Source organism: Hemitrygon akajei, chromosome 19, assembly GCF_048418815.1.
Source record: "Hemitrygon akajei chromosome 19, sHemAka1.3, whole genome shotgun sequence".
In the NCBI taxonomy this organism is placed as follows: Eukaryota; Metazoa; Chordata; class Chondrichthyes; order Myliobatiformes; family Dasyatidae; genus Hemitrygon; species Hemitrygon akajei.
In genome coordinates, this window is record NC_133142.1 from 2,509,482 (window position 1) to 2,571,257 (window position 61,776).

Below are 61,776 nucleotides of genomic sequence, written 5' to 3' on the forward strand. Positions count from 1 at the left end.
AGGCTCTTATCTCGTTTAGGAACTTCATATGTGTCAGCTTATCAAAGGCCTTCTGAAAATCCAAATACAAAACATGCACTGACTCTCCTTTGTCTATCCAGCTTGTTATTTCCTTAAAGAATTCCAATAGATTACTCAGGTAAGATTTCTCCTCATGGAAACCATTCCAACCTTTGCTTATTTTATGATGTGCTCCAAGTACCCTGAAATCTCCTCATTAATAATGGACTCCAACATCCTACCAACCTTTGAGGTCAGTCTATCTGGCCTATAATTTCCTTTCTTGCGCCACCCTCCCTTCTTAAAGAGTCCAGTGACGTTTACAATTTTCCAGTCCTCCAGAACCATTCCAGAAGCTAAGAATTCTTGAAAGACCGTTACTAATGTTTCCACAAACTCCTCAGCTACCTCTTTCAGAATCCTGGGGTGCAGACCAGGTAATTTATCTGCCTGCAGACTTTCCAGCTTCCCAAGCACCTTCTTCCTAGTCATAGCAACTACACACACAAATTTCTGGCACACTGCTAGTGTCTTCCACAGTGAAGACTGAGGCTAAATACTTACGAAGTTTATCCACCATTTCTTTATCCCTCATTACTATGTCTCAAGTGTCATTTTCCAGTGGCTGACCTCTACTCTCACCTCTCTTTTACTTTATACTGTATATCTGAAAAACTCCTGGGAACCCCTTTTATAATATTGGCTAGATTACCTTTATATTTCATCTTATCTCTCCTTATGGCTTTTATTTAGTTGCTTTCTGTTGGTATTTAAGAGCTTCCCAATCCTCTAACTTCCCACTAATTTTTGCTCTATTATATGGTCTCTCTTTTCCTTTTATGTCATCTTTGCCTTCCCTTGTCTGCCATAGATGTATCATCCTCCCTTTCGAATACTTCATCTTTTGGATGAATCTATCCTGTACTTTCTGATACAATATATATCCTTGGATGTTAAACTCCAAAACCATGTTCTTCTTTCAGCCGTGACTCAGTGATTCCCACAACGTCACAGTACCTGCCAATCTCTAACTTAGCTACAAGATCATCTGCCGTATTCCGTATACTCCAAGCATTCAAATATAACACCTTCTGTCCTCTATTCATCACTCTTGACAATTTTGTCCCCGTGTTACACTTCAACTCATCCCACTGACTGCAATGTTGCCCTGTCATCTGCCTGTCCTTCCTCACAGTCTCACTACCCACTGTATCTAGTTGTACACCAACTGCCCCACCCTCAGCCCTATCACTCCGGTTCCTGTCCCCCTGCCAAAGTAGTTTAAACCATCCCCAACAGCTCTAGCAAACCTGTCCACAAGGATATTGGGCCCCCTTGGATTCAGATGTAACCTGTCCTTTTTGTGCAGGTCATACATTCCCCAGAAGAGGTCCAATGATCCAGAAATCTCAACCCCTGCCCACTGCATCAATTCCTCAGACACACATTCATCTGTCAAATCACCCTACTCCTAACCTCACTAGCACAAGGCACAGGGAGCAATTCAGATATTACTACCTGAAAAGCGTGACTTCCTCACTTTTCATACCTATGTTGTTGGTGCCAATATGTACCAAAACTACTGGCTACTCACCCTCCTCATTTAGAATGCCGTGAACCCAATACGAGACAACTCTGACCCTGGCACCCGGGAGGGAAAATACCATCCACAGGATCTCCTGTCTGCTCCTGGAACTAGCATTCCCTTTAACTGCTCTCCTCTTCTCGCTCCACTTTGAGCCTCAGATCGTTATGGCTTCACCCAGCAGGTCAATCCCCTCAACAATATACAAAGCAGCGTACGTATTATTGAGGGGAACAGCCACGGGGTACCCTGCACTGACTGACTACTCCCTTTCCCTTACCTAATCAAGAAACTCTCAAAGTTCAAAGTGGAAGCAGAATGTTTGTATATTTTTAAGGCATTGCTGGGAATGAAGGATTACTAGACATTGGTGGAATGTAGAGGTGAGGTTCCAGTCATCGTATTTAATTTCATTCCTGGTCCTTATCTGTATGTCTGGTTACTGGTCTGGAGGATTGATATGCTTATATAACTGTTTATAACAGGATCCCAACCCATCCAGCTCCCTCCCAGATTGTTACCCACTTACATGATTTCGCCACTGGCACTTTGCTGAAATGCGCGATCTATGTGCGAGTTGTGATCAATTGCTGCAAGTAAGGTGCGTACGTAGTAATCCTTGTACCTGCAGAACGAGATCAACGAGGGAATGAACCACCCGAGCCAGAAGGGAACCAGCTTGGTGTCACCGAACACAACTTGCGTACAAAAATCACAGTTAATAAATAGCAAAAGCAGAAAGTTCAAATTCAAGTTTATTGTCATTTACACCATACACATGTACATTATCAAACAAAGCAACATTCCTCCAGACCAAGGTGCACAACACAGTACATATAACTCACACACAACACATCCAGTAATATTACCACAAGTAAATTAACAAAAAGTAAAATAAAATGTATTTCAGAAGATATAACTTATTTATAGAAATTTATACAGCCTATATTCATAGTCATAAAGTACTACAGAATAGAAAAAGGGCCTTGGGCCCATCTAGTCTGTGCCAAACTGCTATTCTGGCTAGTCCCATAGTCCTCTAAACCCCTCCCAGACACGTACCTACCAAACTTTATGCACAAATGAACCTGCATATGCCCCTTTTGCTGACAGCTCGTTCCCCAGTCTCACCACCATAAGTCCATAAGACATAGGAGTAGAATTAGGCCATTCAGCCCATCGAGTCTACTCTGCCATTCCATCATGGCTGATTTATTATCCCTCTCAACCCTATTTGATGCCCTGGCTAATCAAGAACCTATCAACCTTCACTTTAAATATATCCAATAACTTCAAAGTTCAAAGGAAATTTATTATCAAAGTATATATATATAGTGACATATATATATATATATATGTCACCATATACAACCGCAAGATTCATAAGATTCATTTTCTTGCAGGCATTCACAGTAAAAACAAAGAAACAGCATAGATTCAATGAAAACCACACAAACAAAATGTGCAAATACAAAAAGAAAAAAATAATAAATAAGCAATAAAAATCAAGAATATAAGATGAAGAATCCTTCAAAGTGAGCCCATTGGTTGTGGGAACAGTTCAATGATGGGGTGAATGTGTGATTGTCACAGCCGTCTGTGGCAATGAATTCCACAGATTCACCACCCTCTGGCTAATGAAATTCCTCATCGTCTCTGTTCTAAATGGATGTCCTATTCTGAGGTTGTGACCTCTGGTGCCAGACCCCTCCACTATAGGAAACATTTTCTCCACGTCCATTTTATCAAGGCCTTTCAATATTCAATGGGCTTCACTAACATCCCCTCCATTCTTCTAAACTCCAGCGAGTCCAGGCCCAGAGCCATCAAATGGCCCCTTTCTTTTCTAGTGTCGTCGTGAACCTACTAGCAATACTCCGTGTGGTCTGACCAATGCCTTTTAAAACAGCAGCATTACATCCTTGCTTTTATATTCTAGTCCTCTCAAAATAAATGCTAACATTGCATTTGCCTTCCTCACCACTGACTCAACCTGCAAGTTATCCTTTAGGGAATCCTGCACAAGGACTCCAAAATCCCTTTGTACCTCTGATTTTGAATTTTCTCTCTGTTTAGAAAATAGTTGACACCTTTATTTCTTCCACCATGACCACACACTTCCCTACTCTAAATTCCATCTGCCACTTCTTTGCCAATTCCCCAAATCTGTCTAAGTCCTTCTGCAGATTCCCTGCTTCTTCAATACTAACTGCCCTTCCACCCATCTTCACATCTTTTGCAAACCTGGCCACCAAGTGATCAATTCCATCATCCAAATCGAAAAGACTAGGTCCCAACACCAACCAGAAAAGGCCCACTCTTTGCCTCTTGTCAGGCAGCCAATCTTCTATCCATGCTGGTTTCTTTCCTTTAATACCATGTTATCTTGCTAAGCAGCCTCATGTGTAGTGCCTTGTCAAAGTCCTGAAAATCCAAGTCAACAACATCCACTGACAACACACACAAAACGCTGGTGGAACGTAACAGGCCAGGCAGCATCTATAGGAAGAAGTACAGTCGACATTTCGGGCCAAGACCCTTCGTCAGGACTAACGGAAAAAAGAGATAGTAAGAGATTTGAAAGTAGGAGGGGGAGGGGAAGATCTGAAATGATAGGAGATGACAGGAGGGGGAGGGATGAAGCTAAGAGCTGGGAAGTTGATTGGCAAAAGGGATACAGGGCTAGAGAAGGGGGAGTATCATAGGACGGAAGGCCTTGGAAGAAAGAAAGCAAGGCCTTGGAAAAAAGAAAGGGGAGAGAAGGGGGAGCCAGCTGCCCATATGACCATCCACCACCTATTCCCATGACCCTGATAAGGGGCTAAGCAGGTGATACACCTTGCCCAAGGGTAATCTGCAGTCTAGCTGGGGTAAGGACACCGTACACGTCGTTTGGTGAGATGCATCTCCACCCTGCCACACATCCTCTTTGACACTGATTCTTTCAAAGTCAGTGTAAAAGAGGAGGCAATGGATGATGGATTAAAAACTGAGACAGTGATGGGGGGTGGGGCAGAGTTTACCACCTCTGGTGGATCGTGCTGCATTGCTGGAAGTGCACAGTACCAGTATTAATTTCCATGAATGGGTGATACACAGAGACCCCCGAGCAAAGATCGCTCTTACACACTGCCGGCTCAGTGGACCAGATAGGTATCCATGCGGTAACAATTTTCCAGTCTGCGTCTGTGTGGTACTTTGACAAGCTACCCGTCAGGTCCCACCCACTTGCTCTTTCCCCTGTTAAAATCTTCAGGATTTTGAACCCTCTATTAGACCTTCACTCTGAGAATTATCTCATCTTCTCTCCCTTATCCTAACCCCAGCAGTGAATATAAAGTACCCCTGTTGGATTTCTTCTGCTTCAGCCCTTTACCTTTCCACCAATCCCCTCTCAGCTTCTTACTTCATCCCCTCACTTGGTCTCACCCATTACCTGTACTCCCCTCCCTCCCCCCACCTTCTTATTCTGGTTTACTCCTTCCTCTCCAGTCCTGATGAAGGGTCTGGGCCCAAAACATCAACTGTTTATTCCCCTCCATAGACGCTGCCTGACCTGCTGAGTTCCTCCAGCATTTTGTGTTCAAGATTTTCAGCATCAGCACAATCTCTAGTGAATATAAAGCTACAAGCTTTAAACTGGTCTTTACTTACTCGTACGTGAAGTTTTTTGTAGCATATATTTTAATATGTTTGTTAAATATCTCCAGTTCATCTGTTACCCTACAAAAGGATTGGATGAAATACAAAGATGAGCTTTAGTTCTCACATGCATCAAAACACAGAGTGAAGTGCATCAGCAACCAATACAATTCAAGGATGTGCTGGGGCAGACTGGAAATGTTGCCATGCTTACAGTACCAGCATCGTATCACCACAACTTACTAAACGTTACTAACCCATACACCTTTGGAACGTGGGAAGAAACCAGATAACCCAGAGGAAACCCACGTGGTGATGGGGAGACAGCACAAGATTCTTACAGACCACGGCAGGAATACACCCCGATATCTAGTCCCTGGCTTGTAACGTGTTGTGCTAACTGCTGCACTACTCGTTAGGTTATGAAAACATTGCTGGAAAGTAACAGACTAGCATTGAGGATTCAGCAGTTCAGCCAAAAGAGTGAATTTACACACCTGGCTTGGGCAAAGTAGCTGAGGTGAGAGGTGAGCCATTTGTCGTAGACCACTTCCCGCAGGGCACAGTGGGCAGGAGATCCCACCGTCACCCACTTGCAATCGGCCATTTCCTTCTCTGTGAGGGGACCGTGCTCACATGCAGCCGAAGTGCAGCCATCGCCGAGCAGCCACTCGTGCACGTTCACTGTGTGATGTAGGATGCTACGCCAGCGAGACTTGAACAATAAACACTCATTTTAGATCTCTGCAGAAACCAGAATACTTTTATAGTACAGTGTAAAAGTCTTAGGCACATATATAGCTAGGGTGCCTAAGACTTTTGCACTGTACTGTATTTGTCAACATGAAGCTGAGAACGAGTTTGTAAATCTGGTGCGAACGAAGGATGTTAGGAATGGCGAGGGTGGAGTGCCGTGGGAGGGGTGTGGGACAGGTGGCAGAGAAGGAGTGTCAGGGGCAGCGGGCGGCACAGGCGCAGACACATCCAGCTCTGAGACACCAGGCAAGGTCATTTGGTTCTAAACAACTGGTGCTTCCCACCCCTCCCCTCTCCCCAACCATGATTCCCCTTTCCCTGTCCCCTTCCCACTCTCAGTCCACAATAGAGACCCAGATCAGAATTGGGTTTATCATCATTCACATATGTAATGAAATTTGCTTTTTTTAATGGTAGCAGAACAGTTAGATACATAAAATTACTACAGTACTGAGGAAAAGTCAGAAGGCACCCTAGTTATATACAGTACCTATAAAAAAGTATTCAGCCCCCTTGGAAGTTTTCATGTTTTATTGTTTTACAACTTTGAATCACAATGGTTTTAATTTGGCTTTTTTTGATACTGATCAACAGAAAAAGACTCTTTTGTGTCAAAGTGAAAAGAGATCTCTACAAAGTGATCTAATTACAAATATAAAACACAAATTGCAAAAGTATTCACCCCCTTTAACATGACACAACAAATCATCACTGGTGCAGCCGATTGGTTTTAGAAGTCACATAATTAGTGAAACGGAGATCACCTGTGTGCAGTCAAGGTGTTCTAATTGATTGCGGTAGAAATACACCTGTGTCTGGAAGGTCCCACTGCTCGTATGCTCAGATTCATCTTCAGTACTAGCAAGTTTAAGGTCTTCTCACTCAAACAGCTGGCAAGATGTACTTTATGAAGTCCTTCAGTCAGTCACAAGAGTTGCAAATCAGGGAGGTCAGGTTAAATTTCTATGGGTTCCAGCTCATGTAGGGGTGAAGGGCAATGAAAGGGTGGATGAGTTGGCAAAGAGGGCAATAAAGAAAGAAAATATAGAAATACACATTAATATCAGTAAAGCAGAGGTTAAGTTGTGTAATCTGGGAAAAAATTAACCAAATGTGGCAAGAAAGATGGGACAGGGAGGGGAAAGGGAGGCATTTATATCAAATACAAAAAAGTGTTGCAGGTACTAGGGTAGGAAGTAGATACAGAAGAGAGGAAATTGTGTGGACTAGGTTAAGGCTGGGGCACTGTGCACTAAACCAAACACTGAAATTGATAGGGAAACACCAGACAGGATTCTGTGAGGAATGTCAGGAGAGGAGTCAGTAGAACATGTAGTTCTGAGTTGCAGAAAGTATGGGATACAGAGAGAGATGATGAGAATTAATCTAAGGGAATTGGGGGTGCAGGAATTCACATTAAAAGGGTTGCTGGGCATGGGTGAGAGAACACAGGTCAGGGTATTTTTAGCTTTCATAAGGGGTACAGGGGTTTTTTATAGGATATGATGGATAAACAGAAATAGGGTACTAGGATGGGGAGGATAAAGTGTAGGTTAGGGTATGTGTATGTGTGCGATTGGGTGAAGGGATTTAGAATGTGAGTCCATCGCATACTCCGGAACAGAAGGTGGCGGTAATGCACCTTAAGCTGGGTACCAACCACCGTAAAACAAGACGGAGAGAGAGGTCCAACTGCTGGTGAGTCAGTATCCTGGCAAAATCTACACCACAAAGTCAAAGAACACTCCAAGCAACTCCACAAAAAGGTTATTGAAAAGAACAAGTCAGGAGATGGATACAAGAAAATTTCCAAGTCACTGAATATCCCTTGGAGTACAGTTAAATCAATCATCAAGAAATGGAAAGAATATGGCACAGTTGTAAATCTGCCTGGAGCAGGCCGTCCTCAAACACTGAGTGACTGTGCAAGAAGGGAACTAGTGAAGGAGGCCACCAAGAGACCCGTGACAACTCCGGAGGAGTTACAAGCTTCAGTGGCTGGGATGGGAGAGACTGCGCATACAACAACTGTTGCCCGGGTGCTTCACCAGTCACAGATTAATGGGAGAGTGGCAAAGAGTTAGCCATAGTTGGGAAAAAAACTCACATGGAATCTCGGCTAGAGTTTGCCAGAAGGCATGTGGGAGACTCTGAAATCAGCTGGAAGTACGTTCTATGGTCTGATGAAACCAAAATTGAGCTTTTTGGCCATCAGACTAAACACTTTGTTTGAAATAAGCCAAACACACCATCCCTATCATGAAGCACGGTGGTGGCTGCATCATACTGTGGGGGTGCTTCACTGCAGTGGGCCCTGGAAGGCTTGTGAAGGTGGAGGGTAAAATGAATGCAGCAAAATACAGGGAAATCCTGGAGGAAAACCTGATGCAGTCTGCAAGAGAGTTGCAAGTGATCCTAAGCATAAAGCCAAAGCCACACAGGAATGGCTTAAAAACAACAAAGTTAATGTCCTGGAGTAGCCAAGTCTAAGTCCAGACCTCAATTCAATTGAGAATTTGTGGCTGGACTTGTAAAGGGCTGTTCACTCATGATCCCCATGCAATCTGACAGAGCTTGAGCAGTTTTGTAAAGAGGAATGGGGAAAAAATTGCAGTTTCCAAACGTACAGAGCTGATAGAGACCATAGAGAAGTAGAAAACCTACAGCACTATACAGGCCCTTCGGCCCACAATGCTGTGCTGAACATGTACTTGCTTTAGAAATTACCTAGGGTTACCCATAGCCCTCTATTTTTCTAAGCTCCATGTACCTATCCAGAAGCCTCTTAAAAAACCGATCCACACAGAATCAAGGCTGTAACTGCTGCTAAATGCATCTACTAAATACTGTCTTGAAGGGGGTGAGTAATTATGCAATCAATTATTTTGTGTTTAATAATTGTAATAAATTTAGAATAATTTGTAGAAATTTGTTTTCACTTTGACATGAAATAATCTTTTCTGTTGATCAGTGTCAAAAAAGGCAAATTAAATCCACTGTGATTCAATGGTGTAAAACAATAAAACATGAAAACTTCAAGGTGGGTGAATACTTTTTATAGGCACAGCTTAAGAGTTTGCACAGTACGGCATTGTCACAAAACCTCTCCTGTTTCCCTTCTGCTCCTGGAGGCACAGGCACATGCCTGAAGGAACCATTTATCCAATGCTCCTTTCTCTGGCATCTCAAGCAAAGGATCTTGGGAAAAACCTTTGGTGTTTGATTGGCCACATGCAAAGAAAAAAATATAAGCAAAGCTCATTTAATTTAGAGAGATGCCACTAAGGTGGGCTGAGAAATGGCAGATGGAATGGTCAAACTTGAAGGCAGAGAACAAGGTTAACGGCAGGATTCTTAGCAGTGTGGAGTGACAGAGGGATCTTGGGGTTCACATCCATAGATTCCTCAAAGCTGTCGAACAAGTTGATAGGCTAGTTAAGAAGGTGTATGTTGCGTTGGCATCCATTAGACAGGGGATTGAGTTCAAGAACCATGAAGTAATGTTACAGCTCCATAAGACTCTGGTTAGACCACACTTGTAATACTGTGTTCAGTTCTGGTCTCCTCATTATAGGAAGGATGTGGCAGCTTCAGAGAGGGTACAGAGTAGGTTACCCAGGATGCCACCTGGGGTTAGACAGCATGTCTCATAAAGATAGGTTGAGCGTGCCAGGCCTTCCCCTTTGGAGCGAAGAATGATGAGAGGTGACTTGATAGAGGTGTTTAAAATGATGAGGTTTTTATCGAACTGACAGTCAGAGACCTTTTCCCAGGGTGGAAATGGCTAATACAACAGGGCACAATTTGAAGGTGATTGGAGGAAAGTATATGGGGATGTCAGAGGTAGTTTTTTTTTAACAGAGTGGTGGGTGTGTGGAACACCCTCCCAGGAGTGGTGTTATAGAGGCAGGTACCATACATTAGTAAGAAGCCCTTAAATAGGTGCATAGATTTATGTAAGAGTGTAGGGTTAGAGTGGTCTTAATGTAGATTAATAGATCGACACAACATGGTGAACTGAAGGGCCTGTACTGTGTGAGGTTCTTCAATATATTGGATACAAAACACATTCACTGTTACTAGACTTTCCATTTGTGTTCTTGTAAGGATAGAGAGATTTGAATTTACATTGCTCTATTAACTGTAATCACCGGATGCACCTGGCAGGGAATGGAATTGATGTCTGTTTATCTGCTAGTCCAGGGCTCTACTGTACCTTTGGGCTAAAACTCACCATCAGGGAGTTTGCATCACCTCCACAGCGCAGGCAGCAGGAGATGAAGTGTCTCACTATGTCTTTAATCCATGGTTGGAGATCTCTGCTGTCAGTGGAAGCTGCTGCCTACAGCACAACATAAGAAGCTTTGTAATGATTAAACAGAATGAACCAGGCTTCCTCATCTTGCCTAGGCTACGATGGGAAATGTCCAGAAACAGAAACAAAACTCAATAATGGCCACAACACCATACCTGACAATTTCTAACTGCGCTATATGATCCTTTGTTCATTATGTGCTATGTCATATGACCTGGTATCACGGTCTTTCCATCACCACGATTGTTCTTGGCAAATCTTTATGTAGAAATGGTTTGCCGTTGCCTTTTTCTGGGCAGAGTCTTTACAAGATGGGTGACCCCAGCCATTATCAATACTCTTCAGAGATTGTCTGCGAATTGTCAGCGGTCACATAACCAGAACTTGTGATATGTATCAGCTGTTCATACAACCGTCCACTTGATCCCATGGCTTCATGTGACCCTGATCAGGGGTGGGGGGCTAAGCGGGTGCTACACCTTGCCTAACACCTCCTTTGGTAGAGACGTATCTCCACCCCACCACCCAGGCTCCAAGATCATCTACCTGATTTTGTATACTGTGTACGTTCAAATATAACACCTTCATTTCTGTATTCACACCATCTCATTTTAAACAATGGTCAGTACCTACCGACCAACACACCTTTAAGATGTGAGAGTAAACCACATTAGGTGTAAGAGCACTAGAGGTGTGGTCAGGATTGAGTCTGGGTCACTGGAACTATGAGGAAGAAGCCATATTACCTGTGTCTCACAACAACAGTGACCCACTGTGCCACCCATTAATGTGACCACGTCTGAATGTGTGCCAACACTTGTGGGCAGCCCCCAGCACATCCTTGGCTGTGCTAGTTGTTAACACAAACACTTTATATTTCCATGTACATGGAGTAAATGAATGAATGAACCTACAGCTTTGGACTTGCACAAGCTGAGCATTGGATAAACAGCCAGCTCCATCATGGGCACTAGCTTCTTCAAAAGCCAATGCCACAAAAAGGCTGCAATCATCATTAAGGATGCCCATCACCCAGGACATGCCCTCTTCTCATTACATCGAAATCAGGGAGAAGATACAGGAACCTGAAGCGCCACACTCAATGATTCAGGAACAGCTTCTTCCCCTTTGCTGTCAGATTTCTGAATGAACTTGTCGGTGATATTAAACCTGATTCTGATTAAGAAACTGTTCAATTAAAGACATTGTGGTACAGTGATAAGAGGAGATTTTCATTCACCCGGAGGCTGGAAAGAGGTCTCTTGTATCAAAGGTGAAGCAATGGTGTGCAGATCCTCCTTTGTTCTACACACCGTTTCAAATATTCACTCTCCCTCCGTCTTCATCCACCTTCCCCAACAAGGAACCAAGCAGCATTTACAAAAATGCCTGACGATGGCCACCAGTCGGTATTGGATAATGTTAGAAAATCTCACTGTAGATGCCCCGTCGTCTCTAAACAAAATGACAAGCTGGCACTGATCTGAAATGGCTCCATTGAGGGAGCAATCCAGGATGGCACATCAGCATAGCGCTAAGCATAACACTATTACAGTGACAGCAATTTGGGTCAATTCCACTGCTGCCTGTACTGTACGTTCTTGCCAGGACCGTGTAGGTTTCTCCCAAGTGCTCTGGTTTCCTCCCACAGTCCAAAGATAGACGAGTTGGGGTTAGTAAGTTGTGGGCATGCGGTATCGGTTCTAGAAGCATGGTGACACTTGCCGGCAGACCCCAACACATCCTCAGACTATGTTAGCCGTTGACACAGATGTCACAGTTCACTGTGTGTTTTGATGTTTCAATTTACATGTGATAAACAAAGCTAATCTTCATCTGTATTTGTAAAATGTGCTACCCAAGTTGGGTGTTGGGGTGGAGGTATGTCTTTACCGAAGGATGTGTAAGGAGATCCTTCCCTCCGCTAGCCTGCAGGTCACCCATGGGCAGGGTGTAGCACCTGCTTAGCCCCCCCCACCCCCGAACAGTATTGATAATGGCTGGGGTTACCCATCTTGTAAAGACACTGCCCAGAAGAAGGCAATGGCAAACCACTTCTGGAGAAAAAATTGCCAAGAACTATCATGGTCAAAAACCACAATTTCTCACATCATACCATGTGACACATAATAATGATGATACCAAAAGACATCACATTTGGCAAAGAATTTCAGATTTACCACTCTGGCTAAAGAAATACCTCCTCATTTCCATTCTAAAAGGATGCCCCTTTATTCTCAGGCTGTGCCCTCTGGTCCTAGACTCCCCCACTACAGGAAACATCCTCTCCACATCCTCTCTATCTGTGTCCTCTGGTCCATGACTCCCCCACTATAGGAAACATCCTCTCCATATCCACTCTATCTGTGTCCTCTGGTCCTAGACTCTCCCACCACAGGAAACATCCTCTCCACATCCACTCTGTCTGTGTCCTCTGGTCCTAGACTCCCCCACTATAGGAAACATCCTCTCCACATCCACTCTATCTGTGTCCTCTGGTCCTAGACTCCCCCACTATAGGAAACATCCTCTCCACATCCACTCTATCTGTGTCCTCTGGTCCTAGACTCCCCCACTATAGGAAATATCCTCTCCACATCCACTCTATCTGTGTCCTCTGGTCCTAGACTCCCCCACTATAGGAAATATCCTTTCCACATCCACTCTATCTGTGTCCTCTGGTCCTAGTCTCCCCCACTATAGGAAACATCCTCTCCACATCCACTCTATTTGTGTCCTCTGGTCCTAGACTCCCCCACTATAGGAAACATCCTCTCCACATCCACTCTATCTGTGTCCTCTGGTCCTAGTCTCCCCCACTATAGGAAACATCCTCTCCACATCCACTCTATCTGTGTCCTCTGGTCCTAGTCTCCCCCACTATAGGAAACATTCACTCTATCTGTGTCCTCTGGTCCTAGACTCCCCCACTATAGGAAACATCCTCTCCACATCCAATCTATCTGTGTCCTCTGGTCCTAGACTCCCCCACTATAGGAAACATCCTCTCCACATCCACTCTGTCTGTGTCCTCTGGTCCACGACTCCCCCACTATAGGAAACATCCTCTCCACATCCACTCTATCTGTGTCCTCTGGTCCTAGTCTCCCCCACTATAGGAAACATCTTCTCCACATCCACTCTATCTGTGTCCTCTGGTCGTAGTCTCCCCCACTATAGGAAACATCCTCTCCACGTCCACTCTATCTGTGTCCTCTGGTCCTAGTCTCCCCCACTATAGGAAACATCCTCTCCACATTCACTCTATCTGTGTCCTCTGGTCCTAGACTCCCCCACTATAGCAAACATCCTCTCCACATCCACTCTATCTGTGTCCTCTGGTCCTAGTCTCCCCCACTATAGGAAACATCCTCTCCATATCCACTCTATCTGTGTCCTCTGGTCCTAGACTCCCCCACTACAGGAAACATCTCTTCACATCCACTCTATCTGTGTCCTCTGGTCCTAGACTCTCCCACAATAGGAAACATCCTCTCCACATCCACTCTATGGAGGCCTTTCACCATTCAACAGATTTCAATGAGGTCACCCCTCATCCTTCTGAATTCCAGTGAATAGAGGGCCGGACCCATCAAACACTCTTCATATGACAAGCTATTCAATCCGGGAATAATTTTTGGGAACCTATGAACCATCTCCAGTTTCAGCGCATCTTTTCTAAGATAAGGGGCCCAAAACTGCTTACAATACTCCAAGTGAGGCATCACCAATGCTTTTTAAAGTCTCAACATTACAATCTTTGTTTTTATATTCTAGTCATTGCATTTGCCTTCCTCACCACAGACTCAACCTACAAATTAACCTTTTAGGGAATCCTGCACAAGGACTCCCAAGTCCCTTCACATCTCAATTGTATTTTCTCTCCGTTTAGAAAATAATCAATCATTTCATTTCTTTTACCAAAGTGCATGACCATACACTTCCTGACACTGTATTCCATCTGCCATTTCTTTGCCCATTCTGCTAATCTGGCTAAGTCCTTCTGCAGCATCTCTATTTCCTCAAAATTACCTGCCCCTCCATCTATCTTCATATTGTCTGCAAACTTTCCAACGAAGCTACCAATTCCATTATCCAAATTATTGACATATAATGTAAAAAGATTCAGTCCCAACACAGACCCCTGTGGAAGACCACTAGTTATTGGCAGCCAACCAGAAAAGTCTCCATCTATTCCCATTCTTTGCTTCCTGCCAATCAGCCACTGCTTTATCCATGCTAGAATCTTTCCTGTCATATTATGGGCCCCCAGCTTAAGAAGCAGCCTCATGAATGACACCTTGTCAAAGGCCTTCTGAAAATCCTAGTGCACAACATCCACCAATTCTCTTTTGTCTATCCTGCTTGTTATTTCTTCAAAGAATTCCAACAGATTTGTCAGGCTAGATTTTCCCTTGAGGAAACTATGCTGACTACAGCCTATTTTATCATGTGCCTTCAAGAACCCTAAGACTTCGACCTTAATAATTGACTCCAATACCTTCTCAACCAATGAGGTCAGACAAACTGGCCTATACTCTCTCACTTCTTGAAGAATGGAGTGACAGTTGCAATTATCCAATCTTCCAGAACCATTCGCAAATCTAGTGATTCTTTAAAGATCATTAGTAACGTCTCCACAATCCCTTCAGCCATCTCTTTCAGAACCCTGGGGTGTACACCATCTGATCCAGGTAACTTATCTACCTCAGACCTTTCAGTTTCCCAAGAACCTTCTCTCTAGTTATGGTGATTTCACACACTTCATTCAAAACTGAAGACTGATGCAAAATACTTATTCAGTTTGTCCACCATTGTCTTGTCCCTCATTGCTACCTCTCCAGCATCATTTTCCAGTGGTTTGATATCCACTTTCACCACTCTTTTACACATTATGTATCTGAAGAAACTTTTGGTGTCCTCTTTAATTTAATTATTGGCTATCTTACTTTCATATTCCAACTTCTTCATAACTCTTTTAGTTGCTTTCTGTGGGATTTTAAATGCTTCCCTGGAAGGGAGCCCGCTGATCCAACAATATTATGTCCTCCCTCCTACACCAACTCCTTTGCCACATACTAAACTGTATAATCTTCCTAATTCTGGCCTCACCAGCATGAGGCATGGTTAGCAATCCTGAGATCACAACCCTGGAGGTCCTGCCCTTTAACTTAACACCTCAAAGTCTGAGATCTATATCAGATCAGTGGTTACAGAGCCAAGGGGTGTAGGATGCTGTATCACTGGTAGCCCCAAGGCATCGGATCACGTGACCCTACAGAGGATAGTGAAACAGCGTAGAGGTTCACTGAGGCCTCCCTCCCTTCTATCTTGGACATTTACTGGGTGAGTTGCAGATGAAGGACCTGAAGCATTGTTGAGGATCCCACAATCTCTTTGACCCACTACCACCAGGAAGGAAGTACGGGAGCATCACGAGTAGGACTGGCAGGCTGGGTAACAGCTTCCTCCCTTAGGCTGTGAAACAAATGAATATCCTGCCACCACTGAGGACTCATAACTAGGGCTGTGAGTTTTTACTGTTTACAGTGCTGTGCAACACATGCAATTTGAATTATAATTTCTTAATTTACTGATGGTAATATTTTGCTCTACGTGCTGTGTGTGATATGTTTTGTGGGTGCACCGTGGTCCGGATGAACATTGTTTTGCTTGGTTTTATATATGTCCAGTCAGATGACAATAAACTTGAACTTGAGATACACATCAGCCTCATTATTGTATTTTCCCAATTTTGTGAAATTATGTAAATTGAGTTGATTTCAGATTACCTTCTTTAACCTCTCCTGAACAGCTCGGACCCCATGCCAGAGATCTATCTGGTGAAGAACATTTGGATATTTGAACTCTAAATAAAATCAGGAGAAGAATCAGCTGTAAGTGGAAGACAGAACACCCTGCATTGTTGACCACTGTGATTGATCACTGTACTGAGATCCCATTTTAATTTGTCCTTGATTCTTTTCTTTCTCTGAATTGGCATGGAGTTGTGGAGCACTACAGCACAGTAACAGGCCCTTCAGCCCATCTAGTCCATGCTAAACTTATTCCATCTAGTCCATTGACTCATCCGGGAATAGAGCCCTCCATCCCCCTCCTATCCGTGTAATTACCCAAGATCCTCTTAAATATTGCAACTGAATCCAGATGCACAACTCACGCTGGCTGCTCGTTCCACACTCACACTGCCCTCTGAGTAAAGAAGTTCCCACTCATGTTCCCCTTAAGTATTGTACCTTTCACCCTTAACCTATGACCTCTTGTTCTAGTCTCACAAAAGCTCAATGGAAAAAGACTGATTGCATTTAGCATATTTATACCCCTTATAATTTTGTATACCTCTACCAAATCTCCCCTCAGTCTCCTAAACTCTAAGGAATAATGTCCTGACCTATTTAACCTTGCCCTATAACTCAGGTCCTCAAGTCCTAGCAAACATTTTTGTAAACTTACTCTATGCTCTTTCAATATTGATATTTTTCCCGTAGGTAGCTGACCAGGACCTTCACTCTAGCTAAGTGTGTTGGCATTTTATAAGTGCAGGTGCTTCTATTGTTGAAAATGAGCAAGGTAAAATGCTGGAAGGTGAACTGTTGTAAAAAGCTCTTTACCACAAGCCTTTATCAGCAGGAGATGAGAACTTTGCCACCTCTCTATTTCCACACCCTCTCTCAACCCAAGACAATTCCCAAGAATTGGTCATGCCCAGCAATACCCATTATGCTAGAACCAAGGGCAAAGTACACCAGCATAATCCTACATTTGCCCCTACACTTCCTCCCTTACTACCATTCAGGGCACCAAACAGTCCTTCTGGGTGGAGCGACACTTCACCTGTGAGTCTGTTGGGGTCACATATTGTGTCTGGTGTTCCCAGTGTGGCCTCCTGTATATCGGTGAGACCCAACACAGGTTGGGAGGCCACTTCACCGAGCACTATGCTCCGCCCACCAGAACAAGCGGGATCTCAGTGGCCACCCATTTTAATTTAACTTCCCATTCCCATTTCGATATGTCAATCCATGACCTCCTCTACTGTCGCAATGAAGCTAAACTCAGGTTGGAGGAACAACACCTTAAACTCTGTCTGTGTAGCCTCCAATCTGATGGCATGAACATCAGCTTCTCAAACTTCTGGTAATGCCTCCTCCCCTTCACCATTCCCATCCACTTTTCCCTTTCTCACATTATCTCCTTGCCCACCCATTGCCTCCCTCTGGTGCTCCTCTCCCTTTTTCATTCTTCCATGGCCTCCTGTCCTTTTCAGACTCCCCCTTCTCCAGCCCTGCATCACCAATCAACTTCCCAGCTCTTTACTTCACCCTGCTTCTCTCCTAGTTTCACCTATCACCTCCCCTCCCCTCCACTCCCACCTATTAAATCTACTCCTCAGCTTTTTTTCTCCAGTCCTGCTGAAGGGTCTCAGCCCGAAATGTCGACTGTACTCTTTTCCACAGATGTTGCCTGGCCTTCTGAGTTCCTCCAGCCTAGAGGATATTCATCAGGTGTTGCTGGATAGCACCTCCCCATGATGGCTTTAGAGCTTGCTAACGTAAGGGTAAGCACAGTGAGGGCTCTACAATGAGGAGTAAAACCTCCCCGTGCATCACCACACTGTCCTAACCTGCCATCGAGCACCACAGTGACACAGCAGTTAGAGTGTCCGAGTTGGGAGTTCAATCCTAACATCCTGGGCAAGGAGTTTTCCTCCAGGTGCTCCGGTTTCGTCCCAGGTTCCAAAGATGCATGGGTTAGGCTTGGAAATTGTGAGCTTGCTACGTAGGCGCCTGTAGCACAGCAACACTTGTGGGCCGTCACCAGCACATCCTCGGACTGTAATGGTCATTGATGCAAACGACGCATTTCACTGTGTGTTTCAATGTGCGTGACAAAAGGAGCCAACCTAATCTTTAGTCTTTAAAACTGGACACAAACACGGTCAAGAAGATACAGTACACGGAGGTATAACCAAAACCCCAGGAAACGGAGGAGAGCAGAGGGTTTCTGGAAGGAGTTTTAGAACATGGGATTTTGATGCCCAGAGTGAAGACTGATTCCGCAGCAGTTAGGAAGAAGGAACAGAATTCTGAGAGTGGGTGTAGGAGGGAAATGCTGTAAGGCTGAAGCAAGTTAGAGAAATGAAAGCACAAAGACCTAGTGGACTTAAATAAAAATGAGAATTTAAAAATCTGAGGGACTGGGGGGTTATGGAATCACAGAGCACTATAGTGCATAAACAGGCCCTTTGGCCCATCTGCACCTGGATCACAGCCCTCCATACCCCTCCCATCCATGTGCCCATTCAAATTTCTCTTACAGGGATGGTTTATTTTGAATATTGCCCTAGATCATTAATACTTACTCATCAATGACAAGATCTGGGGATCTGCACCAGTAACAATCTCGGAAACAGTGAGTTCATTCTGCATCAGGCACTGAAATGCACGCAGGAATCCAGAGCTTTCCACATTTTGTAGCTTCCTGGCATTACTTTGGACATTAACAACCTGAACATCAAGAATCTTGTGAGTGCAATTGTCCATCATTGCATAAGTGAGATATTTCACTGAAGGATCATGGCTGCTCCTGTACTGATCCACCAACACTACAATAGGACCCCCAAGCTGCTGAAATTGTTCAGCTTGCATCTTTTTCCAGTAGTTCACCACTGGCGGCTGGATACGTGTCGTTTGGATTTTGAGGAATGATTGATGACCAATGGGAAGCATATTCAGAAATTTCATCATCAGTGCAATTTTCCCATAATTGTTCCCAGACAAAACAATACTTGATGCCAATTGAATGTTGCCAGCTGGAACGTTCTGCACCAATGGCTGAGACCACCATGTTGATTCATGTCCGTAGCTGCAGTGGCTTATAACTTTCATTGCTGTTGCTACAATACGCAGCTGTATCTCTACCGTGCCTTTGCAGTCAGGACACTCACAGGTTGAGAAGGCTTTTCTGGCCAGGGACATAAGGCACGAATCAAAGACAATGCCAGTTCTCATCTTGTGTATAGGTTTACGTTTGGTAGAAGCAACGAGGATCGGGACAGATTCCTGCTCCCCAGATGTTATGTCATCATCAACAAAGTTTAATACTTGCTCTTCGATTGTGTAGTCCTTTAGACTGCTGCGCTCAAAGCTGTTTATAAATCAAAAGGCAGAGTTACATCTCTAATTTCCATGCCAATAATAAACGATCAAAAATGTTCTCTACTATTTATTGACTTATCATGAAAACTTTCTGTCATGTTTGGCAAGTTTCAAAGTACAACAGAAAAAGGCTGGCAGAGTGACTCTATTGTAACTCTGGACTACAAGGGCAGACATGGTGAGTATATTGTCTGTTTCAGTGTAGCAAATGCAAAAAGGTTTGATGGGAAAATTCAAGCAAGATGTTTCCATGTCCAAAACTGAGGACAACCAATGCTGGAGAAACTCAGCAGGTCAGGCAGCATTTGTGGAGAGGAACAAACAGTTGACTTTTTGGGCAGTGTCCCTTTATCAGGGCCAGAAAGGAAGGGAACAGAAGCCAGAATAAACTGGTGGCAGGTGATAAATGAGATTAGGTGAGGGGGAGGGTGTCTGGGTGGTTGGAGAGGGGATGAAGTGGGGATAGGTGGTAAAGGTAAAGAACTGAAGAAGAAATAAATAGAATAGGAATTGGATAGGAATATAGATCAACAATCAAGGATGCCATATTCATTTAATGTAATGGGAATCTGCTGTAGAGTTGATGATGCTCAGTGAGTAGACAGACACATCTCTCCTGAAGTTGATATGCACCTCCATGGTTTTGAGCACATTCAGCTCCAAGTTGCTGTGATTGCACCAGGATTTTGTTAACGCATGTATGAATAAATTTGTAAAAAGGTGCTTTGGAGTCTGATTTTTAATGCAAATTATTTAAATAACAGAATGAAATTCCCAAGCTACCATGTTGGAATTCAAATCTGGACCGCCAGGACATGGCTCAATAACACAGGGGTTTAACCTGAATGTACTGTAGTTTGTACACAGCATGGAACTGGCCAGTGCATGGAGGCCAACCTGAGCACCTGAGAAGCATCATTGTCTTTAGAAAATGAAACTGAAAATTACCATACATAAACAGTATACTTCTGTAAACCTGGAACATTAAGATTGAATCTACCTACTTGTCTGGGAAAATATATTCCGACTCATCTGCAGAATCTTCCATGAACTTTAAACTGCCTTCATCATTATCACTGTTCTCCCCTGTGTCACTGGTGGATAATATGGGGAAAAACAGATAGACCTTGTATGAGGTTGAAGCATTTTAAGTGGGAAGATATTCTGTCAGGTCAAATATATTACATCTAGATCGATATCAGCTATAATTTCCTTATTAACCCCTTGATCTAACTGGATTCTGCTGCTCAGTTTTAAATTTCCCATCCTTACAAATTCCTCCACGGCCACACAGTTTTCCTGTCCCGGCACCTCTATAACTCTCCACGATTCTTTCCCCTGCTCTGACCAATGGTATCTACCCACCGAAGTTGGATGAGACTAGAACTACAGGGCATAGGTTAAGGGTGAAAGGTGAACATGAGAAGGAACTTCTTCACTCAGAGGGTGGTGAGTGTGAAATGAACTAGTGGATGTGCGATCGATTGCAACACTTAAGAGAAGTTTGGATAAGTATGTGGATGGGGAGGGTATGGAGGGCTATGGACCCAGTGTGGGTTGATGAGACTAGGTAGAATAACTGTTCGGCACAGGCTAGATAGGCCAAAGAGCTTGTTTCTGTGCTGTAGTGCTGATTCTATGACTTCACATTAGCAGGCATGACTACAGTTGCTTGGTCTCCAAGCTCACAAAGTCCCTTCTCAGACTACCCCACCTCTTTGCCTCCATCTCCTCATCTGACATACTCAAAGAGAAATCAGCATCCATGAACTTTACATGACTAATCCTTGTTGCGGTTTGGAGAGAAACATACCCAGCAGCTGACAGTAGATGAGGAATGCTTCTTTGAGGAATTTTTCCTGTGGCTGAAGATCGGAAAGCCTGTTCACTCTGGCTTCCTGCAGAGGATGTGGACGACTCGATGCTGATTTTATCTTTTTACAAGCAAGATAAAACATCATACCCTTTATGAGTTTACATATATATGTAATGTGTATAAAATTAGAGACAGAATCTGGGTGAAAGCCTTATCCACTTTCCTGCACAAACACATATCTTCTGACATTCTTGCTGTTAGAAGTTCTTTTCTGGCCAGCCTTAAACATACTCAACAGTTACAGATATGAATCAAAGAGCACCTACTGCTGTGAGATGAAGTTGTGCACAATCACGTCACAATATGCACGGTCTGCTATCCTGTGCATGGTCTCGACTTCTCTCAGCTTTCCCCTTTCCAGAGACCAGAGGCACAGACTGCTCAACCTTTCCTGAAATGTGCACCCTCTCAATTCTGAATCTTTGCTACCCTCTTTTTCAAAGAGATTTCAGAAGAAGAGAGCATGGGCAGTTGGGCCATTTGTGCACCACACATCACTAGGAGATGTTGGAATGTGCTTAGTGGTTGGGAATTGAATGCAGTAGAACTCTGATCTGGGAATAAACATCCATAATTCCTTAAATCTGGCATCGTAAGTAGATAAGGTTGCAAGGAGAGCTTTTGGCACATTGGCCTTCATAAATCAAAGTACAGGAATTGCAATGCTATGTTGAAATTGCATAAGGCATTGGTGAGGCCTAATTTGGGGTATTGCGTGCATTTCTGGTTGCCTACCTACAAAAGAGATATCAATAATATTGAAAGAGTGCAGAGAAGATCTACAAGGATGTTGTCAGGACTTGAGGATCAGAGTTAAAAGGAAAGGTTGAGTAGGTTGGCACTTCATTTCTGAGAGCATAGGAGAATGAGGGGAAATTATGAGGGCTTTAGATAGGGTAAATGCAAGCAAGTTTTTTGCATTGATATTGGGTGAGACTAGAACTAGAGGTCACGGATTAAGGATGAAAGGTGAATGTTCCAAGGGGAACATGAGTGGTGAGAGTGTGGAATGAGCCATCAGCAGAAGTGGTGGATGCAGGTTCATTTTCAACATTTAAGAAAAATTTGGATAGGTAGATGGATGGGAGAGGTACATGATTGGCATGGACTAGATGGGATGAAAGGCCTGTTTCTGTGCTGTAGTGTTCTAAGACTCTATGACTGTCCAGTGATTAAAGGATTTTTTTCCACAACACCAGGGCATAGTACTCAATCAGCATCAAATCACAAATCAGTGTTAATTCAGCATTACATAGAGTTGTGCAGATAAACTACACACAAGTGGGTTTTCTAGTCTAACTTGGCCAAATTTGCCACAAAGCCTCTCAACTCGAATCCCAATTCCCTACATTCCCTACATCCCAGCAGCTGTCCGCACACCTTCTCAGAGTAATTATACCTGCCTATAGTACCTCCACTTGCAGCTTGTTCCACATACCCACCACTCTCACGCAACGTAGATCTCCTTACCTTCCTTCTACTGTGTTTGATCCAGACAGAAAGAACATGTGACCAAATCAAATCATTCCTGCAAGCCATAAACTTTTGCACTCCTGCTCTATCAACTTCCACAGTTGCTTTTAGCCATTCTTCTTACCGTCTTCACGGACAGTCTATATGTGGCCCAGCCAGAACTGGACACATTTTTGTGCCTTGTTGTTGAATTTGGCAAGAATAACAACAGTACAGGGTTCCTCTAGCGATGGGCATTGCAGGAGATGTTGCACAGTTTGTGGCTCAGTTCCACGTTCACAAGTTGTCGGGCTGGTTGTATATCCCCATTTGCTTGGTGACACCTTTGAACGAGCTACACCAGTCTTAAGTCTGTTCAGGCACTTCCAGGTTGCCCAGTTGCCATTAGCTCCTGGGGGAGGGCTTTCATCCGGTGGAATTCCCATCGTTGGAGGTTGTTTGAGACTGGCGAGCTGGTCTTTCCACAAGGCGATGTGGGCTTCAGATGGGGTTGATTGTGATGGAACAACACTGTTCATGAAGCTCGTCCTTGACTTCAGGCGGCTGGGTGTAGGTGTATGACCATGTAGAGGGTGCCTCTCATCTGATGTTTGACAGAGTCGTTCTTTCTTGCTGGCTACCGTTATTCATTTAGCCATTGACGTATCTACATGAACAGTAGCTCGCCATTCCTTTCAGCTTGCACTATTTATTTGTTGTTGTTTACAGTATTTATTTAGTATAGTGTTTATGGTATTTTACGTCTTTGGCACTGTAATGCTGCTACAAAGCGATCAATTTCACATCAAATACAGTAAGGCAGTGATAATAAACCTGATTCTGGTTCTGTTTCTAATTACTTTATCCGATTGTGCAATTTGTTCTTTTCTCACATGTTAGGTGTTTGAAGCTTTCCTGAACTGGTCCCATGGTGTTTCTTTGTTTCGTGGCTGCCAGTGGGAGGGTGGATCTCAGAGTTGTATTGTGTATATACACTTGACAATAAATGTACTTTGAATCATTGATTCCATATCCCTCCACACAATTTCCCACCTTACTCCTCTAACCAAAGTGAGCTTGCAGTTAGTAAAGAAACCATTCGAAACAACCATGCAGTCTCTGCAAAGTGCCTGTGCTTGAAAGTGGAAGAAATTTGAACCCAAAGTGCAGAAACACTAGTACAGTCTATCAAATGAATTCCCTTGAATAGACAATAGGTACAGTTAGTACTGACTCAATCAAAAACCTTCTGAGAAACACATCTGGATTCCAGGTTCCGAGTGACTGTGGCCATGCTGTGAAAAGCTCTTCTCAGTTTGTTATACACTCAATAAAAGTCATTAGTCGAAAACCCCCTCCAATGACCGTGGACATTGTGTCCCAGCTGTCTATGTGATCCGTGTGCCAGTACACAAGCCAGGGCAGTGTGATGTGGAGAGCAAGCTGATACCCACGCAGCAGGCTCCCGCTCTCCACACAGCTGGTGAATCCACAGGAACGGCAGAGACCGATAGTTTGGTAGCCGCAGCGTCACAGGAGTTGCCAGTCAGCGTTCAGTGTTGAACTCAATGTTGAACTGCCTTAAAGAGTCCAGCTCCAGATTTTTCCTCGGGGTTTACTCCCAAAGTCTTCCCCATCAGTTGGGTATAGCTGCAAGGCAGCAGAGGTTTGAGATCAGAGTTCTCCTTCTCCTAGATGAGCTGTCAAGTTCCATCTGCCCAAAGCAACTGGTTTTAAGATGCCAGTAACCCGCCTTTGTCTGTCAGTAGAAATAGTTCCACTGGGCTTAGTAGCTAAGCTACATGTGAAGGCCAGGAGCTGGACCTGGTTGTCAGAGGCTATATGAGACACACACCATTGGGAGCATTTAACAGGTGGTGGAAGCTCATCCCCAACTACCACCCCCGGCTATAACAACCTTAAGGAACCACAAGTCAAATCAAGTTTATTGTCATTTAGCTACATACATGTATATAATGATACGGGAGCAGAGTTAGGCCATTTGGCCCATCGAGTCTGCTCCAGCATTTCATCATGGCTGATCCATTTCTCCTCTCAGTCCCAAACTCCTGCCTTCCCCCCCCCCCCCCCCCCCGTATTCCTTCATGCCCTGACCGATCAAGAATCTATCAATCCCTACCTTATATACATAAAGACTTGGCCTCCACATTATATAACCATATAATGTGTATAGAAATGAGACATTTCAATGAACTAGGAATAAAATATAGTAGTGCACATAACACACATAACATATGAAGGTAAAGATAAAATCTACAGATGAATCACACATAAATAACAAATTGAAGTACATAAATATTAAATATTACACTGGAACAGATTAACCAGTGACACTTTGAATGTGATGTGGCAGGGATTTCAGAATTCTGATGCCCTGGGGGGAAGAAACTGTTTCTCATCCTGACAATTCTTGTTTTCATGCATTGTAGCCTCCTGCCTGACGGTAGGAAGTCAAAGAGGATGCTGGATGGGTCCTCCTGATAAATGTTTCCAATGGATGGTAGGGAGACCCTGTGATCCTCTCAGCTCTTCTCACAGTCCTTTGTAGGGACTTCTGGTCCGATGCTCGACTGCTCCCAGACCAGATGGAGACGCAACTTGTCAGGACGCTCTCAATGGTGCTCCTGGAAAACGCAGTTAATATGGGGAGGGAGGTGATGAGGAGCCTTGCTTGCCTCAATCTTCTTAGGAAGTGGAGGCACTGCTGTACAACAACTCCACTGCCACGTTTTCACACAGAGTGGTGGGTAAATGGAACAAGCTACCAAAGGGAAGAAACTATCTGGCTTGTGAAGCAATTACTGCCCTACAATTTTACTTATGGATGTCAAGGCTTTGGAAAGGGTGCAGAGGTTTATCAGGATGCTACCTGGAATAGATGCATGTGCTATAACGAGAGGTTGGACATACGAACCTGGGGAATTTGGAATGGCCTAGCGGTTAGCACAACGCTTTACTGTGCCAGCGACCCAGGTTCAATTACCACCGCTATCTGTAAGAAGCTTGTATGTTCTACCCATAACCACACGGGTTTTCTCCAGGTGCTCAGGTTATGTCCCCCACCCCACCCCACAGTCCAAAGACATCATAGTTAGTAGGTGAATTGGTTGCTGTAAATTATCCTGTAATTACCACACTGTAAATCTCTATAAATAAATAAAAAAGGATTGGAGGCCAGGAAGTAGCCTGTCCGGACCGGATGGGATAGGGGCTTGTTCTATTGAACAATGTGGGCATGCTATGTTGAGAGCGGAATGAGTGGCAACACTCGCAAGCTGCTCCCAGTACACCTTTGGGTGGGCTGGTTGTTAATGCAAACAACACATTTCACTGTACATTTTGATGTAAACATGCTAAATAAATCTGAATGTGACTGATTGTCTAGCATTGGAATGACCCCATTTCACTGGAGAACCTGGTACACTTGTAACAGTTCTGACATTGAGATGATTTTTGTAAATTGCTATTTCAAAGCCACAGCGTGTCAAAACATGATTGTATCTGAGAGCCAAGATGAAGGATCTCACTTAAAACAGAAAGCGCTACAACTCATGGCAAGTCAGTGAGCACTGTGGGAAGGGAAACCGCCAACATTTCAACTCCAAAGCCCTTTACCAGGACAGTAGAGCTCCCAGAATGTTCTTTTATTTCAGATTTACAACAGCTGAAATTATTTTTTTAATTTCAATTTACTGTTGAGGGTCTGTGGGAAGATGAATATTAGGGCTGTATGCTACATATATATATTGATAATAAATGTACTTTGAATTTTGAATTTGGCTTTGAGGAATCTCAAAGAGATGCTGCTGAATTTGTAAGAAAGAGGGAAGTGCCAAGATTACTGGTGACACTCATTGAGAAATGCATTGCTGGGAAAGAGTGACTTTAAAGACAAGACAGGAAATGAGTTTTCACTACAATCCAGTCAGGATACGTGGAGAAAGGTATAGCATGTAACACAAGTCAAAATTTTAGTGAAATACTAACTTCTAAAGCCAACTGCAATTCCTTTTGTGTTTGGATTTGAATCCAACTTCATGTGAGTGTGATGGGATCTACAGAGAATGGAAAGAAAGTTCTTATTAAACTTATTACTCCTTTGGATTCATCTTTACTCCAGACTTGACTTCATGTACGTATTCATCATGAATGAAAGGAAAACGGATTACATGAACCTCACAGGGATGTTGATAAAATTCTGAAACCTGTAATAATCCAGGAGAAATTTAGCGAGGGCGGCGTCATTCTCAAGGCCCAGTTCTGATTTCAGCTGATGCCATCTATCAACTTGCAGCCCAATGTATATCATCCTTTTCCTCCGCAGTCGGTAACGCTCCAGACGGCGCCTTCTTGCCTCTTGTGGTGGCAAGCGATGCTGCCGACCAGGTCTGCACGAGGATTTTGGTATTACTGAATTCTCCATTCAGGGCTTCTGCACACAAAAACTGAAAGATAAGGAACTGAGTCAGAGTAATGGTTAAATACTGTACTTTGTACAATTAAGACACACAGAATAAATAGCCAAAATCCAGTGTTAATGCAGGCAAACAGACAGTGAACAGAGGAACACACTTCTATAACTCAATGCTGTTTACAACTTCCACTTTTTGAATTTAAATAATTTAAAATTTTGAAAATGCTACCTTTTGAGAAATAAAATAAATGTTTTGTGAATTGCATAATTTCAAAGTATTGTAAACTCCTGTACATCTAATGATGGATTTTTTAATGGTTCTTACAGTGGTCATGGATTTTGAACATTGTGAACACCCACAAATAGCAATGGCATATTGATCTGATGATACCAGGATACCGCCTGCATCAGAGAGAAGGTTTTATGAGGATAGTTCCAGTGAGCTGGGGCTTTTCTCTTTGGAAGAAGGAGGATAAGAGATGACTTGATGGAGGTGTACAAGATGACAAGAGGCAGAGATAGAGTGGACAGCCAGGGAATACTTCTCAGGGCAGAAATAGCTATTACAAGGGGCATAACTTTAAGGAGTTAGGTGGGGGAGGGGAGGGATGTCAGAGGTTGGATATTTTTACACAGAGAGTGATGGGTACGTGGAATACCCTGCCAGAAGCAGATACATTAGGGACACCTAAGCGTCTCTTAGATAGGCACATGGATGATAGAAAAATGTACGGCCAAGTAGAAGGGAAGTGTTAGATTGATCTTAAGAGTAGGTTGGAAGGTCAGCACAATACTGTGAGCTGAAGGGCCTGTACTGTGCTGATACAAATTAGTAATATCAAGTGAGAGATAAAGATTGGTCAGGTTATTGGGAAAATTTCTCTTCCTCATACAGAAAAGAAGCAGTTGCCAAAATATGACTATCCCTCTAACTCCACAGATGCTGTTTGACATACTAAGTTCTTCCAGCAGCATGTATTTTGCCATGTCTCCTGCTGAATCCCCTCTGCACCCTCTCTAGTGTGGTCACGTCCTTCCTGTTGCATGGACCTCACTAATATTCAAATAGTTGCACCACTTATATTCTATGCCCCAGCTAATAAACGGAGGTCTTTTTAAACAACTTCATCAACCTGTGCACTACCTTCTTGGGTAGCAGGTCTACCAAAGGAGGTGTAAGGTACCCCTTCCCTCCGCTAGCCTGCAGGTCACACTTGGGCAAGGTGTAGCACCTACTTAGCACCCCCTCCCAGTATTGATAATGGCTGGGGTCACCTGACTTGTAAAGACACTGCCCAGAAGCAGGCAAAGACAAACCACTTCTGTAGAAAAATTTGCCAAGAACAATCAAGGTCATGGGAAGCCCACGATTGCCCTCGTCATACGACATGACACGTGATGATGACGATAATACCTTCAGGGATCTATGGACCTCAGATCCAAGACCCCTACATTTCTCATAACTTCCCGACATTCGTTGTTTATACTTTGGCCTGACTATTGCTCCAAAAATGTTTAAGGAGCAAGTTCCATCTGCCATTGCTCTACCCACTTTATCACTTCTTTTAAGTGGACTCTTCTTTCTAGGAGACGTCGTCCAACCTTGCATTTCTCCCACATGCCAAATATAAAATCTAAGCAAAAATTAGTGGGAAGTTAGAGAATTGAGAAGTTTTTAAAAACCAACAGAAACACTTTGGTAGTGGAAATAAATTCATAGACTATTTTCTTAATGGAAAGAAAATTCAAATATCTGAGGTGCAAAGGGTCATGGGAATCCTGTGCAGGATTTCTTAAAGGTTCATTTGTAGGTTGAGTCGGTGGTGAGGAAGGTAAATGCAATGTTACCATCCATTTCAAGAGGACTAGAATTTAAAAGCAAGGATGTAATGTTGAGACTTTATAATACACTGGCAAGGCATCACTTGAAGTTTTGTGAGCATTTATAAGAAGAGTGTGTGTTGGCTCTGGGATTGTCCCACTGGAATTCAGAAGAATGAAAGGGTGGATGGGAAATCCAATTGAAACCTGTGGAAATGTTGAAAGGCCTCGATAAGAGTGATTCATGGAATCATACTCATGAACCTCCTTTGAACCCTCTCCAATGTCAGCATATCCTTTCTTAGATAAGGGGCACGACACTGCTTACAATACTCCAGCTGTGTGTACAACCTGGGCACCATGGTAGCATAAGGGATACCACAATGTTAACGCAGCTCGGGGCATCACATTTCGGAGTTTAATTCTGGCATCCTCTGTGAGCAAGTCTAAACGTTCTTCCTGTGAGAGCATGGGTTTCCTCCAGGTGCTCCAGTTTCCTCCCACAGTCCAAAGACATACCGGTTAGTAGGTTAATGGGTCATTGGAAGTTGTCCCGTATCTAGGCTAGGCTCAAATCAGAGGATGCTGGGCAGGACAGCTTGCCGAGATATCCCCCTTGAGATATAGTCAGAAGGGCCTATTCCACACCCTAACTCAATAAATAAATATATATATGAAAGTTTTTATTAAAGAGGGTTCAGGGTCAATCGGGAAAATGAAGAAAACTTAGTTGTAGAGATGGGTACAAACAGTGTGTAGAGTTGGAGAGGAAAGTACAATTAGTGCTTAGACAGCTGTAGAGGTGGATACAGTTACAGTTTAGACAGTTGGTGAGGTGGGTACAATTACAGTTTAGACAGTTGTTGAGGGGGGTACAATTACAGTTTAGACAGTTGTAGAGGATGGGACAATTACAGTTTAGAAACTTGGTGAGGTGGCTACAATTACAGTTTAGACAGTTGGTGAAGGGGGTACAATTACAATTTAGACAGTTGGTGAGGTGGGTACAATTACAGTTTAGACAGTTGGTGAGGTGGGGTACAATTACAGTTTAGAGAGTTGGTGAGGTGGGTACAATTACAGTTTAGAGAGTTGGTGAAGTGGGGTACAATTACAGTTTAGACAGTTGGTGAGGTGGGGTACAATTACAGTTTAGAGAGTTGGTGAGGTGGGTACAATTACAGATTAGACAGTTGGTGAAGGGGTACAATTACAGTTTAGACAGTTGTAGAGGGGGGTACAATTACAGTTTAGAGAATTGGTGAGGTGGGTACAATTACAGTTTAGACAGTTGGTGAGGTGGGGTACAATTACAGTTTAGAGAGTTGGTGAGGTGGGTACAGTTACAGTTTAGAGAGTTGTAGAGGTGGGTACAATTACAGTTTAGAGAGTTGGTGAGGTGGGTACAATTACAGTTTAGACAGTTGGTGAGGGGGGTACAATTACAGTTTAGAGAGTTGGTGAGGTGCGTACAATTACAGTTTAGACAGTTGGTGAGGTGGGTACAATTACAGTTTAGACAGTTGGTGAAGTGGGGTACAATTACAGTTTAGACAGTTGTAGAGGGGGGTACAATTACAGTTTAGAGAATTGGTGAGGTGGGTACAATTACAGTTTAGACAGTTGGTGAGGTGGGGACAATCACAGTTTAGACAGTTGTAGAGGTGGGGACAATTACAGTTTAGACAGTTGGTGAGGTGGGGACAATCACAGTTTAGACAGTTGTAGAGGTGGGTACAGTTACAGTTCAGAGAGTTGGTGATGGGGGTACAATTACAGTTTAGACAGTTGTAGAGGTGGGGACAATTACAGTTTAGACAGTTGTAGAGGTGGGTACAATTACAGTTTAGACAGTTGTAGAGGTGGGTACAGTTACAGTTTAGACAGTTGGTGAGGGGGGTACAGTTACAGTTTAGACCGTTGGTGAGGGGGTACAATCACAGTTTAGACAGTTGGTGAGGGGGGTACAGTTACAGTTTAGACAGCTGGTGAGGTGGGTACAATCACAGTTTAGACCGTTGGTGAGGTGGGGACAATCACAGTTTAGACAGTTGTAGAGGTGGGGACAATTACAGTTTAGACAGTTGGTGAGGTGGGGACAATCACAGTTTAGACAGTTGTAGAGGTGGGTACAGTTACAGTTCAGACAGTTGGTGAGGTGGGGACAATCACAGTTTAGACAGTTGTAGAGGTGGGGTACAATTACAGTTTAGAGAGTTGGTGATGGGGGTACAATTACAGTTTAGACAGTTGTAGAGGTGGGTACAGTTACAGTTTAGACAGTTGTAGAGGTGGGTACAATTACAGTTTAGACAGTTGTAGAGGTGGGTACAATTACAGTTTAGACCGTTGGTGGGGGGGTACAGTTACAGTTTAGACAGTTGGTGAGGGGGGTACAGTTACAGTTTAGACAGTTGGTGAGGGGGGTACAGTTACAGTTTAGACAGTTGGTGAAGTGGGTACAGTTACAGTTCAGAGAGTTGGTGAGGGGGGTACAATTACAGTTCAGAGAGTTGGTGAGGTGGGTACAATCACAGATGTCGATGGAGGACCCTGCAGTTGTCGGTCCGGCTTTGCTGAGGTAGACACCTTGGTCAACGTGGACAGCGACGGGCCGAGGGTCAGTGGCCCTACGAAGGTCCGGAGCCTGCGGCTGAAGTTCGATGCTGGCCCGCAGCCGTTAAACCGCTGACCTCGACGTCACCTTCCGCCGGATGACATCAGATCATGACGTAACACACGGGATGTCATCATCACGTCCGCCTGACGTCAGCACCCGCCCCCTCTCCCGCGTCGATCACGTGTTATTTACACGGTCACTTTGGCCTTTACTCAGCAGGAGCGCGGGATCCTTTCTCGAGCTGTTGGAACGCGCGTTGCTAAGCAAACCTTCCGCGGTTGCCGTGGTAACCAAACACAGCGGCCTCCGGCTGGTGGGCGAGGAGCGGCCCCAGGTCACTGTCTCGGCTGCCAAGCGTGCGTGTTGTTCCAGGTAACTCGGCGGCCTCTCTCCCTGGGCATCCCCGCCGTGCCGGCGGCTCCTGTTTCTGCCCCGGTCTGGGGCAATGTGCACGGTAACGCCAAACCCGTACGTGTTACACAAGTGTAGCCGAGATCTCCGGACACGCGGGGAGAACGCTGCTGCCTCGGCTCAGGTACATGTTCCCCAGCGACTCCCTGAGTTCCCTCCGTGTACCCGGACTTTCTCCAACGTGCCTTTGTCATTGGAGAAGATGACCATAGTATGAGCAGTCGTTGAGTAGACCGGAGAGGGTGGGAGAACCCAGGACCAACTAGCAGAGTTGAGTGTTATTTTCAAATGCCAATAGACAATAGGTGCAGAAGTAGATCATTCGGCCCTTCAAGCCTGCACCGCCATTCTGAGATCATGGCTGATTATCTACTATCAATACCTGGTTCCTGCCTTGTCCCCATATCCCTTGATTCCCCTATCCATAAGATACCTATCTAGCTCCTTCTTGAAAGCATCCAGAGAAATGGCCTCCACTGCCCTCTGAGGCAGTGCATTCCACACCCCCACAACTCTCTGTCCTAAATAACCTACCCCTTATTCTTAAACCATGCCCTCTGGTACTGGACTCTCCCAGCATCTGCAACATATTTCCTGCCTCTATCTTGTCCAATCCCTTAATAATCTTATTAATAATACCAATGCAACATTAGCAGTTAGTGTAAGGTAACGACAGAACCAGCAACCTGGGTTCAATTTCCACTGCTGGCTGTAAGGAATTTGTATGTTCTTCCTGTGACCACGTGAGTTTCCTCTGGGTGCTCTGGTTTCAAGTTCCCATGGGTGTAATTGGGCTGCACAGGTTTGTTGAGACAGAAGGGTTTGCACCATGCTGTATTTAGACAAACACGTGAACTCGCAAAGAATTGCATTTAAATTGCCATCATAGTCTAGAAGAATGAGAGGACGTCTCATTGAAGGTCCCAACAGAAAGGCTGAGGAGTCCAAAGCAAGTGACATGCCGTGGAGCACATTCGAACTGGTTGCATCACCATCTGGTATGGTGGGCGGGAGGGGGAGCACTGCACACGATCAGGAAAAGCTGCAGAAAGTTGTAAACTTGACCAGCTCCATCACGGGCACTATCTCCCCAGTATCCAGGACACCTTTAAACGGCAATGCCTCAAGAAGGCAGTGTCCATCATTAAGGACCCCCATCACCCTCTTCTCATTGCTACCATCAGGAAGGAAGTACGGAACCTGATGTACGGAACTCAGCATTTCTGGAACAGCTTTTTCCCCACCACCGTCAGGAGGGATTTCTTTAGCCAGAGGATGGTGAAGCTGTGCAATTTACCAGCTGTGGAGGTCAGGTCATTGGGTGTATATAAGGTAGAGATTGACAGGTTCTTGACTGGCCCCGGCATCAAAGGTCACAGGGAGAAGGCTGGGCAATGGGGTTGAGGAGGGAAAATTAATCAGCCATGACTGAACGGCGAAGCAGGCTAGTTGGGCCAAATAGCCTAATTCAGCTGCTATGTCTGTGCACTAATGGTCTTATTTCTGAATGGACAATGAGTCCACGACATATACCAGTGATTAAAAACGCAGTTCTGGTCCTGAGTGGTTGCTGCCTCAGGATTAGGAGGACGACATTTAAGGCTGAGGTACAGAGAAACTTACTCAGGCAAAGGGTGGTGAACTGTTGGAATTCTTGGCCTTGGTGGCTGATGAGGCTCGGTCACCGAGTTCATTCAGAACACAAATCAATAGATTTTGGGGTAATAAGGAAATTTCTGCAGATGTACCTTGGAGAGCGCACTGACTGGGTGTATCATTGCCTGTTACGGAGATTCCAATGCAGCTAATACAGGCAGGTGTTAAAACCTCAGACAAAGTCAGGAATCACAAGGTTGAGCACGATGCGACTGGAGTCCTGAGCGGTGTATATTTCAATGCAAGGAGTATCGTAGGAAAGACAGATCAGCTGGGCGTGGATCAACACCTGAAATTGTGATATTGTAGCCATTAGTGAGACTTGGTTGTAGGAGGGACTGGACTGGCAGCTCAGTATTCCAGAGTTATATTGTTTGAAGTGCAACAGAGTTGGGATTAAAGGAGGAGGGGTGGCATCACTAGTCAGTGAAAATTCAGGGAATTGTGCAGTCAGGACAGACTGGTGAGTTCCTCTAATAAGGCTTTATAGGTGGAACTGAGGAATAAGGAAGATATGACCATGTTTATGGGGTTATGTTACAAACCACCTAACAGTCTGCAGGATTTGGAAGAACAAATTTGTAGAGAGATCACACACTGATGCAAGAAACATAAGGTTATTATAGTTGGTGACTTTAACTTTTCTCATATTGACTGAGTCTGTAGAAGCGAGGAAAAGCAGCAGAAAGGTCATGGACCTTATACAGATTACAGAGGAGGAGGTGTTTGCTACCCTTAGGCAAATCAGGGTGGATAAATCCCCAGGGCCTGACGAGGTGTTCCCTCGGACCCTACAGGAAGCAATTACAGAAATTACGGGGGCCCTAGCAGAGATATTTAAATCATCCTTAGTGACGGGTGAGGTAACGGAGGATTGGAGGACGGCCAACGATAGGCTCTACAAATAAATCAGGAAATATAGGCTGGTGAGCCTGACATCACTAGTGGGATTTTTACTGAACGATATTCTAAGGGACTGGATATATGAGCATTTGGATTGCCGTGGAGAGTCAGCATGGCTTTGTGCATGGTAGCTCATCTTTAACCAATCTTATACAGTTTTTTGAGGAAGTTACCAGCAAAGTTGTTGAAGTCAAGACAGTTGATATAGTCTATATTGACTTCAGCAAGGGACAGGACAAGATAGAACAAAGTCAGCATGGTTTCCTTAAGGGAAAATCTTGTCTGATGAACCTGTTGGAATTCTTGGAGGGGATTACTGGTATGATAGATAAGGGGGGATGCAGTGGATGTTGTATATTTAGACTTTCAGAAGGCCTTTGACAAGATGCTACACATGAGGCTTCTTACCCAGTTAAGAGCCCATGGTATTACAGGAAAGTTACTAACATGGTTAGAACATCAGCTGGTTCGTAAGAGGCAATGAGTGGGAATAAAAGGATGCTTTTCTGGTTGGCTGCCAGTGACTAGTGGTGTTCCGTAGGGGTCTGTGTTGGGACTGCTTCTGATTGCTGTCTATAGATGATTTAGATGATGGAATAGATGGCTTTGTTGCCAAGTTTGCAGATGATACGAAGTTAGATGGAGGGGCAGGTAGTGTTGAGGAAACGGGTAGGATGCAAAAGGACTTAGACAGATTAGGAGAAAGGGCAAGAAAGTGGCAAATGAAATACAATGTGGGAAAATACATGGCCATGCACTTTGGTAGGAGAAATAAATGTGCAGATTATTTTTTAAACAGGGAGAAAATCCAAAAATCCGAGATGCAAAGGGATTTGGGAGTCCTTGCACAGAACGCCCTGAAAGTTAACTTGCAGGTTGAGTCAGTGATGAGGAAGGCTAATGCCATGTTAGCATTCATTTCAGGAAGTGTAGAATACAAGAGCAGGGATGTGATGCTGAGGCTTTATAAGGCACTGGTGAGGCCTCACCTTGAGTATTGGGAACAGTTTTGGCCCCTCATCTAACAAAAGATGTGCTGGCATTGGAGAGGGTCCAGAGGAGGTTCACAAGGATGATTCCAGGAATGAAAGGGTTATCATACGAGGAATATTTGATAGCTCTGGGTCTGTACTCGCTGGAATTTAGTACAGTGGGGGGGGGGGGGGGATCTCATTGAATGTTGAAAGGCCTAGGCAGCGCAGATGTGGAGAGGATGTTTCCCATGGTGGGGGAGTCTAGGACAAAAGGGCACAGAGTGGATGTGGAGAGGATATTTCCCATGGTGGGGGAGTCTAGGACAAGAGGGCACAGAGTAGATGTGGAGAGGATGTATCCCATGGTGGGGGAGTCTAGGACAAGAGGGCACAGAGTAGATGTGGAGAGGATGTTTCCCATGGAGGGGGAGTCTAGGACAAGAGGGAACAGCGCAGATGTGGAAAGGGTGTTTCCCATGGAGGGGGAGTCTAGGACAAGAGGGAACAGAGTAGATGTGGAGAGGATGTTTCCCATGGTGGGGGAGTCTAGGACAAGAGGGCACAGAGTAGATGTGGAGAGGATGTTTCCCTTGGTGGGAGAGTCTAGGACAAGAGGAAACAGCCTCAGGATAGAGGGATGTCCATTTAAAACAGAGATGCAGAGAAAATTTCTTCCTATTGTGACAATAGGCAAATTGCAATGGGTCCAGGGGCTTGCTGAGGCAGGAGTTCAGTCTAGTCATGACCAACCTCTCAAAGCATTTCATCACTGTTGATGTGAGTGCTACTGGGTGATAGTCATTAAGGCAGATCACATTCTTCTTCTCTCTCTCGCTCTCTCTCTCTCTCTCTCTTGCTTTCGTTCTCTCTCTCTCTCCAATATTTTTATTAGTTTCACCATAGAAGAATACAGAGTACAAGAAAGTGTATATAAAAGGTCAAAAAAGATTTTTAAAAACTACCAATTACATTATATCTGTTCATAATAACAATCTCATTACCCCATATTTGTATGTTAATCAATAGTTATATTGAGCTAGACTAATGTATTACAATGAAAGAATCTAACCCCTACCAAGACCGAAGCTGTTCATTAAGGAGAAAAGAAGATAAAATACCTTCTCATATAATGAAAATCAATAATAGCCAACATGTGAGTCTAAACAACGAATTGAAGGTTTTGAAAATAATTCAGAAAAGGTCCCCACAATGTTTGAAAGTCTTGACGAGAATCAGAAATTGAACAATGAATCTTTTCTAAATCTAAACATGACATAACATCACATAACCATTGAGCATGAGTAGGAGGGAAAACATCTTTCCATTTAAACAAAAACTCACTTTTTTAGATATTTACAAATCAGAGACTTTTAAAGATCTCAATTACATACATTTCCTATCAGCTCGGATAAGAACTTACTAGATGTAATTTTTAGTTTGACACCATTTCATAATGGTTCATTATCTAATATTTATGGTATGTTACTGGAGACGAGGAACGTTCCTTTAGACAAAATTAAGAATCTCTGGAAACAAGATTTACAGACATCAATATCTGAAGAAGCTTGAAATGAAATTTTTAAACTGGTTAATATTTCATCGCTATGTGCTCGTCATTCCCTCCCTCATACAATTTAAGGTGGTGCATAGACCTCATATGACTAAGGATAAGCTATCTTGTTGTTATTCGGATATATCTCGCTACTGTGACAGATATAATAATGGAGCAGCTTCATTAATTCATATGTTTTGGACTTGTCTGAATCTTGAAAAATATTGGAAGGAAGTTTTTCAAACTTTTTCCTTACATTTTAAAGTCAATTTAAAGCCTAACCCTCTGACGGCCCTATTCGGTGTTGTTGCAGGACAAGATATTAAGCTGAAGGCATCTGATTTACATATTTTGGCCTGTAGCTCTCTCATAGCTAGGACCACATTACTCTTCTTAGGCACTGGTATAATTGTTGCCTTTTTGAAGCAAGTCAGAACTTCCACCCGTAGCAGTGAGAGGTTGAAAACTCCCGCTAGTTTGTTGGCACAGGTTTTCAGAGCCTTACTAGGTACTCCATCGGACCTTCTGCCTTGCAAGGGTTCACTCTCTTTAAAGACAGTCTAACATCGGCCTCTGAGACAGAGATCACAGGGTCACCAAGTGCAGCAGGGATCTTCACAGCGGTAGTTATATTCTCCCTTTCAAAGCCGGCACGGAAGGCGTTGAGTTCACCTGGTAGTGAAGCATCGTTGCCGTTTGTGCTGTTGGGTTTCGCTTTGTGTCACCGGTGGTGGGAGGATTGTGTCGGTGATGGAACTGGTTGTGCTTACAGCACTCTGTACCCTCTTGTAATCCTATGCAATGGAGGTTGCACACCAGGCAGTGATGGAATACCAGTGTACCTGTATCCAGATTCACACAGGATCATGTGGCACTCAACCTTTGTGGGCAGATACAACAGCTTCGTACCTGAGGGTCAGTTCCCCATTGGACTTGTTGCTGTCACAGCTTGTGGAAATCCCTGTGTGTTGGGTGAATTGACTGAGAATGTGTGTCTAACAATGTCTGACAAACAAGCTTCTCACTACTGGTAATTCTGTTTAGGTCTCCAACCTGTCGGAAGAAAGATGGCTTCTTCATCTCAGCTTCGGAAATCGCAGTCACTGGAGATGAAAAACTTACAGAAAGGCTTGAGTAATATCAGCAATATCTGAATTCTGTAACTTTAATTGCAAATCTTTTGATGTTCTTCCCAAGCAGCAGGATGTTCCAAATTCCAGTCAGGGACCAAATGAACAAGATACATAAACAAGTATCTGTTACCCATTCCCATCTCACTATCACAGGGCATGGATACCACAAGTGGGTAATAAATGGGCACAGAGTGAAACTCCCCCCACACCGTCCCATCACACACTCCTGGGGTCAGACACAGAGTGAATCTCCCTCCACACCGTCCCATCACACACTCCCGGGGTCAGACACAGAGTGAAGTTCCCTCCACACTGTCCCATCACACACTCCCGGGGTCAGATACAGAGTGAATCTCCCTCCACACCATCCCATCACACACTCCCTCCACACCGTCCCATCACACACTCCCGGGGTCAGACACAGAGTGAATCTCCCTCCACACCGTCCAATCACACACTCCAGGGGTCAGACACAGAGTGAAGCTCCCTCCACACCGTCCCATCACACACTCCCGGGGTCAGATACAGAGTGAAGCTCCCTCCACACTGTCCCATCACACACTCCCGGGGTCAGACACAGAGTGAATCTCCCTCCACACCGTCCCATCACACACTCCCGGGGTCAGACACAGAGTGAATCTCCCTCCACACCGTCCCATCACACACTCCCAGGCTCAGACACAGAGTGAATCTCCCTCCACACTGTCCCATCACACACTCCCGGGGTCAGACAGAGTGAATCTCCCTCCACACCGTCCTATCACACACTCCCGGGGTCAGACACAGAGTGAAACTCCCTCCACACCATCCCATCACACACTCCCGGGGTCAGACACAGAGTGAAGTTCCCTCCACATCGTCCAATCACTCACTCCCGGGGTCAGATACAGAGTGAATCTCCCTCCACACTGTCCCATCACACACTCCCGGGGTCAGACAGAGTGAATCTCCCTCCACACCGTCCTATCACACACTCCCGGGGTCAGACACAGAGTGAAACTCCCTCCATACCGTCCCATCACACACTCCCAGGGGTCAGACACAGAGTGAAGCACCCTCCACACTGTCCCATCACACACTCCCAGGGTCAGACACAGAGTGAATCCCCCCCACACTGTCCCATCACACACTCCCAGGGGTCAGACACAGAGTGAAGCACCCTCCACACCGTCCCATCACACACTCCCAGGGTCAGACACAGAGTGAAACTCCCTCCACACCGTCCCATCTCACACTCCCGGGGTCAGACACAGAGTGAATCTCCCCCCACACCGTCCCATCACACACTCCCTCCACACTGTCCCATCACACACTCCCGGGGTCAGACACAGAGTGAATCCCCCTCCACACTGTCCCATCACACACTCCTGGGGTCAGACACAGAGTGAATCCCCCCCACACCGTCCCATCACACACTCCAGGGTCAGACACAGAGTGAAGCTCTCTCCACACCGTCCCATCACACACTCCTGGGGTCAGACACAGAGTGAATCCCCCCCACACCATCCCATCACACACTCCCAGGGTCAGACACAGAGTGAAGTTCCCTCCACATCGTCCAATCACACACTCCTGGGGTCAGACACAGAGTGAATCTCCCTCCACACCGTCCCATCACACACTCCCGGGGTCAGATACAGAGTGAAGCTCCCTCCACACTGTCCCATCACACACTCCCGGGGTCAGACACAGAGTGAATCCCCCCCACACCGTCCCATCACACACTCCAGGGTCAGACACAGAGTGAAGCTCTCTCCACACCATCCCATCACACACTCCCGGGGTCAGACACAGAGTGCTCCCTCTCCACCATCCTGTCACACAGTCCCAGGGCACCTGTACACTGAGTGTCCAGTAATTATTAACAATGTATTGATGTCCGACTACTTCTTCTGCCAATATTTTGAACAAAGACCCATTCGGATGGAAGAGATTATTCTGATGTATTGGCCATTGAATGTTATAGATCAGGTTTCCATCTGCCGTGTTCTCTGTCTCCTTTCTAGTATCCCATGCAAGCTTACAACAAGTGCAGAAACCAGCAGAAAGGACAGAAATGCCCAAAATCCCAGGTAACTGATAACGTTCTGTTGCTGGAATTTGAATGGGTTTATTATTTACAATACTGCAATTCCAACTCATTGTATTTTTTCCCAAGATATAGTCTTACCTACTGTCCATACAGATCAGATCATTACACAGAGCATTGAGGTAGAACCAAGGAAATCAGTAACAGAATGCTGAATAAAGTGTCACAGTTACAGAGAGAGGAGGGAGAGAGAGAGAAGTACAGACAGACAATGTGCAAAGGCATAAAGAGGTGGATCGAGAGGTCAAGAATTCATCTGATCATAATAGGGAACTAGTTAATAGTCTTATAACAGGGGTACGAGCCTAGTGGACGCTGCTTTCAGTCTTTGGTATCTAATGCCGATGGGAGAAGTGAGAGTGTCGGGGGGTGTGTAGGGCAGATTACGCTTACTGCTTTACTGAGAAGTGTACAATGGATGAGGTGCTGGTTTCCATAAAAATATTGACTCTTTATTCCTGTCTGTAGACGGGCGTGACCTGCTTAGTTCCTCCAGTATTGTGTGTTTCTTCCTCTGGATTTCCAACATCTGCAGAACCTCTTGTGTCTGTGTTCTTGCACATGCTGTCCAGTCTGTACTTGCAGGGAAGTTCAATGGAGTGGTTGCTCTGTCAGAGGAAACTTACTTCAGATCAGATCATTACACAATGCTCTGCTGCCCATACCCTCTGATGGACGTCAATAACATCTTTAACAAAGAGCTGAGTAGTTCTACATGGACTTGCCTGCAATCACATCTCTCAGCCAACATTGCATGGTGTGTTTGTGGTCAGTTTGCAGTTTCCCGATCTTGCCGTGACTGTCATATTTGTGCTTGCAAAGCAGTTCCTTGCACCTATAGCTGACAAAGCCACTACAGGAATTCATTCCAGATAGACCCATTGTTCCTGCCCCACTGAACCTGTATCTGCATACCTCACTCAGTTTTATCCCCCTTGGTTCAGTCTCTTCCTACCAACATCCGTGACACTTCACACAGTCTTAATCAATTCAATGATTTCCAGTTCCCTTGCCCTAGTCATCTCGTTTTTGCTATGGATGTCCAGTTGCTATACACCTCTATCCTCCACCAGGAAGGCCTCAAAGCTCTCCGTCTCTTTCTGGACACCAGATCCAGTCAGTTTCCCTCCACCACCCCTCTCCTCTGTCTGGTGGAACTTGTCCTCAGTCTCAATCATTTCTCCTTTGGCTCCTCACACTTCCTTCAAACAAGAAGTGTAGCCATGGCACTCTCATGAGTCCCAGCTATGGCTGCCTGTTTGTCAGCTACGTGGAACAGTCTATGTCCAAGCCCACAATGGAGTCCATTCCTCACTTTCCCTACGCGACATCGACGACTGCATTGGTGCCCGTGCGGAACTTGTCAACGTTATCACTTTGCCTCCAACTTCCACCCTGCCCTCAAATTCATCTGCTCCATTTCTGACACCTCCCTCCCCTCTCTCAGTCTCTCTGGAGACAGCCTATCTACTGATAGCCTCATAAACCCATTGATTCTCAAAGCTACCTGGCTGGACTATTACTTGTAAAAATGCCATCCCCTTCTCTCAGTTCCTCTGTCTCTCCACATCTGCTCTCAGGATGAGGCTGTTCATTCCAGAACTAAACAGATGTCCTTCTTCAAAGAAAGGGGCTTCCCTTCCTCCACCATCAACACTGCTCTCAACCGCACCTCTTCCATTTTGCACACATCTGCCTTCACCCCATTCTGCAGCCACCGCACGAGGGAATGGGTTCCTCTTGTCCTCACCTACTGCCCCACCAGGCTCTGCGTCCTTAACTTCTGCTGTCTCCAATGGGATCCCACCACCAAGCACGTCCTTCCCTCCCCCACAGTTTCTGCTTTCCGTAGGGATCGCTCCTTATGCGAATCCCTTATCCATTCGTCCCTCCCCATTGATCTCCCTCCTGGCACTTATCCTTGTAAAAGTAGCACAAGTGTTATGCCTACCCTACACCTGCTCCCTCACCACCATTCAGGGCCCCATACATTCCTCCAGGTGGGGCGGCACTTCACCTGTGAGTCTGCGTTTGGTGCTCCCAGTGTGACCTCCTGTACATCGGTGAGACCCGCATAAATTGGGAGACCGCTTCACTGAGCACCTACGCTCCATCTGCCAGAAGAAGTGGATCTCCCAGTAGCCGCCCATTTTAATCCCACTTCCCATCCCTATTCTGACATGTCAGATCATGGCTCCCAGCATTCAGGCTGGAGGAGCAATACCTTATATTTGTCTGTGTAGCCTCCAGCTTGATGGCGTTAACATCAATTTCTCAAACTTCTGGTAATGCCTCCCCCACTCCAGCATTCCCCATTGCCATTTCCCTCTCTCACCTTAGCTCCTTGCCTGCCCACCACCCCCCTCTGGTGCTCCAACCCCTTTTCTTTCTTCCATAGCCTTCTACCCTCTCCTCTCAGGTTCCCCCTTCTCCAGCTCTGCATCTTTTTCACCAAGCAACTTCCCAGCTCTTTAATTCACCCCTTCCTGGTTTCACCCGTCCCTTTGTGTTTCTTCCTCGCCTCCTCCCCCCTCCCACCTCCTTACACTGACAGCTCATCCTTTTTTACTCCAGTCCGGCCGAAGGGTCTCGGCTCGAAACCTCGACTGTACTTTTGGCCACAGACGCTGCCTGGCCTGCTGCGTTCCTCCGGCATTTTGTGTGAGTTGCTCGGATTTCCAGGCTCTGCAGAATCTCTGCGACTCATTACCTTTCTTCTCTGGTCAGAGCTGCAGCTCCATCTACAAGTTAGTAGGAGCCACCACTGTAGTGGGCTGTATCTCTGTAACGAGGAGGTAGAGCTCAGTGACTCGTCATACAGCACAACAGCATGGACACAGGCCACTTGGCCCATTCAGTTCATGCTGCCCAGTGATGTGGAGCATGGCCCCCTGTACCGTCTACATCCCCATCCACGAGACAGACAAATGATAACGGTCCTCTTCTGACCTGCAGCTTGTAAACAACGGCTGAGTGAGAAGCACAACCCCTTCAAGATGCCTCGTGACTGCGACATTTTTGCCCTTCGGGACATCGAGAGAGAAGAGAAGAAGAAGGTAGCTATTGAGCCCCAGCTATCAGGCTGCGAACTCCACAATCACTCAGACACACTTCACACTGGCTGCAGGAGCTGCAGAAACTGTGTAGAAGGAATTTCTTTGGCCTATTACCATCACAGTAAAATTTTAATTGGAATCAATTGCAAATCAATCCCATTAGCCTTGCTCTCCCCTCAGCCTTCTGACAGTCCCAAACTAATCCCACTGTCTCACTCTTTCCCACACTAATCCCACTGTCCCACTCTGTCCCCACAGTCCTGTGTCAGACCCCACACTGACCCCACTGTCCCACCCTGTACCCACTGCCCTCTGTTGGTCCCCGCACTGACCCCACTGTCCTACCCTGTACCCACCGCCCTCTGTCGGTCCCCGCACTGACCCCACTGTCCTACCCTGTACCCACCGCCCTCTGTCGGTCCCCGCACTGACCCCACTGTCCCACCCTGTACCCACCGCCCTCTGTCGGTCCCCGCACTGACCCCACTGTCCCACCCTGTACCCACCGTCCTCTGTCGGTCCCCGCACTGACCCCACTGTCCCACCCTGTACCCACTGCCCTGTGTCGGTCCCCGCACTGACCCCACTGTCCCACCCTGTACCCACTGCCCTGTGTCGGTCCCCGCACTGACCCCACTGTCCCACCCTGTACCCACTGCCCTCTGTCGGTCCCCGCACTGACCCCACTGTCCCACCCTGTACCCACTGCCCTCTGTCGGTCCCCGCACCGACCCCACTGTCCCACCCTGTACCCACTGCCCTCTGTCGGTCCCCGCACCGACCCCACTGTCCCACCCTGTACCCACTGCCCTGTGTCGGTCCCCGCACTGACCCCACTGTCCCACCCTGTACCCACTGCCCTCTGTCGGTCCCCGCACTGACCCCACTGTCCCACCCTGTACCCACCGCCCTCTGTCGGTCCCCGCACCGACCCCACTGTCCCACTCTGTACCCACTGCCCTCTGTCGGTCCCTGCACTGACCCCACTGCCCTCTGTCGGTCCCTGCACTGACCCCATGGGCAGAGCTGTTGTACTCAGCAGTGATGTTTTCTTTGGTTTATTGATAAAAGTTGGACGGTCAAAGGGAACACACCAGATTTCTTTCGCCTGTAGAGGCACTGGAGCGCTTATGAATGAAAGTACTCGATAGACTCGCCATAGAATGTCACGTGGCCAAGTGGAGATGGGCAAAAGGATTGGGATCTAGGTGATGGGCTGAAGGACCTGTTCCTGTTTTTTTAAGACTGAATGGTTCAAACATCAAGGATCAACATTATTCACCATATATATTTCCACTTGCAGTGGAATCCGGTTAATTGGGACACGTCGGGACCAGTACATTTGGCCCAATTATCCGAAGTTTCATTGAAGTGGTTAAAAAGGTATTAAAAAGACAAACTACTGTTTAACTGAGGAGCAATCTTTGTATTTAAATAAAACACAGACAAATTAAAACACTACGAACACCTCGACAGTACTGTAAAACTCTCTATTAGTCCCTCACAGGTGTTGACAGAGGAATTCCTCCGGAGTACACTACAGTGTCCTTCTGACTGTAAATGAACAAAACCAGCAGAGACACCTAGTGCAGAGAGTGGACTGCTGTCTTACAATGCTTCGGACAATTGCATCCTCCAATCCTTCATTTCCTTTCTAACATTCAAGATGATTAACAATACTTTCAAACTCGTTGTGCTTGTTGAAGTAGTGAAATCGTTTGATTTTCATTTCTGGCATCTCCAAGCTTGACTGCTTGCTACCACGGTGAGCAAAACAACTCTTACTGCTTGTATCCCGCCAACCATCAATGACAAAAATCACTGCTTTTTGAACACAAACATAGGGCACTGACACTATTTAGAATCTGTTTACTCTAGGTATGACGGAGTGTCTAACGGCCGAACAAGTGCACGTGATTGACTTTAGCTAGAAACTGTTCAGCAACATTCTCCTGCCCCATAGTGTCCCAAATAAATGAAGGGAATACCAGCTACTTTCTATTTTTTGTTCTTTGAGAGTTGTCTCAAATAACTGGCTGCCCGATTAACTGATGGCTCAATTAACAGGAATCCATTGTATTCAGAATCCCCCCTCCCTCGTCCAGGACTTGACACACGACCCCCCCCCTCCTCCCTCGTCCAGGACTTGACACACGACCCCCCCCCCCCCCATCCAGGACTTGACACACGACCCCCCCCCCCCTCCCTCGTCCAGGACTTGACACACGACCCCCCCCTCCCTCCCTCGTCCAGGACTTGACACACGACCCCCCCCCCCCCTCCCTCGTCCAGGACTTGACACACGACCCCCCCCCTCCCTCGTCCAGGACTTGACACACGACCCCCCCTCCCCCCCTCGTCCAGGACTTGACACACGACCCCCCTCCTCCCTCGTCCAGGACTTGACACACGATCCCCCTCCCCCTCCCTCGTCCAGGACTTGACACACGACCCCCCCCCCCTCCCTCGTCCAGGACTTGACTCACGACCCCCCCCCCCCTCCCTCGTCCAGGACTTGACACACGACCCCCCCCCCTCCCTCGTCCAGGACTTGACACACGACCCCCCCCCTCCCTCCCTCGTCCAGGACTTGACACACGACCCCCCCCCCTCCCTCGTCCAGGACTTGACACACGACCCCCCCCCCCTCCCTCCCTCGTCCAGGACTTGACACACGACCCCCCCCTCCCTCGTCCAGGACTTGACACACGACCCCCCCCCTCCCTCCCTCGTCCAGGACTTGACACACGACCCCCCCCCCCCTCCCTCGTCCAGGACTTGACACACGACCCCCCCCCCCTCCCTCGTCCAGGACTTGACACACGACCCCCCCCCCCCTCCCTCCCTCGTCCAGGACTTGACACACGACCCCCCCCCCCTCCCTCGTCCAGGACTTGACACACGACCCCCCCCCCCTCCCTCGTCCAGGACTTGACACACGACCCCCCCTCCCTCCCTCGTCCAGGACTTGACACACGACCCCCCCCCCCTCGTCCAGGACTTGACACACGACCCCCCCCCCCCTCCCTCGTCCAGGACTTGACACACGACCCCCCCCCCCTCCCTCCCTCGTCCAGGACTTGACACACGACCCCCCCCCCCCTCCCTCGTCCAGGACTTGACACACGACCCCCCCCCCCCTCCCTCGTCCAGGACTTGACACACAACCCCCCCTCGTCCAGGACTTGACACACGACCCCCCCCCTCCCTCGTCCAGGACTTGACACACGACCCCCCCCCCCTCCCTCGTCCAGGACTTGACACACGACCCCCCCCCCCCTCCCTCGTCCAGGACTTGACACACGACCCCCCCCCTCCATCCAGGACTTGACCCAAGCCTCGCCACGCCACCTCACCTCCTTCTCATCCCTGCTGGCACCCCGCCACCCCTCCTCCTCACCCGATGCCCACACCCCGCCACCCCTCCTCCTCACCCGATGCCCACACCCCGCCACCCCTCCTCCTCACCCGATGCCCACACCCCGCCACCCCTCCTCCTCACCCGATGCCCACACCCCCGCCACCTCTCCTCCTCACCCGATGCCCACACCCCGCCACCCCTCCTCCTCACCCGATGCCCACACCCCGCCGCCCCTCCTCCTCACCCGATGCCCACACCCCCGCCGCCCCTCCTCCTCACCCGATGCCCACACCCCGCCGCCCCTCCTCCTCACCCGATGCCCACATCCCGCCGCCCCTCCTCCTCACCCGATGCCCACACCCCGCCGCCCCTCCTCCTCACCCGATGCCCACACCCCGCCACCTCTCCTCCTCACCCGATGCCCACATCCCGCCACCCCTCCTCCTCACCCGATGCCCACACCCCGCCACCCCTCCTCCTCACCCGATGTCCACACCCCGCCACCCCTCCTCCTCACCCGATGCCTACATCCCGCCGCCCGTCCTCACCTCCTGCCCTTGCTTTTGGAACCCAGCAACAAGAGGAACAAAAGAAACTCAAGATCTATGAGAAGACCACGTACACGGCCCGTGTCAGCGCCAAGTTTGGCAAAGCGCTGAAGCCAGAGGAGGAACCAGGGATCGATCTCCAGGCAGAACATCATGCCAATGTGAAAAAACTCGCCGCTCTCAACAGTGACCCGACGTGGAAGGTTAAAATCACGAGAGGTACTTCCTCCTTCTTACCACCTCTGTGAATTTTAATATGAATGACACACTGTCCAGGTAGACAATAGGGATTAGACATTGTGGAATGAAGCTCTGTCCTCAGGGTCCCATCGCACACTCATGAGGTGCCGTCAGGCTTTGGCTCGAAGGAGGTGTTAGCTCTGGGTAAGCTTCTGTAAGGTTCCCCTTTTTCCCTTCTCTTGCTGTACTACGTGTAGTTTAAATAGCCATTGTTTGTTCTGCATACCAGATGTTGGAGTCCTGGGAAACCCGGAGTCTCCCAGGGAACTACATCCGCATAAAGTGCATCCGGCTGCAGCTCCTGGAAGACCGTGTTAGGGATCTGGAGCAGCAGCTGGATGACCTTCGGTTATACGGGAGAGTGAGGAGATCATCGATCAGACAGGAAAGTACTCATGCCAAAGCTGCAGGAGGTGGGTAGCTGGGTGACTGTCAGGAGAACTGGAAATGTCAATAGGCAGTTAGTGCAGAGCACCCCTGTGGCCATTCCCCTCAAAAATAAGTATACAGTTTTGGATACTTTTATGGGACATGACCTTCCAGGGGAATGCCACAGAGACTGGGTTACTGGTACTGAGCATGGGTCTGAGGGGCAGAAGGGAAAGAGGGAGAAGAGGGGTGTGGTAGTGATAGGGGACTCAATAGTCAGGGGAACAGACAGGAGATTCTGTGGACGTGAACTGGACACCCAAATGTTACGTTGCCTCCCAGGTGCCAGAATCGGGGACGTCTCGGATCACATCCACGGCATCTTGGGGAGGGCGAGCAGCCAGATGTCTTTGTACATATGACATGGGAAGCAAAAGCAATGAGGTCCTGAAGTGAGAATTTAGAGAGCTGAGAAGCAGGACCTCCAGGGTAGCAGTTTCTGGATTCTTGCCTGTCCAATGTGCCAGTGAGGGTAGAAACAGGATGAATGCGTGGCCGAGAAGCTGGTGCTCTGGGCAGGGCTTCAGGTTCTTGGGTCATTGGGATGTCTTCTGAGGGAGGTATGACCTGAACCTGAGGGGGAGCCATATTCTCACAGGCAAGTTTGTTAGAGCTGCTGGGAAGGGTTTAAAATCATTTGGTGGGAGGGGAATCAGAGTGGAGGGTCTCGGGATAGGACGGATGGTAAAAGAAGCAAGGATAGCATGCAGTCAGACTGTCAGGAAGGGCAGGCAGATGATAGCCAGCAGGGTGAGTATCAGTGCTCTTTTTGAAGCTTTTTCTTCAGCATTCTCATGTACTTCCAATTTCCACAAGCACTTCATTTTTTTAATAGGCATTGTTAGTCTCGTGAGACCATGGATTTGCACCTTGGAAGGTTTCCAGGGTGCAGGCCTGGGCAGAGTTGTATGGGAGGCCTTCCACTCTTCCCCTCTCCATGCCACCGATGTTGTCCAAGGGAAGGGCACTAGGACCCATGCAGCTTGGCACTTGTGTCGTCGCAGAGCAATGTGTTGTTAAGTGCCTTGCTCAAGGACATAAGACGCTGCCTCAGCTGAGGCTCGAACCAGTGACCTTCAGATCACTAGGCCGATGCCTTTTCCATTAGGCCACGCGCCAACACACTTCATTTTACCTCCCTGCTTATAGCACCCTTTTTTTATTAACCAGGGCGCCTCTGTCTCTTGAAGACCAAGCTTCCCTACACTTGTTATCTTTACCTTTTATTCTGACAGACACATACAAGCTTTGTACTCTCAGAATTTTGAAGGCCTCCCACTTACCGAGTGCACCTTTGCCTGGAAACAGACTATTTCGATCCACACTTACCACATCCTTTCTGATGCATCTTTCTCCAATTTAAAATCGCAGTCTGCGGAACTGACCTATCTTTTTCCAAGTTTACTTTGAAGCTAATGGCATTATGATCACCAGATGCAAGGTGCTCCTCTACACAAACTTCTATCACCAGCCCTGTCTCATTCCCTAATGGCAGATCCAGTGTCTCTCATTTTCAACAAACTGATTGAGGAAGCTTTCCTGAACACATTTGACAAACTCTATCCCATCTAGTCCTTTCACAGTAGAGAGTCTCAGTCAATGAGTGCACAGTTAAAATCACCTCCTATAACAGTTTCTTCCAAAAGTCTGCAATCTCTCTACAAATTTGTTCCTCTAAATCCCTATGACTGTTGTTTGGTCTGTAATATAGCCCCAATAACATGGTCATAACTTTCTTATTCCTCAGTTCCACCATAACACTTCACTAATTGAGTTCTCCAGTCTGTCCTGACTGTCTGTCACTGCTGTGACATTTTCCCTGACTAGTAACGCCACCCCCTCTTCCTTTAATCCTCCCCGCTCTGCCGTATCTAAAACAACGGAACCCCGGAATATTGAACTGCCAGTCCTGCCCCTCCTGCAAAAAAGTCTCACTAATGGCTGCAAAATCATAATTCCATATGTTGACCCATGCCCTGAGCTCCTAAAAATACTATAAATTGCAACAAGAATATGAAGGGAAATGGTGCAGAAACAGAGAAAAATAGTGAGGTAATATCCATGGGTTCATAGTCCATTCAAAAATCTGATGGTAGAGGGGAAGAGGTTGCTCCTAAAACATAGAATGAGGGGACAAGATTTGAAAGAGGTATGCAAAATTTTGAGAGGTATAGATTATTCCAGCTCTGTTCCCTTACTTTCCGGCCCTGGTGAGTCTCTGCCCGAAGCATTGACTGTTTACTCCTCTCCACTGATGCTACCTGATCTGCTGAGCTGTACCAACATTGTGTGTTTTACTCCAGATTTCCAGCTTCTGTAGAATCTATTGTGTTAATGTATTTGTACCCTTTCAGATCGTCACATTGAGAGGGAAACACTGAACGATTACATCAACAAGAAGCGGGAAATGTTTATGCTTCAGGTAACTCTCTAATTAATACTGTGGAGAATTTATTTGATCTTCTCCAGGCTAAATTCAAATTGACAGATTGGTTTATTATTGTCATTTGCACCAAGGTACAGTAAAAGCCACCTCTGGTTTGAATGCCATCCATACAGTTTCTTTCAGCACATCACTGAGGTGGTCCAGGGGAAAACAAGAACAGAATGCACTTTATTGCTGTTAGAATTGGTTTATGATTGTCACGTGTACCGGGATACAGTGAGAAGCTTGTTCATACAGGTCAGATCATTACACAGTGATTGAGGGAAAACAATAACAGAATGCAGAATAAAGAGTAACAGCTACTGGAAAAGTGCAGTGCAGGTAAGTTCATAACTGGCTAGACTGAGGGCAAGAGGCCATCTTATTGTACAAGGGATCTTTCAATAGTTGAATAACAGTGGGATAGAAGCTGTGCTTGAGCCTGGTGGGACCTGTTTTCAGGCTTTGTATATTCTGCCTGATGGGGGTGGGGAGAGAGAATATAGAATGTGTAGGATGCTTTGGGGTCAGTGAGAGTCCACACAGGTACGGCGAGTTCCTGAGCTGTGTCCATAACTCTGCAGTTTCTTGCAGCTGTGTGGGGAGGTAGGTGAGATGTAGTGTTGTCCTGGTTCCTAATGCTTCCTGGGCAATTGTCTGTGTCTAGTACTCGCTGACCATGAAGAAGGACGAGATAGGGAAACTGGAAGAGGCCGTGGCTGCCGAGGAACTGAAATTGCAGATGGCGGAGCGGTTCCTGGAGGAGGACGCTGCCATGTTCGACGAGTTCCTGAAGGAGAACGACAAGAATTCAGTGCAAGCGATGCAAATGTAAACATGGAACCTTTCCTATTCTACACACGAACTAGTCTCCGACCAATGTCCGATTCAGAATCAGGTTTATTGCCACTGACTTTTATAACTTGATATCTGATGTTTACTGTTTGCAAAGGTAAAAGGTACAAGCAGAGGTATTAAGTGAGTAAGTAGAGCAAGGTGAGAGCAAAATGGTGAGGTTGTGTTGATGGACCAGTCAGAAATCTGATGGTGAAGAAGCTGTTTCTAAATCATTGAGTGTGGGACTTCGGGCTCCTGTACAACCTCCCTGACGGTGGTAATGAGGAGAGGGCATGTCTCGAGTGGTCAAATTCAGAATAAGAATCTGATTTATTATCCATAAGACCATAAAACTGGAGCACAATTATGCCACTCGCCCACTGAGTCCACCATTCCATCATGGTTGATTTATTATCCCTCTCAAATCCCTTTCTGTAACCTTTGATACATTGACCAATCAAAAGCCTTTCAACCTCTGCTTTAAGTATACAGTACTCAGTGACCTGGTCTCCATAGCTGCCCGAGGCAATGAATTCCACAGATCCACCGCAATCTCTCTCAAGAAATCCCTCCTCATCTGTAGGTGGACAACCTTCTGTGGCTGTAAATCTCTGCGCCCCCCCCCCCCCGAGGTGAGACAGGACTCTCTGCCCCGCCCACCGGATTAAGTGTTGGTTCTGTTTATATTTGCCTAGTGAATGGTGATGGGGAGGGGTTCTCTGAAGGACATTGGCTGTTTGAGTGTGCTTGGAGACAGGTTCTTGCCCTGCAGATCATGTCGTGGTTTTTCGTGCCTCACAAATGACCAGGAGACGCAGAAGATTCTTCAAGAAGGTTTAAACTTTAATTTGCAAATCAAAGCTGAGACAGTCATTGAGCTAGTCGCTGATTGCCCACCGATCCTCGGACACAGCATTTTTTATAGCAATCTCCTGGTCCAGTTGCATTAGCATATGTAATCGATCTATAGTTGCGTGTTACACGTACCTCACGTACATCATTGTCCCTATTGTTTCTATCAATTGACTTAATTATGTTCTAATCTATATCTCTTAGCTACTTCTCATTAACACATCATTGTCTTCTACATTTTTAGGATATATGCATAGCAAATAGCAAGCTCTTTCTGTAGCAACCTCTCATTAACACACCATTGTCATCTTAAGACTGCAGTCTCCTACCAAATTGGGTACATGCATAGCAAATAGCAAACTCAGAACTGAGCAATGTTCTAATCTACATTTCTTTAGCTCTTTAGCTACCCTCTACATTCCTAAAATTTCATTCTACTAAATTGAGTACATGCATAGCAAATAGGAAGCTCAGAACTGCAAATAGCAAGCTCAGAACTGACTTCATAGTTTTGGTAAATTTATACTTTTATACTCCAATATATGCTCCTTTGAGACCCAGAGGGGTCTCACACTCACACAGAGAAAGAAGACTAAGAGTCTGCGCACAAAAGCCCCAATAAACTCAAGCACTTATTCCCAAATCTCGGGTTAAACTATAATTTTCTGCGCCAAGACCTCAAAGTATTCTCTCCGTTACCCTGGGCCGCTGAGCCAAAAACCTGTCCCTATGTATCTGAGACAGGGAAAAAAACTCAAAAGCCCTTACAATCTACTCCCACACTGTCGTTTTGCTCTTGTTCATCCTGCAGGTGTTGTAGGCTGTAACGATACATTTTCGGTGTTTCTTTCTCCACTAAGCTTGCTTCAGTAATTGCCACGAGCATCGGAAATTGTTTGGTTGCAGCACGCACTACAAGAGATTTGAGACAAGGAAGAAAACAGCACAGCACAAACGCACAGCTCAACAATATAATACTGACAGTTATTGCTATTTTAGTCAGCCATGCTCCCCATCCTCCGAGTCTACTTTCTAACAAATCAAAGAACTGATGTTCAAATCCTGTGTTCTGTTTGACCTCCGTCCGCAGATTCTTTAACTTATTCATTGCTCCGGTGAAAGACCCTTCTGAACTAGTATTGTTCGGTATGAAAGTGCAGCATTGTTCTCCAAACATTACACACACACCCACTTTTTCTGCCAAAAGCCAATCCAGTACCTGTCTGTTTTGCCACGCCATCCTGCTAGTTGCATCCAGCTGTTGCCCTAAGGCCTCCAGTGCATCATCGGTGTAGTTGATGAATCTCTGTTGATTATAGTATATATAGTTTATCCATTCAACATTTTTACTTACCCCTATCACAGGTATGATAGCTTCCCAGCCTGCAGCAATCTCATGCGGTGTCAGGCATGTCATTCGATTAGTTTGCATGCAGTGACTCATCAATGTTAATGGTAAAGCATCGACCCAATTAAGTTTAGTGTCTGCACAAATTTTGTTTAGTTTGGCTTTCAGGGTTCCATTAATTCTCTCTACCATGCCCTGCGACTGAGGGTGGTATACACATCCAAACCTTTGCTTTATCCTCAGCGCTTGTAGTACCAGTTTGACCACTTTCTGGATAAAAGCTGAACCATTGTCTGAGCTAACTTCTGTAGGTATTCCAAACCTTGGGATCACTTCATTTGTCAGGAATTTTACCACTGTCTTTATGTCTACGTAATTGATCACTAAATGTTTAAATGGTCCTTCAGGTACAGGAATGTGACCTATTGGGGTTGTAATTCCCTTCCGAACATTATTTTGTGCGCATACCTTGCACTGTGACAAAACAAAGTCCACTGAAGCCTGTAAATAAGGTGACCAAAAACCATCCTTCTTTATTTTCTTTATCACTTCCCCCCTTGCACAATGGTCCATCCCATGCGCTTCTGAAATCAGAATTATCAGTAGAAGGGTGGGTGCTACCAACAAACCATCTTCCGTGCTCCACAAGCCTTCCGGGTTCTGCTTGGCCCCCCTTTTTCTCCACATTGTCTGTTCTGCCAAAGTTGCCTTACCTTGTATTTCAATTAGGTCCTCTACGTCAGGTTCTGGAGTTAGGCTTACCTGGGGGGCAATGACAGCTGACGTACACCCAGACGCTTTTCTGGCTGCCTCGTCCGCAGCTTGATTTCCCTTTGTTATTACATCATTTCCCTTTTTGTGTGCCTGGCATTTTACTATAGCCAATGCTTTAGGTTTCATTATGGCTTTTATTAAGTCTAGAATTTGCTGACAATATTGTATGGGATCTCCATTACCTTTGTTTTAAAAAAACCTCTCTGCTTCCACACTGCCCCGAACAAATGGCATACTCCATGAGCATATGCTGAATCAGTATAGATGTCTACTTTCTCACCTTCCATCATTTCACACGCAGCTGTCAGGGCTTTGATTTCTGCTAGTTGGGCGGAACACGGTTGGGGACAGGACTCCATCCTAATAATTTTATAGCTCGACTGATCCTGCTGCACTACTGAGAACCCTGCATGATTTCCGTCATAGTCCCTATAACAAGAGCCATCTACGAACAGAACCTTTTTATCTGCATCCTCTAGTGGTTCTGACCGTAAATCTGCTCTCAATTTGGCAAATGCCATCGTCTTCCCTACACAATCATGGGATTCTCCTTCATAGTCTAAAGGGACAAAATTGGCTATATTATTGGTAGTGCATCTCTGTATAGTTATGTCAGGAAATGTCAATAGCATCTGATACGCTGCTATCCTGGCTGGCGTCAGCACAAATTTCCCTCTTTTTAGCAATTCTGCTACTTTGTGGTGTGTGTACAGAGTCACAGGATAGCCCAGGGTTACCGATGATGCCTTTTCATATGCATAGTACAGCGCCGCCAATCCCTGATAACAGGGTGGGTACCCCTGAGCCACCTCATCTAGTCTCGTACTGTAGTATGCTATCGGCTGCTTTGCTTTTCCTGTGCCTGTCTCCTGTGTTAGAACCGCTGTGACATAACCCTCCTGTCGGTTGGGTACATACAAATAAAAAACCTTCTCGTAGTCAGGCAAAGCTAATGCTGGTGCTGACTGCAATTCCTGCTTAATAGTATTGAAAGCTATCTCCGTCTCTCCATTCCACTGTAAGCCGTTCTTCAAATTTGTATGTCCTGCTTACACTGCTCCTCGCTGTGGGAGCAAATCAACAGGTCATCCACATACTGTACCAATGTACTTTCCAATGGTATGCCCTCTAGGTCTGCCTTTAATACCTGATTAAAAATGTGTGGTGAATGTTTAAATCCTTGCGGCATTCTGGTATAGGTATACTGAGCACCTCTGTAAGTAAATGCAAACAGATACTGACACTGGTCGGCCAGAGGAATGCTGAAGAAAGCCAAACACAAATCAATCATTGTAAAGTAACTTGCTTCTGGTGGAACATTAGTCAAAAACGTGTGTGGGTTGGGGACTACCGCTGGCCAGTCCTCTACCACATCATTTACCGCTCGCAAATCATGCACCAATTTCCACTTAGATTTATCTGCTTTTAAGACCGGCAACAACGGGGTATTGCATGGACTGTTTGTTCTTTTAAGCACTCCTATTTCAAGCAACCCCTGCACTGTCGATGCTATTCCCTCTTCTGCTTCTGGTCTTAGTGGGTATTGTGGTCTCCTGGGTGGAATTGCTCCTTTTTTCAGCCTTATTTCCACCGGACTAGCTGTTCTTATTTTCCCTACGTCCGTGTCATGCTGTGACCACAGAATAGACGGCAACTCATCTAACCTTTTATCTTTCTGCTGGCCTCTTTCCTTTCCCAGCACGGGCATGTGTGGTTGGGGAGTTATTTCGACCTCTCTCACTGTCCCTACCATATCTACACTTACCATTATTTTAATACAATTGTCTTCTGACATCCACACCTCTGGCGTGATTTCCCTCCACACTGTTATGGTTTCAGCACTCTTAACTAAAGGTTCTAAGTCTTTAGACTGATATCCCTTATTTACCAACAAAGTTACGTGGGGCGCAGCCTCCGGTATCCTGTACCATTTTTCTAAGAAGGTGTTCCACTTAACTTGTAAAGCTGCCCCTTGCTTTCCAATTATCACAGCCTCCCCCTTCCAGGTGTTGCTGGGTACATGCCTCCAGGTGCCATCTCTCCTCTAACTCCCTGTTCTGAGTCTTGTCAAAAATCACTGTACAATACAGCTCAGATTTGGGCATTACAGCCCTGGGCAATATAGCCTGCACGCCCTTTTTCCATTTTTCCCAGGTTTTCTGAATCTGGTCTGCGATGTCTCCTATCCAAAAGCCATTAGCCTTCTTGTCTTCTCGCACTATCAATTGAGCCCCTGCTCTTTTCACACTCAGCCCATTTCTGGTGCATTCTAATTTTAATTCCAGTTTCAACAAGGCATCTCTGCCTAACAAATTAATCGGAGTTCCTTTAAATACTAGCACCGGCAAAACAATTTATTTCCCATTCTCAACCGCACTGGAGCCGTGCACTGTGTCAACTGTTTTCCCTGAGAACTCTACTGTCTTAATAAACTTTCCTGACATGGGAAGGTGAAGGGCATACTGTGGCTGTACGCAAGTGTACGTGGCTCCAGTATCTATCATCATTGGTGTCAGTTGCCCTTCTAACATAACCTGAACAATGGGTTCCTCATCTGCCTCCCCTTTGCCCATAGCTCCTCTGTCCCCCTCCTTGGGACTTCCAGTCCTGTCTGGGCTGTTTGAATTTAGTCTGTTCCTGATAGAGCATTTGTGGGAATGCTCCCTCAAAGTCAATTATTGGCATGGGGTTTTCCAGCCCTTGTCTTACAGTATGATCGGTCCCTCCATATAGCAGTGCTTTGTCCAGTTCGATGGCTGTACTCGAACACCGGTGGCTGCTGGCAGCATCTTTTTGTTTTTCTCTTCTTCCTTCTTTGAGTTCTTCAAGCTGCATTTGTATTAACTTTCTTTGCACCTCTTCTTGCTGCTCAGCCAACCTTTGTTTGTCTTTCCGGTATTTCTCAACTGCATGGACTACGTGGTCTCTAAATTCTTGTGGGGTCTTTGACGTTAGCCCAACCACTTCCTCCAGTTTGGATTTTACTTGTGGTGGCATTGCATCCAAAATGCTATGTCGGAACAGTGAGGTCATAAATAAGCTATTCTCCACCTCTTGCTCAGTCTCCAGTCTCCACCTTTTCAACTGGTTTTCTACGTAGGCTGCTGGGTTTTCAGTGTCTCCCAGTGGATCCCCTTTTAAGGCTTTGGGGTCCACTTTGGGTGGATAAAGCTTTCTGAGGGCCTGCCATACCCTCTGCCTCACTCTGTCAAACCCATCTCCATCAGTTCTTGGGTCGTTCGAGTTTACTATGCCAGCCATTTCCAGTAGTTCATTAAATTTGGAGGTTCCCATCAACCTTATCAACAGTGCCTTCAAATCTCCCATAGCCAATAATCGTCCCACTGTTTCTTCTTCAAAGGCTCTAATCCATTTCCCTGCTCCTTCATGTAAATTGGGCAGAGTGTTTTTCAGCCCTTCTAGGTCCTGGGATCCCCAAGGGATATACTGCACTTGTCCTGATCCTTTACAACGGCATCATTCTTCCTCCTCCTTCCCACCTGCCCTGGCTTTCCTCCTCATCTGCCTCCCACACAAATGTCTCCGGGGTCCTCTTCTTCCCTCGGTCTCCCTGTGGAGTCCTTCCTTTCTGTCTTGATTCAATACTTGGTTGGCCCCTAGAGTATTTTTCGCATCTCTCCTGGCAATCTCCTTTCAGTAACTTATCTAGCTCTCTCTCTACTTCCGCAAGTCGCTCCCCTACTGCCTCCTTCTCCTCTTCTAGGTTTCTGCCTCCTACCTCTTCCCCACAAATTCTCGTATCCTCTCTCTTTCCACTTAACTCAATCCTTCCACTTATTTCATCCATTCAATCTCTTCTCCCATTTCTCTCTGTGCCTGTTCTATCTTTATCCTTTCTGCCTGTATCTCCTTCCATATCGCCGCTTTTTCCTTCTCATATTGTTTTTTCTCCTCATTATCCCAAACCTGTACTTCTCCCTGCATGTTTACGGTTCCCGTCAGCAGGGGGCACTGCTTAAGCCAGCTTCTCACTGTACCCTTCTCTCTAACAGGCTGTTTCTCCAGCACCTTAGTGTCTTCCTCGCTTGTAATCAATATTCTACCTGTCCTCCTCAGCCTTTCTCCCTCCGCTCTGAAGAGTTTTAGCACTTCCACTTCTCGTTCTCTTTTTTGCCCTCTTCTTAGATTTATCTTTTGATTTGTTAATTTTTAATTAGTCCTTCCATTACTTCGCACAAACTTACATCAAACGTTCCTTCTCTTGGCCACTTTGTGACCAGGTTTTTGGTTCTTTTTTTCCCATTTTTCTTAAGTTTTTGTGATCTCATTTTGAATTAATGGCAATTTTTTGCTCAGAATCTCTACTGCTGTTCCTTTACCTGTCATGTTATTCTCTCTTTTTAAGGTATTTCAGAGATTCACAGTTTGTTTACTGGATAATATTATTTACTCTAATTCTACACCTAGTCCTAGTCTAACACCACGTGGACTTTTTCTTCCTAGTCTAACACCACGTGGCGTGGACTTTTTCTTCCTATAACTTACTCTAATTCTACGCCTAGTCTAACACCTCGCCCGTTCAGACCCTTATCTCTTAAGGCGGTATCCACGAGGATTTTCTACTCTAATTCTATTCTAACACCTCGCCCGTTCAGACCGTTATCTCTTAAGGCGGTATCCATGAGGACTTTCTACTCTAATTCTATTCTAACACCTCGCCCGTTCAGACCTTCGTTTCATACGAAGCGGTGCCCACAGGGATTTACCAACACCACGTGGACTTTTTCTTAACGTCTTATTAACTTATTTGTACTTACCCTCACTGCAGTGTTCTTGAGCAATCCTCTGAGCCTCCTCTGTTAACCCCCAATTCTGCCAGATTCTTTGGATGGCAGTGGTTCCACACTTCTGAGACTCCAAGACCTCCCCAAAGCCAACAGAATTCTTAGTCCAAATTGTCGCAAAAAGCGCTTTCCTTTTGTTTGGGTGCACCCTTAATTCTGTTAGCCTTGTGGGGGTCCCTAGAGGACTGGGAAGCGTCTCCAATCTGCCGTTTCCCTTCCGCGGCGCGGGTCTCTATCCAGTCCTGCCACGGTCGCCAATTTTGTCGTGGTTTTTCGTGCCTCACAAATGACCAGGAGACGCAGAAGATTCTTCAAGAAGGTTTAAACTTTAATTTGCAAATCAAAGCTGAGACAGTCATTGAGCTAGTCGCTGACTGCCCACCGATCCCAGGACACAGCATTTTTTATAGCAATCTCCTGGTCCAGTTGCATTGGCATATGTAGTCGATCTATAGTTGCACATTCGTACATCATTGTCCCTATTGTTTCTATCAATTGACTTAATTATGTTCTAATCTATATCTCTCAGCTACTTCTCATTAACACATCATTGTCTTCTACATTTTTAGGATATATGCATAGGAAATAGCAAGCTCTTTCTGTAGCTACCTCTCATTAACACACCATTGTCATCTTAAGACTGCAGTCTCCTACCAAATTGGGTACATGCATAGCAAACAGCAAACTCAGAACTGCGAATAGCAAGCTCAGAACTGACTTCATAGTTATGGTAAATTTATACTTTTATACTCCAATGATCACTAGATGGTTCAGCTCACATGGGGAATCTCTGTAGGTTCTGTGGCCCCCAGAGATGGGAAAGAACTATGTTCTATGTTAACTCTCTGTCCCCCAGGATTGAAGTGCTGACCCTGTGTATATTTGCAGAGCGGAGCAGGAGACCAAACTGAAGCTGGAAAAAGTTGCAGAGATAAAGAAGTTGACAACGCAGATGATGGCTGTAAAAAAGTGAGTGTGTTATTCAATCAGATTCATTTATCACGCATACATTGAAACAGAAAAAATGTGTCACTTGTGTTAACAACCAGCAACGAGCTGAGGCTGTGCTGGGGGCATCTGGCAAGTGCCAACACACATTCCAGTGCCAAAGTAACATGTCCACGGCGCCCAGCAGGGCAACACCAAACAAACCATGTCCAGCCTCACGGACAGTCCTCCCACCCCAGGGGAGGCCTCCAGACTCTCGGCTTTGGCTTCAGTTTTTGGGCTGGGGACGTTGGTTGCACATGTCCCTGAGAAGGTGGGAGTGAGCCTCGTCTTTGACCTTCTCCAGTCCTACTGATTGGAAACTTAGAATGAAGGGTCGAAGAACTGGACAACACTGGGGTCTGCCGCACGATTTAGACACGAGGGTCAGAGATGGAATGGCAACGTATTTTGAAATCGGGATGGTGGTGATGTTGGAAGTGGTGGTTTTCCTCTGTGACCCACACGGAACATTGGAGAAACTCCAGGTCAGGCAGCATCTGTGGAGGGGAATAAGCGGTCAACATTTCAGGCCGAGACCCTTTGTAACGATTGGAAAGGAATGGGGAAGATGCCAGAATAAGAAAGTGGGAGGGAGGGACAATGGGTGGAAAAGGCTGAAGAAGATGGGACAGGGGAGTGGACCACGGGAGAAGAGCAACGGGGAGGGGAACCTGTGGGAGGAGAGGAGAATGGAGAAAGAGAGGAGGGGGAGGGGAGAGAAATTACTGTAAGTTAAGAGAAATCTATGTTCATGCTGTCTGGTTGGTGGCTACCCGAATGGTATGTGAGGTGTTGCTCCTCCAGCCTGAGAGTGACCTCATCACGGCAGTAGAGGACTGACGTCCAACCTTTCCCAAAATGCAACACACCTTCCATGTCTTTGCCCATGTTACCAAATGGTCCACATCCTGCTGAATTCATTCGCAGTCTTCCTCACTCTCCACAGTTCCACCAATTTCTGTGTCATTCACAAACTCAGTGAACAGACCACCTCTATTGTCATCCCGATAATTTCTGTATATCGCAAACTAAAGAGGTCCTACTAATGATCTCTGCAGAACACCACTGGTCCTTGTCAGAAGCTTTACTAAAGTCCTCAGAATCTACACCCTTCCTGTAATGGGGCGACCAGAAATGCACACAATACTCCAAATCTGGTCTGACCAAAGGTCAACATGACTTCCTTACTCCCTTACCCAATGTCCCAACCCAGAACACAAGCATGCCACCTGCATTCTCCACCACCCATCCATTTTCAGGGAGATGAGGCCTTGCACCCCAAGATCCCTCTGTACCTCAGTGCTCCTGAGAGTTCTGTCATTCATTGTACATTTTCCTCTTGCATTTGACCTCCCAAACTGCAACACATCTGGATTTAACTCTTTCAGCCATTTCTCTGCCCCGTTACCAAACGGTCCATACCCTGCTAAATACTTCGACAGCCATCCTCACTCCCCACAACTCCACCAATTTTCGTCTCCTCTACAAACTTCACTCCTACATTTTCATCCAGGTTAATTAAATATTTTACAAACAACAGAGGCCCCAGCTCTGACTCCTGTGGACACCATTGGTCACAGACCTCCTGCCGGAACAACACATCTTCACCACTGACCCCCGTCTTCTTACAGCCAAGCTAATTGTGAATCCATTATATATTGTATAGTGTGTGTGTGTGTGTGTGTGTGTGTGTGTGTGTGTGTGTGTGTGTG

At 46.0% G+C, this 61,776-nt stretch overlaps 1 protein-coding gene across 1 annotated transcript; it reads left to right on the forward strand.

Moving 5' to 3' along the window:
- Nucleotides 1-31,868: 31,868 nt before the first annotated feature.
- cfap100 (cilia and flagella associated protein 100) lies at nucleotides 31,869-60,047 on the forward strand. Its single transcript, XM_073072946.1, has 8 exons — nucleotides 31,869-32,216; nucleotides 38,222-38,311; nucleotides 40,317-40,382; nucleotides 43,355-43,455; nucleotides 47,391-47,583; nucleotides 50,388-50,455; nucleotides 51,126-51,289; nucleotides 59,963-60,047. The coding sequence occupies exons 2-8, from the start codon at nucleotides 38,245-38,247 to the stop codon at nucleotides 60,045-60,047; spliced, it is 744 nt and encodes a 247-aa protein (XP_072929047.1). The 5' UTR covers nucleotides 31,869-32,216; nucleotides 38,222-38,244.
- The last annotated feature ends 1,729 nt before the right edge of the window (nucleotides 60,048-61,776 follow it).

Coding starts and splice junctions, on each gene's coding strand:
- cfap100 (XM_073072946.1), top strand. CDS start 38,245: ATGGCTTCTTCATCTCAGCTTCGGAAATCGCAGTCACTGGAGATGAAA. Junction 38,312..40,316: donor AAACTTACAGAAAGGCTTGA/GTAATATCAGCA, acceptor TCTCCTTTCTAG/TATCCCATGCAAGCTTACAA. Junction 50,456..51,125: donor GGGAAATGTTTATGCTTCAG/GTAACTCTCTAA, acceptor GTCTGTGTCTAG/TACTCGCTGACCATGAAGAA.